The following is a 72,089-nucleotide window of genomic DNA, read 5'->3' as shown; positions in this document are numbered from 1 at the left end:
GTTTGTCCATGTCAGCCCATGAAAAACACAAAGCCATCCATCACTTCACAAAGCCTGGCCAACTTGAAAGCACCGTGTTTGTACTTTTCCAGTGTGTCATTTATAATTTCCCCATATTTGGGACTTTAAAGACTTCATCCTTAATCCTTTATCTTTAATTTAGACAACTAATTGCTTCAGACAAATTACACCATTCGCTTTCATATTTCCCTATATGCTGCACAGTGATAAGTAGCCTCAATTTATCAGTGATAGTCAGCCTCATGTTAATTATATTTCCAAAGCCCACAGGATTCATTGTGCTCTCTCCCAACTTTAGCAAGGCGTAAATGAGCGACATATTTAATTGCAATCCAATGGAAAGAATTGAGCAGAAACAAAGTTTGAAGTCCCAAGTCTTCTACAATAGGAAGTCAAATATGTTTGCTCCAGTTTGACTAGGGCTGTTAGCATAAGGATCCGTGAGAAGCGTGAAGGGGGAGGGGGAAAGGGATGAACCGTGTCATGATGTTGTGACAGAAACCTTGCCCATTACACGCTTGCATGCAGGGCATCTGCAGGGAGGGAGTCAAGATGGCCGTCACAGCCATGCAATCAAAGCCCTTCCCATTTTTACAAGCAGGGGTTGACTGCATGGTTCTGGCCTCCATCTTGATTTTCTGACACACACACACACACCCGCTTGCATGTCAAAACACAACCCAAGTATGAAAGAGCATGCTTGCTTCATGATGTCATGATATGTTTATTCACTTGGGCATCATCAACTTTAGGAATTGATGCCCACACCTGTTAGGTCTGCTTTTTGGACTGAAATTACCCTCAGTTTTGCTTGATGTACAGCAATCAGAATGAATAGGAGACACAAAGAGTCAGGGTGCAGTAGAGGTGCCTCCCAGCACTTCTTCCTGCTGCTGCTGCTTTGCCTGTCATAATGGTCTTCTAGTAAATTTGCTAGAAGGAGACCAGAAGGTAGGATGTTCCTCTCAAACCTGGCTTTGGGCAGGCAGATCCATGCCATGCCATTTGTTCAGCTCAAGGATCAGTGCTCTCACTTCTGATGCATGGGGATGTCTATTTTCAGACAACATCCTTGTCACCCCTTGCCTCACTGTAGAGTTCACAGCCCTTCCAGCCTCCCTGCCTTGGCCACCATCTTCCTCTTGGTGTGGAAGGGCCAGTTTCCAAGTGTCCCAAAGAAAGAGCAAGAATGATTTGATCTGCTCTTGTACCTTGAATAACAGCAGGATTTATTTGCATGCCATGAATATCTTTACCTGCTAATTCATGCAGGTGAAAACAGCCTGGAACGGCACAGCAAAAGAGGTACATTTAGCGCTTGGAACCCATAAATGATCCAATGCTGAAATATCAGACAGAATTTTAAAAGCAGGGCAGTTCTGCTTCATGAACCATTTTAAAAATACATCAGCTTTATAAATGTGGGACTTGTCTACACAGGGAGTACAAACTTTCAATTTCTTTAATCCATGGTGAATTGTTTGTCACCTACAGAGGAGAGCTAGACAGGTCCCTTGAAGGGTGCAGCCAAGAACAAGACTCCACCCCCACAACATTGGGGGTTGACAATGATTTGCATTCCCAAGGTTAAATTTTGTGTCTCCCAGCATCTTTCATCTCCTAAATGGAAAAAAAAAGGAAGAGAGAAGGTGTTCAAATTCCTACGCTCTATCTTTCCTTCTCTGCTGATCCATGTTACACAAAAGCCACCACATTCAGACATGTTTTCTGGATTGCTGTTGAAGTCTCACAAACCAATAACAAACTTACGGAAGTTGTTATATAGGATCAGTTAGTCAACTCATTGAATATTATTAGTCCATGATAAAATACTCTGAGACAGTGAGAGATTCTGGATATATTTATCAGGCTAAGCTAGAGGGGCCTTGATCTAGCTATGTACAATCTGGAAACCCAGCATGGGTCACAATGTGTCAGGCCCAGCCCAAGAACAACGACGAAACAGTCCAGTTGAGTTCAGTTCCTTTATTTGCTTATGCCTTGTAGACAGGATCTTGCCAGACTAAATCTATCCTACAGCAACTAGTGGATCTACCCTAGGAGATTCTAGGGAGTGGCTGTCCTGACTCTTACTCTTCTCATGCTCTGCCTGTGGTCCTTTGCCCCCTCCCTCCTGATAGCCTTCCTGATCTCTCACATCACCCTCCTCTTCGCAGATACATACCACCCCACAATGGTCCTAAAGGTGAATGAAACACTTCTAGTTTCCAATTCAACACTTCCCAAAGTCTAGTCTCTTCCTTACAGAGCTGTAAGCGCTCCAGGGGTGTCTGCGGGGGGAATCAAAAAAGTCAAGATGTCAGCCACGTGTCAGTGGTCAAAGCACCAACTTTTTTAGAAGAACCACGATTGTGTAGTTGTGGCAGCCACCTTGCCTTTTTTTACCTTCTCCCTGCAGACGCCCCTGAAGCGTTCTGTTGTGAATTTGGTACACTAGAAGTATCATAGGCATGCTAATCGCTGCTATTACAGCTATTTACAGAAAGTGCTTAGATTGTTTTCTTTCAAAAAGGCCAATTATATTGAAATTCAGTTTTGGCTGGGGATGCCAAAAGTTGCAGCCAATCACATTTGGAAGCATAGATTGGAGGAAAGGTATGATAACACACTTGCTTGGGAAAAAGTGCCACTGAACACAGGCACAAGGTTGCATGCGGCATAGGCTGATCCAAGACATTTGGTTGCATGAATCAGAACCAAGCAATACCCTCAGTATTAGTTCCATCATATGAACCATATGAACCATCAAGGTGATTTTTCATGACCCCCAAATCTATTAGCTGAAGCACCTGCCTTAATTGCCTAATGGTAGGACTAGTTTTAAACGAGTGGAGAACTTGAATAGAGGCTTCAGAAAAGTCATTGACATTGGCAAACACTTGGCAGAGGCAAGCTAAGGTGCCCGGTCTGAAAGGAGCAAAATTAACTCACCAATCCTCCCACTTGATGATCGGCAACAAGGGTGAGCCTAATTCATAACACAAACACACAACAGTTCAGGAGGCAAGAGAGGGACCCACCAGACAACAGAGCAGTTCTGGGTCTTCTGCTTTTGTGCCTGGGCCGAGAAGATGCTTTCTTCCTCCTGAACAGAGTCAAGGATCTCTCAGATAGTTTTATTACCCCTTCTGTCCTACCTTACCATTTCTATCCTGCATCTCAGTATGGAGTAATACATTCCCCTGGTATTACTTTATTTGACCCATCCCTCCATCCTCTTTTCCTTGACATAGCGTGGCTGCCACTGAAGACAGCTTGAAAACTTCTCTTAGTACCAATTACTATAGCCAGAATCCTGACTGAACCTGGGAGTTATGAACTCATTAGGCCAGCTCTTTCGCATCCTTATTGTTCCAAGTTCCAAATCAACCTATATGTTTGGGACCACAAGACCTCTTTTTGTATGTTCCCACCCATATCCTAGGATCATCTTGAAGGCCCTGCTCTAGATGCCTTCCCATGCTGAGCAGCAACAAAGGGCCACTCAGGAGTGTGAGGGAGTGACATTGGGGTTGCCCTCTGTGCTTGGGAAAAGTCGCTGCGGCCAGGCAGAAGCGCTGCTCTCCCCATTTCCCTCATCCATTAACTCCACCTTTACTCACAAGCATCTGAGCCGCCTGTGATAACCGAGCCATGCCTGGCATTCTCGAGGACCTGCCGACGCCCAGGAGGCAGCCTCGCCCGCCCAGGCCCTTCGCTTGGAAAAGCGAACGCTGAGACAGAGCGGGAGGGATGTGTGTAGGGGAAACGCGGTAAGCAAACAGGTTATCATAGGTTACAAATAACAAACCAGAAGAGTGACTTGAATAAATTTCCTATATTGGATTTACAACAGAGGCCTGTTAAAGACTTGGTGAGAAGAAACAAAGAAAAAAGGAAAAGAAATCAAGTTCTAGGACATTATTTGAAGGGATTAAATACCAAGATTATTAAAAGTAACGGGAAAGTTGGATTATTTGATCAAGGTTAAAATAGACGTTGCTATTTCTGGTAACCCTTAATGGACTTTTGCTGACCAGGAGTTGATGACAAAGTTTTAAGGATTTTTTTTATCGGTAAGAGATGAGATATGGCATAAAAAGATCATTTATTGTATTTTAAGAGAAAGTGATAAACTGTTAAAATTGTTTCTACTTGTTGTGACGAAGGGGGAAGTGACTTCTTTGTACATTTCTCTTCCCTTTCTCTGCTATATTCTTATTTTTTTCTTCTTTTCTGTTTTTCTTCTTATATTCTTCTTTTTTCTTTTTTTCTGTACTTTTTATCTTTTCTTTTTATTTCCTTTATTTTTTGTAGTTTGTATTAGTTTTTATCTGTATAATTGTAATGCTTAATAACATTATTTTTTAAAAAATAAAGATTCTACCAATAGACTAATTTTCATCTGTTGTTGTTCACCATCATGCTTCTGCATAAACTAGAAACTTGAAAAAGGCTTTTTTAAGACAGAACATGGCATACAACATATTACACAGCAAGGCAAACTAAAACATTTAGCTATGGCTTTTGAAGAAAAGAAATAAATTAAAATCAGCTGAAAAAAATGACTTAACTAGATAGAAACAACAACTATAAAGGTTTAGAGCAAAGTATAAATATCTAAGTAGTTCTTAATTGAAGGAAAAATGAATGGAAGGGAGAAAGTGCACCATTGAACACTTCTTTTACAATGTTTTTTATTTTTACACTATACCTTATTCCTTGCAACTCTATTTCTGATCTCCTAGTTTTGTACAATGCCTATGCACTGATAAAACTAATCAAATGCTTTTAAAAAAAAAAAATAGAAGACGGCTCCAATCTGCAAGTGGGTCAACAATGCTCAAGGCCCAGATCTTGACAGATATGAAATTGCAGCTGAGCTATCGGGTGAAAAGCACAGACTTTTCCACTGCTTAGATGCAAAGTTGCCTCCTGCATTATTAAACATGAACATCGGAAGAAGGGGAGGCTGGAACATCTCTCTTACCCTTAGCCCAGCAGTGATAATAATGGGCAATTCCTACCAAATGTGATGGGAAACCGCAAAACACAAAAGTCCAGCACTACTTAAGCACATTACAGGGATGCACAAACAAATACCAGTCCATGTTTGAAATAATTCCTTTTGGAAGCTTTGCTGAGGAGGCCAACCCAGTGGGATTGGTGCCAAAGTAGGTCAGGTTGCATTAAGCCATATGGGAAGGCGTCATCTGCATTCTGTGTTGCAGACAGAGTAACCAGGTTCCTAAGAGGCACAACCCTTTTTTCAGCCAGCTGACTAACAGAGAAGAACATCAAGAAGGCTTTTCCTGCAACACGATTCCATTTCTCAGACAAGGCCTCTTGGTACAAGTTAACATAGGAAGATCCCTTCCTTGGATGAATTGGCCATAATTTTAAACTTCTCATAGATTGAAGGCCACTACCTTTAATATACAGACTGTCTGTCCATCCATCCATCTGTCTATCTGTCCTATCTATCTATCTGTCCTATCTATCTATCTATCTATCTATCTATCTATCTATCTATCTATCTATCTATCTATCTATCTATCTATCTATCTATCTATCTACTGTATTAAAGTATCTGAAAGCCAGTGAGGTGCAGGTGCTGGACTAGGAGTGGGAAAGCCCAGGTTCTAGTCTCTTGTAGGCATGGAGGCCAGCTGGGTGTCCTTCCCCCTCTCTCAGCCCAAATCAGTGACACGCTAGCTTAAAAATGAAATTCCTTGTTTCATCATTCACTGCCAGCTTTGCTATTAGAGCTGCAGCAAGCGTGATAGCAAACAAGCAGATTCTGCAACCAAGCAGGGCAAATGTTAGGAATCAGATATTTATGTATCTATGCCTTATAATCTGAGTAATTTTTCTAGGTCTGTGCAAAGCTCATTTAATCATTTCCAGTACTGGGGCAAGACTGTGATTACCATGGAAAACTGTGAGCTCTACACACTGGATTCTGTAGTGAGGTCCAAGCATTCCCTTCCTCCGTTCAGAATGTGTGCTGCTACAAACTGCTAGTAGCATCATACGCCGAGATGCTACTGCTCCTCCCACTCTACCTCGTCTATGTCTTGATGGATTGAGCATTGTTACAGATAACAGGAAAATCGAAAGTGTCAGGTAGATGCTGCACTGCCAGCTTATGATGAAAGTTGTAAATAATAAAAATAACTTCCATTTGTCCAAGTGCTTATTAATATGAATGTAATAATTTGGCCTTTGCTGTTTAGTCAAAGCCATAACCATGATAAATAGTAGATTTGAAAGCAATAACGTTGTACTGTGGGGAATCCCTTGGCTACTGCTAAACATTAGGCCTGAAAAATCCTTTGGTGAGATGCTCCATTCTTTGGTGTGATTCCACAACATGAAGTGTGATGTTGCATCGGATTCTTGAAGGGCTTAGCACAGCCACTTTGTGGCCCTCACCACATCTTCTAAGGACATATGTGTAGGAGAGGAAGGTACTTCCACCAACTTAGCTGAATAAATGGCCGTCCCCAAAGAAATGTCTCCTGCACCCACTCATACATGTCCCGAAGACCTCATGAGGGCCTCAAAGCAGCCACACTGAGCCTTCAAGTGGCTGTTGCTGCTTCATGTCTTTGTGACACAGACCAAGAAGAACATTTTGGGAGTCAAAGAATCTCCACAGCAGTGGCAAGATGGAGGATAGAATTGTCCCTGTCCCCTTTACGTGCATTGCATCATCTACAACAGAGGATGTATTCTTCTGCCAGAACCACTACTAGGATACTCACTTACCATGTTCCCTGCCCTGAGATTGAGGACTTCGCTATTGTTGCCATTCTGCAGGTAGTAGCATCTATGTAGCTGACCTTATCTGCCTCAGAAGCTAAGCAGAGTCAGCCCTGACTAATTCTTGGATGGGAGACACCTGAAAAATAATAGGGATGTAAATTAGATTGGGACGTAAAAAAACGTCTCAAAAGAAAGTAGAGGCAAACCACATCCATATTTCTGCCCAGTAAACTATAAGGACATATCTGTGATGTCATCAGGACTGGAGCTCAACTCAAAGGAGACTTTCTTACAGTTTGTTTATCTGCCATTTGCAGCAACAACGGTAGAAAGAGGAAGGAGACACGAGTTTAGATATATGTGGTAGCACGGAAATGCGCAAAACTGTCCCTGGGCTCATCCAAGAATTAGACATTTCACTGATCTAATTGAAATTCTTCTTTTAATAGAATTTCCCATGCAGACTGACTGGAATATACTGCAGATGTTAGGAGTTCAGCAGGTTACACCCTATGCAGGTAATCCTGGAACATCCATTAAGGTCCATGAAAATGCCCTTTTGACTTCAACAGACTTCTGGTTTCCAGACGTTCTTCCATAAATATTAATGCAAATGCTTCTAGTAAGTGGGGAATTCATACTGTCTGTGCAGATGTTTAACATATAATTATTAAGATTAAAATCCATTTCATCTCTCCATCATAAATTCATTCTCGCTACCAGACACAAGCTGCACCTCTCAAAATTTCCCGAAATTGCTTTCTTGCTTCCTATAAGACCTTTCCATAAGACCTTTGTGTGTGCCCTAAGGGGATAGAATGCCTCTTTCTGGCGAGTCTGTGCCAGGTACAGCCACAGACTCTTATATGGGTCAAGCCAGCAAATTTACAGCCAACTCAGATGAGAGCAACGGAAAGAATCTCGTTCAGTTTTCATGCTGAAAAGCCCATCCCATGTTTTGCAACATTTAGACATTTAGTTAGTTGCAGAGAAAGACTCTGATGTGGGAAGTAATTCACATAGGATATCCTCTTCCTGTGAAGAATTACTAAAATTAATCCAAGTTCCAGGTTCCGTTGGAAAGTAACCAGTGCTCTATAGCAGTGTTTCTCAACCTTGGGGACTTTAAGCTGTGTGGACTTCAACTCCCAGAATTCCCCAGCCAGCTGTGCTGGCTGGGGAATTCTGGGAGTTGAAGTCCACACAGCTTAAAGTCCCCAAGGTTGAGAAACACTGCTCTATAGGGTGAATGTTTACTCTCTGGAGAAGCTAAAAACAAGATCCAGCCGCTGTTGCAAACTGGGCAATTCTAAGTCTGAGAGGCCTAAGTAGCCTCTGCTGATTTTAATAACACTGATGGAGCTACTCAACTTGGCAATCACATCCCAAGCAGAATTTGTGGACATGGGTTATATATAAAAAGGCAGACTACAAGGAGGAGGAGGAGAGAAGAGAAGAGAAGAGAAGAGAAGAGAAGAGAAGAGAAGAGAAGAGAAGAGAAGAGAAGAGAAGAGAAGAGAAGAGAAGAGAAGAGAAGAGAAGAGAAGAGAAGAGAAGAGAAGAGAAGAGAAGAGAAGAGAGTCCTCCCAGGGCCCTCCATTACAGATCTCGTTTTGGAAAAAATAAATTTAACAGCACAATCAAGTGAGAGATTGCTGAACTCATACACATTACAAGGCTTCAGGCCCTCTGAGAAGGTCTCAAGGAACACAGTGGGTTTTTAACCCATTGCAATTGTTAATTGATAAGGAAGTTGTAATCTTGCTCACATTTATAACCACGCTTCCCCACCCCACCCATCAGTCTAGCCAATTGAGGCATCTGGTGAAGTGAGGAGCAGCTCACAAAAGCGTTTGCCTTTTAACAGAATGGGTTAGTCAGAAAAAGTACCATCAGACTCCTGATTTTTTGCCACCCCAGACTAACACGGCTGTCCTCCTCCAAGATTTATTCTTGTATTCTAACTCCATAGCTTCCTCCTGGAATTTGACATGATTGGGTACATCTAGTCCTTTCCATGAAGTATCTAAGGATAATAGGCTCATTTCTTACAACACTTAGTTCTCTACTAATACTGTACTTTTTGTTGTTGTTGTCAGTATTTTAGTGAGTAACTGACCAAGCGGCCAATGATTCAAAGCACTGCAGCTCCATCTGCTGACAACATTTGAGTAAATCTTCTTTCTGTCATTTCCAAACTGTGAATGGATGCTAAACCGGATGATTTCTCCAGCTAATCAATGAACATTTAGATTCATGTCAATCTGACTTTCTTTTTCTGTGTAATATTTCAGACACCCTGCATAAAGACCTAGCTCTCTGAAGCTGGAAAGGTGGAAGGAAAGGAAAGAGGACGACCAGCAGCAAAGTGGATGGACTCAGTCATGGTGGCCATGGGGGCACCATTGGAAGGCCTGAAGGACCAGGCTGGGGACAGAACATCCAGGAGAAAATCTACCTTCGTGGTTGCTAAGAGTCAACGCCAGCTTGATGGCACATCATCGATCAATCACAACCACACTAGAAGATGCTATCATACTGTTATATTTTTATTTATTTTACAATCCATAACGGGACTGCCTAACAATGTACGATACCATTCAGCACATGGTTCAGTGCAGGAAAATGCATTTATTCAAATCACAGAAAGGATTTTTAACTTTTTTTAAACATAATACTAATTTCAGACATAGAATTTACAAAAACACACCAAAAAGCAGGACCGTGCCCCAATTCAACATCAGCTGAAACAGATCGGATGGAGCAGAAATTGTTTTCAATTTCAAGGTAACGCTCAATAAATCCTTCTTAATTTCCATTTATTATTAATATGACCAGCAAGTTAGCACCATCAAGGCAACTTTGGCTGATTTAAAATTTTTTTAAAAAAACACCTGTTGCCAGAAAATTACATGGGCATAACCATGAAATCTTGAAGGAGACTTGCTCTGTAATCTTAATATGGAGAGCAGTTTAAGCAATTTAAGCTACGTGCTATAAGGGTTTTTTTCCCCAGGGAAGTGAAAAGAAAGCCCAAAAGTTATTTCCTCTGAGGACACGCACCACCTCAAAGCAAATACCACATTTAGTGTGCAACAACGCAATTGGCACTATACACACATACTGTACAAGGGCTTTGATCTCACTGCCACAATCACCAGCTCACCTTTTTTTTAATGTTCGGAAATGCCACGAAGCAGCTGTGTAATATTTTCTCAACCAATTTTTAAAATCTTTCTTATGTTACAAGACCTTTCCTAAACAGGAATGAATTGAATTAATTCATTAATTAATGAATTGCCTGCTTTTATTTTTCTTAGAAGCTTGCTAAAAGCATTTCAAAAGGTCTGTGCAATATGTTATGTCTTCTTGTTCCACTGTGAGTTGATTTAAATCTTGCCTCTTTATGTTTTACTCCTTCTGATTTAATATTTCATTGAAAGGAATAACTTCTGGCTGTTCAGCACTACAGCCTTCCATTGTTCGTCATAAACCAGCTAGACATGAAGCTGGCTTACAAAATCCTTTTCTAGATTTTAACTCTTTCCTCCAGAGAGTCGGTGTGGTGCAGTGGTCAAGGCACCTGGCTAGAAACTGGGAGACCGTGAGTTTAGTCCTGCCTGAGGCCCGCTGGATGACCTTGAGCCAGTCACTCTCCCTCAGCCCTGGGAAGGAGGGAATGGCAAACCACTTGGGCCAAAGGAATGGCCCAGGGTTCTGCCTGGACCATGGTTCAGACAGCCCCAGATTGCTGGCTCCACCTGCTTCTTTTCTCCTCTCATCTGTGCCAAGCTCCAACTGCTTTTTCTTTGGTGGACATGACAGGACCCTCGGAAAGGCAAGGTGAACAGTTCTTCTTCCAGTCATTTGGGCTAGAAGGAGAAACGTGGCAAACTCTTGTCAAGGTCATCCAGTTAAAAACAGAAGCAAAGGAATGGCCACATTTCACAGTTCTTTTGCTGAACCCCCTGCCCCCAAAGGACCCACCTTTCATGGCAGGCCACCCAGAACAAAATGAGCCTTAAAGGCAGAGGATGGAGACTCACACCAGCCAGCTGAAAGGCAGACTGTCCCACTCTTAGCAACAAAGGGGGTGAAGCTACTTCTGATGCCACCTAAGAGTGGCTGAGGGTGCGGTCATCCCTTCCTGTGTTCAGCTGGGGAATTCTGGGAGTTAAAGTTCACAAGGTTTGAGAAACACTGCTTTAATGTGTAAGAGATTTGTAGAAATGAGAGGAACACAGGCTCAATTTGCATTTAGTGAAGCTCTTTTGGAATGTGGCGATTTGCATTATGAACTTGTCCACTGCTGATTTTTCCTCCATTGCTAAATGAAAGTATCAGAAAGGCAGTTTAAGGCAGAAGCAAGTGCTAAAAGGTAGCTGTAGCCTAACCTGCCCGTGGTGACTTCCTTCTTCCTTTAATAAGGGAGTTTAGGATCCTGCATCAGTTCACTTCGCCTGAGTCTACAGTCCTAGATGTGAAGCTGACTGTATTTCTCCTGAGCATTTCTTCGAAAGTTCTGTGCATCTAGTAAAAGTCAGCCGATAAACAATTTTACAGAGCGTCCATCTCCATGGACGTCATAACTCGCATATGGAAGAAAGACTCCACCACCAGAGAAAAGTAAATGAATTTTTGGTCTACTAGAGCATGAGGCTATTACAAATAAAATAGAATCCAAGCCCTACTGATTTTATACTTGACAGCTAGGCTGTAGTCACAATAACCCAGTTTTGACAAATCTCTCTTTGCTTGCTACAGCTTTTTAATTTTTCAAAGCATAAGGTCGTTCAATCTCCTTTTTGTATCACCTTGTGAATACTTTGCTGAAGAAAAATTTGTACACATTTTGCAGAGATGTCTTATAAGAGGCATCGTTGTGTATTGATTTTTTTTCCTAATACAGGCATTTTTAACAGCAATTTCCCCAAAGTATGCCCTTTTTACCAGCAATTTTCCCTGACAGATGCATTTTACATAATGCATGGGACCCATTTCTTTATCAGAGGACGAGGTGGCAAATTGTGGAGCAGTGTGAAAATTAAAAGTTAATTGTGTTCCGGGTTCACGTTCTTTGTTCAGAAAGTGTGAATAAAGTCATTTAGTATTAAAATGTGACCCAAACCAGTTCCCCATCCCCACACGTACAAAGGGAAGAAGAGCTTTTTGTTTTCCAATTCTTTTCTTTAACCCTTTTGAATTCATCTTTGTAGCCAGTCTGGGGGAAGAACAAATGAGAATATAAATGATCATTAAAGTTTGCAAGCACCCATTAAATCCATTTCTATAGCAGGGTGTCTGCAGGGTGTGGTCAAAAAAGTCACGATGGTGGCCACTATGCTGCGATTAAAGCTTCATAATACCCATGAGGAACAGGAAAACTTCCATTGCTTTTCTGAGCACACACAGAGGAAATCCCTGCTCTGTATTTAATCATACAACATCAATACGAGTGCTTTGTTTGCATGATTCCAACTGAATCTGTTTCTTTTAAATAAAAATCAGCTTTCTGAAGGAACAACAGCACAGAGAATCAAGAAAGAAAGATAAAAATGTTTTCTCTTTTTCTGTTGTTTTTAATTAAATTTTAATTAAATATAGATGAAGGCATTAACTATTTTTCCTGCTGCTGTCCACTTTGCAGAATGCCTCCCCTGCTCACCCAAGGCCACATCTATTGCTTCGGAGTAATTGTTCTTTGCACTCTATGCAGCATTTCTATGATGTCAGGGGTGTCCAGAGGATGTGGTCAAAAAGGCCAAGATGGATCGATTGAAACTCCACCATTTTTATATGCAAGAGGACAGCGCTTCTGTTGGACCATCTTGACTTTTCCGACCACGCCCTGCGAGCCCCTTTGTATCCTGTCTTGGTCCTTGACTGCAGTTTACAGAAGAGTTGCATAACTTAAGGCTTCAGAGTAGATGGAAGTGGCCCCCAGAACTTTCCCAAAATTGCTACCAACACCCAGACTCCATTGGAAGTCAAATTTAATAAATAAAGGTAATTGTAATTTTTTACTGTGTCAGAAAAGGAAAATTATTTACAACATGACTGGGGAATAATCATATAAACTGTATTTTACTTTCCTTTAAATGGAAATGAAATCTAACCCAGTTTAGTTTTCTTCCCAGCCCCAGCCCTTCCTCTTTCAAACGGGCTCCCATGGGGGTTTCCAAAAAATTCAAGATGGTGGCAACTGCATGATTAAAGGTCCACCCCCTTTCTACATGAGGGGTGCATGCCCCTCCCAGCACACTACTTGGAGTCTCCCTGTAGCCATCAGCCGAGGAAAAGTTGTGCATCCCTCGTCTACACCATTGGTGTGGCATTGCTCATATTCTCGAAAACTCATCTTGATCTATGGAAAATAAGGAAATCTCATAGCTCCTGTTAAAGTTCTTCCAGCTAATGTGGAACAAATTCAACCAAGCCACTTTAAGCCTGAAATCTATTCTATATTCCAAGAAAGAAGAACCGATTCTGCCTCCTTGAATACTTTTCCTAAGACTGCTAAAACTGTGCATTAATTTCATTGCCTAGACAAACTGGTGCCACATTATCTCAGGGGACAAAGAGCTCGCCAAGCTTCTATCAGCAATGAAGTGCCCTTGCATTCTCACTTACTTGTCCTAAGTGAACAGAGATAGTGCCAAGATGCACTCCAATTCAGGGTGTAGTATTTCTGAGAGCTTGCATGCTGTCCTTCTTTCATGATACTTCAGATTCGTATACAGAGTGAGACGCGGCCACTGGTCCTTTATGAGTGTAATATAGACCACAGCTGAATATCAAAAACGTATCATAAAATGTTTCTGCTGGATCATATTCCAAACAATGATGGCTCTTCTAAATAGACATCTGGAAACGTCAGATATCCAGTATCTTACCATTACACAAATTGTTTATTTAATTATTTATTGCATCTATATCCAACCCTTTCTCTGGGAATTCAAGGCAACATGCATGGGAGTGTCTCCTAATTTTGTCCCTACAACAACAGCCTTGTTAAGGGTCAACCTCTTCACTGCTAAACAACACCAGCTCTCCTCCAGTGTCAGCCCCACCAGGTAGACCCAACCAGGAATCAATACCACAGAAAGATTAATGAAATTGGCCATAATAACAGAATCTTGAATGTCTGATTGTGCTGAACCTCCTCCCTCTTCTTATACTCAGGTGAATTAGGGAGGTGTCTGCCTGAGTTTCCTCCATATATTTTCTGTTTCTGCATGTTTTTCCCCTTCTTGCTTTGGTGATGGACCTGGGATATCTCAAGATCATCTTACTCAGTCTCTATATCCAAGAAAGTAAAGTGCTAAGTACCTTGGCACAAACAATGCAAATCACTGCTAACACATCAAGCTGTAAAATGGTTCCTGGGTGTGTAAAGGAAGAGGTGGACAGAGGTGGCCCAAAAAGGAAGAATGATCATGTATTGGTAGAATGCAGAGTTTTCATCCAGAAAGTTTCACCTGGAAACATTACAGAAAGGAACTCCAGGATGTAATTCCTAACTGGCCATCAATCCCTATGTGGCCAGTGATTATGGTTGGTCGGGGCTGAGTCCTGCTAACCATGCTGGACCAAAGCACCTTCAGGATCCCAACCCAGCCTCCCTTGCCTCCAGTGCTTGCTGGTAAGAGTACTTTTAGATGTTAACGACTCTGAGGACTACATGAGGTCTATATGAACAAATACATTAAAAATATTTAGCACTTATATCAACCTTCTCTAACTCGGCATGCTCCAGGGATTACCACCAGGACTGTGGTTCCCAAAGGCATATCTGAGAAGCACCTTAATGGGAAGGAGGATATATGTAGGGATTTTGGATGTCCAAAATGCCTGGCAGAAGTTATCATTCTTTCAACATTCCTATAAGATAGGCCACTGTTCTGTCGCTATAGAGCAAGTCAGAGAGGCTGAAGCCAAAGGGGAGGAGAGGGTTGCTTAAGACCAACTAAATGCATTGCAGATATAAGCTTCCAACTGGGAATTCTTCATTTTGTAGTTTAAACCCTTTTCCAACAGATATAGAGAATAAGTCGCAAAACCAATTCACACACGGGGATTATAAGAAAGAATGGTGGGGGGAGAAGTCATTGCAAAATTAGAAGCATGATTACACTACCTGTTTATTGCTTGTAGAATATTTCATTTTTTCTGGATACTGATGCATCAGCAAAATTAATTTAGGCAACAATTTTGCACCTGATGATGATGATGCCAACGGTGTCAATTTCAGCCTGAGGTGAAAGGAGCATAGCAATGGAGTGGTGACAATTTAATCTTATGGTATAGTATGGTCTTGGGAGAATAAGGATTGCTGTAAATACAGGAATGGAGAGCTGCGTGTGGTCTGCAGGCCATGGACTACCTGCCCCTAATCTAAGGTACGTGAACACAGTTTGATCAACATGGTATATAATTTAAATGTTTGAGATCAACTGCACATCAGAGCACTAGGATGATGAGAATGAAAAGGGTTGAAAACACATACTGGTGGCCATATCTGCGGTAACAGCCATCCTAACTGCACTGCCTACATACATTTTGGAGCTTAGAAATACCTCTGCTTCTCAAAAGATCCTTCTGCCAGGTAATCAGTTGCTCTCTGATGGCTCCCACAGTCCCATCTTGGCTCTTTCTCTGTTCCTTTAATTTGTATTGAATTCTACTGTTACCACATTGCTCTTTTATATGCTGCCACCCCTACCCCCATCACCCCCTAACAATGGCAATCTGCCATTTATCATGATCCCTCTTATGCGCCTATGACCTTTCCCCAAGGCAGTGTTTCTCAACCTTGGTAACTTGAAGACGTGTGGACTTCAACTCCCAGAATTCCCCAGCCAGCCATGTTGGCTGGGGAATTCTGGGGGTTGAAGTCCACACGTCTTCAAGTTGCCAAGATTGAGAAACACTGCCCCAGGGTAATACAAATGGTGCAGGGACTCGACTTCTTCCAGATCAAATATCTCCAGAGTCATCATATAATGATTCCTCAGTTTTGCTTTTTGGGCTGTTCCTGGGTAGCATGCTTCTTGGCGAAGCTGGCTATCAGACTTTCTTCAAAGGAGGAAAAGTAGCAGAAATCCATATTATCCATTTTTCATTTTGGGAAGAAAGAGATGGGGCAAAAAACCCACCTTGGATTATCCAAAAGGAGAGTGGTTTGATAAAGCCTAAGCTGGTGATAAGCTTAACGCTGTAAACTGGGTGCATCAACTGGTGTGATATTTTCATTACTGAAACCCAAATATCAGCCATCTTCCCTTTTGAGATTTTCCATGTTTGTCGATAACCATGGAATTTATTGCTACTTATTATTAATTTTTGAGGCTTTAAGGAACATTGTCTACACTCCATTTGTTCCCCGTTCTGGCCCTGACAGCTGAGATTGAAAGAAAAAGAGAAAGGGATAGGGGTAGGCAGGCTTCAGTGTTGGGCATAAAAGAAAAGAGTTTCTCCATTGATAAGATGGGCATCTGTTACAAGTCATTATGGCATCAAAGGCATAATGACATCATTATGCAAATGATGTAAATCCTGTAATTTGCACCAGGCATGGCAATGATGTCCTCATACGTGATGGCACATTGTGGAGCCCATGACTAGTATCTCACTGGCGTTCAGTCTGGAGCACAAAGGAGTGATCTGCCCACTCCCATTTTACTGGGAACTGATATAATTCACACTTCCTGAACTAGAGTTCAAACTGGAATGTAATTATACCTCAGTATTTGCCCCTCTCTGAAGTTTGTGACACAGTTATCAAACTAAAAAATGCACCAAAAAAAATATGATTAGGGGGCTTTGTGCAAAAAGGTGTCTCTTGCAGAATAATTGCACATATAGGAGGGGAAAACATTTAGAGGAAACTGAATACAAAAACTCATGTCTCACCTGAATGAGAAGTTAGAGGGAAAAACTGAGGAACTGAAAGACATTTTAAGTCATGGTTTAAAAAAAAAAACAGGTACAAAGCCACTTGTGAAACTTGCCCTTCTCTCAGTTTGACTCCATATCAAGTCCAAGAACTAATTAAATTCTATGTTCTATTGCTTTATGCAGAGTTATTTTTATTTTTGTAGTGTTGAAAGATATTCAGAAGAAGCATGGCTAATGGATCTCTGAATTTTGTTTACAAGCCAGATAAGCCTGAATAATTCCCATCTAAGAAAGAAATGCATTTCCCCTGAAAGCTATTCATTTTCAAAGATCAAAAGCATTCATCTTTCTGTTCTTTTTCATCGAAATGCTTTAAACCTACTTCACAGTTTGCGTTCCTATGAAATGTACTCATGGCTAAAATCAGATTCGGCACTGTTTCACACCACTAGAATGTGACTTTCAAATCTTCCTGTGCGCCTAATTGATCTGCATTAATATTCATGAGGTCCTGATGGTACAAATTGTGATAAAGCTCAATAATTTGATCAGAGTCAATACATAAAGCAGGAACATCCTGTCTATCCTAGATTGCTGTGGCAAACACACACTGACTACATTCTCCATCAGAAAAAGGCAGGCTGATTGTTGGCAGCTTAAGAGGAGTTGGAAGGCTACACTTCTCATAAGCAAAGTATTCAGTTGTGTCCTGCATTGATCAGGACAGGAGTTTCAGGAAGTCTAGAGCAGTGTTGCTCAGTCTCAACAACCTCAAAGTGTGTGGCCTTCAACTCCCACAGTTCTGCAAGTTGAAGGCCACACATCTTAAAGTTGCCAAGGTTGAGAAACACTGGTCTAGAGTAAGGATGTATTAATCAATATATTGTAAGTGTGGTAACCTGTTTGAAGGCTTAAACATACTTTTGGGGGGACGTAGAGGAAAAGCACCTCTGTGATTTACTGTCAAATTGTGAGGTCACAATCCTGGGGGAGTTGAGGGCTTCAAAGAAGGGGGCTACAGATGGCAAATTGCCTAGCCCAGAGGAAGTCACCAAAAGAGGTGGGAAGGTCAAAGACAGTAGAAATCTCCTACAGGAGGAGAACAATGGAAAAATAAAAATCATAGTGACAATAATTTGTCAATCTACAATTTAGATTGAAACAGTGGCTGGCCATAATAGTCATAAATGCATAGGAGAGTGCTCAAATGTATTTTCTCTTTCATCTATGATGGTACATGCCATCAAGTCATTGTTGACTCATAGCGACCACATAGATAAATTTTCTCCATGATCCTGGTCCTTTCTAACCTGGTCCTTCAGGTCTTTCGACGGTGCGCTCATCGCTGCTGAAACTGAGTCTATCTAGTTTGTTGCTGGTCGTCCTCTTCTTCTCTTTCCTTGCACCTTTCCCAGTGTTAGATCCTTCTCCAGAGAGCTGGGTCTTCACACAATGTGTCTGAAGTAGGATAATTTCAGCCTGGTCATTTGTGCCTCGAGTGAGACCTCTGGGTTTATTTGTTTGATGATCCATTGTTTGTTTTCTTGGCTGATCACGGTATTCCCTGGAGTCTTCTCCAACACCAAATTTCAAAAGCTTCCTATCTTGCTTCTTCAAACTCCATTCCCTTTCAGACCCAGGTCCAAAATACAAACCCACATGGCATGCATTTTAAATTGTTATTTTAAAAAATCCTCAGGCAGTTGCAACCATTTTTACAAACCTCTTTCATCTTAGTCATCAAGATACCAGGACATGTATTTGTTTCCTGTAGGATTCATGGAATAAAATTGCACATGACTTTAGAAACCAATAAGATCCAGAGACTATATTAAGGTCTTCAACATGTATTAAACTAAGAGTCCCATCACTTCTGGCCAGCATGCCAGTAGCCTTGCTGTCCTTGGTTGCAACAGCAGAGTTTGTAAGCCAATCCATCTGGTGGGCTCCAGGTTAGGGAAGAGTTAAAAACTGGAGCAGGCTATAAAATGAAATGTTCAGTACAATGAAGTCTAGATCATAGCTTCAGCAAAGACCATCATGAATTGATTGCCTTCCTCATCAAATATAATCAGTGCCTCATAGTAAGGATTGGATTCCTCAGTCAAAACATAGTTGCTAGTTAGATCATCTGAGACGGCTGCTAATATAATTTCACATTGTTTTCTCCCCTGCCCCCATCCCGCAATGCATTCTTTTTTTACATGCACATTTGCTAGATACTAATTGGCTATTAAAAGACATCCCTTTGCCAGAAGACGTGTTGTCTCCTTCAAAAGGCAAAATGTGGAGTCTGGACATGGAAACACCCTGTGTAAGTTTTCTGTGTAAGTTCACATTGCAAAGTGGCATTACTTGAGCAAGAACTTATTGGGGGTTCATAAATCTTTTAGCTTGTCTGAAAGCCATTTTTCACAACAGCGCACTGATAAGCCAGAAGCGTTTTACACCAGATTGGTCTTTTCATAACCCTTTACTCTGAAATGTCATCATTTGCCGATTCAACACCCAAATGAGAAAAACGATGTTGGATGAAAGAGTCAGGGGGGTGCATAAAGAATGATTTTTCTAATTTTCATGCTGCAAATTGTCCCAGGATTACAATACTCTTTTGTATCATCCTTAAATTATTTAAACTAAGCCAAGCAATCAAAATTTTCCCACCATCTAAATTATTTAGGGCAGAAATGTTTCCTGTCGAATGCTTTTGTGGTCATATCCTAAGTGAGTAAAGTTAGCTTTAAAGCAGTGGCTAGAAATAATACATGAAACATCTGCCATTATTTTTTGAATGATGATGGTGATGAAGAAAAAGAAGCAGTGTTCATGATCAGCAAAATCCATATATGGTTATTCATTAATTAAATCCAACAAGTATGAAAAGGGGTCCGTCTTTAGCCACAAAAAAATAACACTGAGCAATGATGGGCAAAATATAGTATTGGTTTGGTTATTAAATTTATTTTATGTATGAGATTTATAGGCCACCCCAATAAAGGATGGACTTTTTATTATTTTTAATTGTATTGCTTTAATATACAAAAACAAAAGTTTTTGTATATAATTTTTTTCTCAAAATCTAGGCATTTTTATTATTTATTCATTTTTTTAAAATGACATGCCATCCCCTACCTTACTGACTCTGGGTGGTATGCAAGGTCCAAGAAGCAGATCTAATATTTGACCCATATCTTTTCTTGCTTATTCACTGTTGGTGTCATTTGAGCTATAAAGTTGGTTTGGTGGAAGAAACAGATTTAGCATCTGGACAAGCCTAGAGAAACTACAGCCTACCAAACCATCATGTCAGAATGAATGGAGAATAGATAAAATGCAGATGATGATTGCAAAGCATTTGTAAAAGAGAAATAATAACCATCTTTAAACAGCACCAGAAGGCAATCGAGACTTATGAAAATGTGGAAATCAAAGTTAACGCTAGCTGTACATTCTATCACATATGAGATATATTGTTAGAGGAGCACAGACAATGATACAGCCTGGAGGCCTGAGTTACAATTGCAAAAAAGCTTATGGACACATACAATCCTGTAGACCAGTGTTTCTGAACCTCAGCAACTTTAAGATGTGTGGACTTCAACTCCCAGAATTCCTCAGCCAGCATGCGGTCTGAGAAATTCTGGGATTTGAAGCCTATACATCTTAAAGTTGCTGAGGTTGAAAAACATTGCTACAGACAATTGTACCATTGTTCCCCGGTCAACATGACAGCATGTTTGAATCCATTGGATCTCAGGTCTCTATATTATTCATAGCAGTTCCAGGATCAGGGTCCTTTTTAAGCCAACCTAAATCTGGAATAATTTATTCCCCTCTTTGAATCAATTGAGAGCTGTTTAAGAGTGACCTGCATTCCAATTGTGTCCAGTTTCTAAAGAGCTATATAAAAGTAAAGAAGAAATGAAATACTGTCATCAGTAATAACATGCCTGTTTTTTCAGCAAAGAGTGGGACTTTGGCAGATTTTAGCAAATGTTAAGAATGTACAATTATATGACAATATTTTATGATTAAAATACTTCATTTGTTTATATAAAACTAAGAAGTTGAACAAATAATGAACTCACTTGTAAACCTGGTGTACCTCCAAATTCTGTGTCTCCAGATAGCTGAAGGGCTTGTAGATTTCATAGTTCTGGTAACAACAAAAAAATGTCCCCTTTTCTATTTCCCCAAAATATGAAGTAAGGATATCTTTCAGGAGGCCTTTCCTGCCAAACTTAATTTCTGGACCGATGGATATCAAGAGAGATGGTCTTTCGCACAGAAAGTCAGTAAGCCAATTAGATACTTAAAACAATACCTTAAATAATGTCCAGGAAACAACTGAACACTAGCACAGGTCTTCCAACGTGCACCTAATACATTTTCAGAATTCTGCACTGGTTAACAGTCTAATTGTCATGTTGTGCACCGTGCTTCCTACACAGAATGCATGTAATCAGGGCATGGATAGCTGTTTGGTCAGGCTAGATTAGAAATGGCTGCAGTTGGTGTTAAATATAACAAGGAACGAATTCTAGACTGTGTACATGAAGGATACACCCATCAGTACAGTTCTTAAGTTATATTTTAAGATTATATTAGCATGGACATTGAAAAGATAGCAAGGAACATATGAAATAAAACCTGGGAAATGGACCCAGGATATTTAAACACTTTCTTCTTCCATACATAATCAGCCCTCTTCTATGTCTCAACAACAGGCAAACTTTAATGGATGGCAGTCAAGACAACCTTGTTCCAGTTATGGAACGTCCTCCCTAATGAAATCTACCTGGGTCAGTCGCTACCTATCTTTAACCACGTGCCCAAACGTTTCTAAAGAGGTTGGAGAGGTGTGGTAAACTGGCAATAGGTAGTGACGGAGAACATTTAGCTTAAGGATGTAACTCCATCTGTATTATGCTCCATTCATTTGCATGTGTTTGATACAATAAAGGGATAGTTCAGTTAAATGAATGAATAAATATCAACAAAGCAACAAGATTTCCAAATGGAGAAGTCTAGCATTTCCTTAGTTCAAATCACATCTTGGCAACAGAGGGGAGTAAATGGAGGATCTGTCCAACCTGTTGGCTGGACAGTGATTTTCAGATGTTGATACAATTCAAAGACCAGAAATCCCCCTGAATTCATCCATAAGTGTGCTTCCCTCAAAAATCTACAATTTGTTATTAAATATAGCAATAAGTTTTGCCTGGCATCATCTGCTTTTAACAAACCCATGCTGGCTTCTAGCAAACACCATTTCTAAGTATTTGCAACCCCTTCTTTTGATTATCTTCTAAGATTTTCCCAGGTACTGTTGCCAGTCTGATTGGTCTGTAGTTTCCTGGGTCCACCTTTTCCTGTTTTTGAATATGGGATTATTAGCTTTTCTCCAATCGTCCATCACTTCCCCTTAACTCCAAGAGTTCTCAAAGAATATGCTCAGCAGTTCTGAGACCATCTCCACCAGTTTGTTTAGCACCCTGAGAGGTAATCCATCCAGCTAGGTGTTCCCTCACCAGTCCCTTACCAATTTTGACCTGCATTTCTCTTCTGCCCTCCCTGCCCCAACTCCCCAGTTGGACCACACTTCCCCAAAGAACGTTTTTCAGCATTAATTGCAAACCTCAGCTCATTCTGAGCCTCAGCCTTCCTGACCCCATCCCTACAGGCTTATTCTGACATTCTGTTTTTGTTATATGCCCCTCTCTTCATTTTTGAAACTTGTCCTTCTTGTTTCTCAGCTTATCAGAGAGCTCTTTATGCAACCAAACTGGTTTCATCAGGTGTCTCCCATTTTTCTTTCTCTTTCAAGTTCTTTGTGTTTGGGCCTTAATTACCTCATTTTTCAGAACTTCTCAATCCTCCTGAACGTTTTTCCTTTCAAGATTTCCACCCATGGAATCCTTCCTACTTTTCCCCTTAGCTTGTGTGTGTGATTTATTCTGTGTAACTTGAACTGCGGGTAAAATCCTGGCTTCTTCTATGCCTCGGTGTGGAATCTCAGTGCATGAAAGATTCTAGCCATACAACATCAGAGCTCTCTGCCCAAAAGAGTGCCGTGCCAGGAAAAGCTCAGATACCGTGCAGAACCCTCCAACTCCCAGGCCTCTGGTAGAGGACCCGAGATTGAGGAAGACACAGACCACCCATCAGGGTGAGAGGGGATTTTTTAATATATTGATTACAAATGAGCTTTATTGGTTGAACTAGATAAACGTGGTGGCTTTTAATTAAAAAAAGAGTATCACAAACTGCTATGTTGATGTAATAAAATGAGGTTGTCCGTGTGGGTCTGTGTGTGTGCGAGACAACATGCCATCCTTAGCTCACACAGTTCTTGCAGCGCTGCAACCCGTTCTCGTTGCAAGCCGTGCACTTGAGGGCTTTGAAGGAGTCTGTGAAACAGTTCCGAAACACGGACATCTTGCTCCCATGGCACACCGAGCACGGAAGAAAACCAAAGCCCCCACAGGAGAGGCATTCATGGGGGTGTTGAACTCTCTGCAGCAAGGAAAAAAAGAAGAGTTGCATCCATTAGTTGCATTAGACCAGTGTTTCTCAACCTTGGCAGCTTGAAGATATGTGGACTTCAACTCCCAGAATTCTGGGAGTTGAAGTCCACACATCTTCAAGTTGCCAAGGTTGAGAAACACTGCATTAGACAGCCAAACATGACTGATTGACCCTAGTAAGGAAGACATCAACATGCACTATTTCATTATTTAAACAGCAGCCGCCTCAAGACTCAAGGCCAGGGAGATGGGTTGGGGAGGAAGAGTTAATTCTCTCCTTGCCTCTCTGAAGCTGCCCTTCGCATTTCGAGCCTCTGTGGCCAAGGTGCTGTATTGGACTCGTTCATCCTGAACCGAGCCACAGATCTCAATATGGGTTCTATAAATTATATACACTTTTTGCTTTTTTTAAAAAAAGAAAGGCTATCAAGCTCAAAGGCCAGCTGGAACGGCTGCTTCTATAACCTGCCTCAGTCTTTGGAGGTCTCTGGGCACTGCTGTAGCGGGCTAGCTAGCTATGGGTATCCTCTGTATGTTTCAAGCAGAACTATATGTAAACTTTCCAAGCCCATTTACGGAACTTGTTAAGTAGAACCGACCAGTTGGACTGCTACTATTTCCTCCCAGGAGGACACAGTGGAAATTACAGCATGACGTTGGAATGTTTTTGATAAACTCATCTGGTGACCTTCTTATCATTTATCTCTTCCTACTAGGTCACATGGCAGCTGTACTATCTCAGTGAATAGAAACAATCTGGTTTACTGGGCCACGGGTTCCTGACTGAGTCTTCTCCCCGTCATCATTCAGGGTCAATTCAGTTTGCTGTGAATGTCTTCTTACAAGGGCACTTTAAGCAATTTGTATGTACGGGAGGGCATCTCATAAGTTTGGTAGTGAATGTAGCTCACGTATGTATGGAGGGGTACCTTTTACTACCACACACATACAGACACACACGCACACAATTCGGGAGAAACTTGTAAGGAATGGCTAGAGAAAACTGTTATGTCAGCGCAGAAGAGATACCTTCCAAGACCATCATCAAGCAAAGTTTCCACTGATTTGAAAAGGCAGAAGGAAAAGTCTAGAATTTAAATCCAAGAGGGCAGACCCCTATAAGTTCTTTGACTTCTGTGTGTACAGGTAGTCCTCACTTAACTACAGGAATTGGAACCAGCAACTCCGTCGCTAAGTGATGAGGTTGTAAAGCGAAAAATCACATGACAGCACTGACTTATGATAGCAGTTACGGCTATTCTGGTTGCCTTCGTTAAGGGACTCCCATGCAGTCGTTAAGCAAGGACATAAGTGGCTAAACTGGTCGCTTGAGGAGAAATGGCACCCCTCTTTCCAGAGCTAGCCTCTCCTCACCCTCTTCTATGATGCGCTCTGGGGGAAACCCAGAGGGCCTGCAGAATGCAGGCTGCATCTTGGAGGGGGAGGGTGAACCAGGGTGGTGGGCAGGTGCACTTTGGGCTTGTCTCCCATTCTTCTGCTAGGCAGGCCACAACCAGGGGAGTGCATCCTGTGGCCCCAAAGATGGGGAGGCTTGGGGCATGAATCCCGCTCCAGTCAGGCCCAAGGGCAAGTGGGGAGGCTGCCCACCAGCTCTCTGCAAGCCTGATGGCATAGATCACCAGCAGATGCCTGGGCAGCTCTTCGTGTGGAGTTTACTTTCGGACTGGCGCAGCCCCTGAAAGCCTTGCACACCCATCGGTGCCACTCCAAGGCGTCCTCCCACGTGGTGAGCTCAGTTCCAGGTAGGGCCCCAGGGGCTGGCCGCACATGAGGGAGCAATGGAGGCCAGATGGAGCTCAGGGCACTGGCATCTGCCCATGGGCCTAGTCGAGCCTGGCCTCTCTCTCTGCTGCCTCCTCCTCCTCTTCTTCCTCCTGCTCCCACTGCTTCATTTGGGCCACCAGCAGGTTGGTGATGAAAAACAAAGACAGCTCAGCAGAAGTAGCCTGGATGCTTCTGGAGCTTTGCAACTTCCTGCCGGCTTCCCCATTGATTTTGCTTGTGGGAAGCCAACAGGGAAGGTTGCAAATGGTGATAACATGGCCGCGGGATGCTGCAACAGTTGTAAATGCCAGCCAGTCACCAAGCACCCGAATTGCGATCACGTGACCATGAGGGTGCTGCGATGGCCACAACTTCAAGGACCAGTCATAAGTCCTACACGTTCAGCACCGTCTTAACTCTGAATGGTCACTGGATGAGTGGCTTCATTCTTGCCTGCAAAACTGCAATGAAGAGTTTAATCTTGCCAAGCCAAGTTGAATTTGTAAGACTTCTGCTGAATAAGCCAATTCCTGAATGAGTTAAGTGTCTGGAGAAGCAAGGTTACAGCTCTGTCTGATGCACCAGTGTCCACGGGGTGTTGAGGATCTGCATTTCAAAAAAGGCAACACAGTGGTTGTAGCAGCTCAATGGAAACTCTGCCCTTTGTGTGCGCATGCAACATGACCCACGAATAAAGTGGCTTCTAGTCCACTGTCATGATTAGTAACTTCTCTTTTTTGATCCACCCTCTGGACACTGATGTTCTGGTATGAATCTTTTTTTTTTGAATTAAGAATTTGAATTACATTAGTAAAAACTAAAACAAACTAATTAGAGAAGGAGAGGAGAATGGAAAGAAAGAATAAAAAGTGCAGGAAAAAAGAAAAAGAAATTAAATTTTAATTTTTAAAACTTCAGCCAGTTTTTGTTTTTGTTTTGGGGTTTTTTTTGTTTTTTGTTTTTGTTTTTTGTTTTTCTTTATATCCAGTAAAGCATCCTTTTCCAAATCATTCTCTTGGTCTGTAATTTGTAGTTCCACTTTTGGTACTTTCTCCGTCTTGTCAGATAAAATTTGTTCCACATCTGTCATTCTTTCATTAACATCTTTTGGACATAGTCTATCCATAGAAGCAGACATCATTACTGACAGCGTTCATATTGTAGTTACTAATTTCTGACTCCATTCTTCAGAGATCTTCTTTAATATTTCTGATGTTATAACGTTTTGCATCATTTTGTAAGTCCCAATGTTAACTGACATGAAGAACAGGCTTGTATTTTTGTTTTCTTCTGCTTAAAATCTTTAATCCCCTCTAGTGTCCAGTTTCTAAAGTCATCACTTATCTATTGTAATGACTTGCAATAGCCAAGATAGCCAAAATAAGTCTGTTTCCCCTGAGAAGTTATTTATTTTTCATAGTTAATTCCAAAATCATATAGTAAAAGTCAATGTTCCAAATTTATCTGGACCCTTAATCCATTTATAACTTTACAACTTTGTAAGATCAAAATCTTACTAACTTTTTGCTAAAATTCTTTAAGTTCTTAAGCTTATATTTAATTTCAAATTCTTTAAGTTCTTAAGCTTATAATTAGCTTGTCTTTTGTTCAGAGCTGAAGATAAACTCACCCTATGAAGACTTTTCAAACTTGTTGTTCCAAAGGTGTTTAATAGCTTTAAGACGGTTTATAGGCAATTTCCGAAAGTGATTAGAAAGTGTTGTTTGTGAACGTACTGTCCCTTAAAAGTCTCCGCTGCGGTTGTGAGCAAGCTGGCTAATCCTGTTGTCCCTCAGCACTCAAACCCATGGAAAACTGTTGTCCTGCAGTCTCCTCACAAGGAGCAGCCATCTGGAGCACATGTGGGAGATCTCCCATCCTCTCCTTATCCGGAGAGGTTCCAAGGGACCAGTCTGCTCACCGGCTTCTTGGTCTTTGACGCGGTCACCAGCTCCACTTTCTCAGAGCCATCTTCAGTTCGCCATACCTCCCCAGGAAGCTGTGATCTGGTGTGAATCTTGATGAAACCACAAGGATTAGTGGTTGTGTAAGAATTTAGTATCTACTGCTGTTGATCAGTTTTTCCCTATAAGTAATTTTCTCCTTTTCTTGATGCTGTACCTTAAAAACAAAGCAGGATTGCCTTCCTTATGTTTTCTATGTGGTGAGTAGTTATCATATGATCATTCAGATTCATCTTAATTGCGCATTTTGGTTAAATAAATAGAAACCATTCAGGAGAATGATTTGGCCTTTGAATTAAGAGACTGATGAAGATTTAACTCCACGTACATTGGAAGGAATGCCTGTATCGTTAGGTGGTTTGAGAAAGCATATTGGCAGCCAGGCAGGAGACATAAGCAAGAATGAATAATTAGTAAAGACACAAAGAACAAAGAAATATAATTTCCCTTCTGTCTGTGCTATGGCCGTATCCAGACTGGTGCTTCTGATTTGATTTTAAGAATCAAAATTTCTTAAAATTTGATTTTAAGAAGAAAACTACCACACAAATATTAATCGCATGACTAATGACACATCACATTTATCCCTCTAATAAGACAAAGTGTAGGAGTTTTCAGGTAAGTTCTTACAAAGAAAAAATAATGCAGCTATAAAAATACAAAACTATGAGCACACATTCTTACCCATCGACAGGAGGAATTTAACAACGCTTCATTTTAAAGCAAACGGTCTTAGCAATCAGAACCCAAAGGGTAAAAATCTTTGCTAAGCTCGTTAATTACCTCGATTTTGGTTAAGAGGTCCTGCAGCTCCCCTGATTCATTCATTGACAAAATTTTCTCAGCACCCTAGAAGGAAACAGACAAAGTCTGTTAGTTGGTGTTTGTGAGTGTACATGTGCATATAAGTGTGTGTGTGTGTGTGTGTGTGTGTGTGTGATAGATAGAGGAAGTGGGTTAATTTTGACAGTTTAACAGAGAAAAGGAGAAACTCCTTTTTGCAAAAACTGTTGATATAAATCACATTTTTTCAGCTGAACCAAGTCAACCCTGCTGAACAAATATCATTTGTCTAAATAGTGCTACGTGATCACTGTGAAATGTACTTCTTGCTTTACAATATATGCCTTCTTATAAAAACAGAGGAAAAAGATACTTCATCAGTATTTAAGAGGTAATTTCTTAATATATATTCCATCAGAAATTGTCACTGCATGAGCGGGAGAAACTGAGTTTTTTTTTAATTTACAATTTAAGGATTTCCAGCCCTGAATTCACACAGATCTGGTTAAGTATAAAGGGAAAAAGTGATGAAAAAACTCAGAAATCGGCCATGAAAAATTAAAATAATTGAGACTGAGTAGGTTCCAAGTACAAGAGGATCGTATAGAGAAAGTTAATCTGCCAAAGAAGATATAAAACAGCCCTATGGCTCCTTTTGCTAATCAGAGAAGGCCTGCTGAACATTTGTATTTTACATCTGAAATTGGGGGGAAGAACATTTCTGCTGGTATGAAGTCAAAAGTTCATTCGCTTTTTGGCAGTGGGTCAGCACTCTGTGTGAAAGTGTTCACTCACCCATTTATGCAACTCTTATGCGACCTCGGTAATGTCAGCACATTGTCAAATTTGATTGCTTAAGCATCGCGGTGGTGCCTTATAATTAATGCAAGATCTCCGACCGGCTAAGGATGGGTGACCTTTTTCCTACCAACAGCCACATGAGAATCAGGGTTTATCTCTGGGCAGTCATGATGCAAAAGGATTAAAATAAAGGCTGGGCCAAGGGTGAGGGCAGCCTTTCTGCCTCTGACGCAACTCCTTTTCCACTTTCTGATCTGAAGCAGTAAAGGTGAAGAATTTTTTTTAAAAAAATTACAGACAATCAGCACTGATTGCTGATTGCTCACAGACAGCATTTAAAATTACCCCAAGTGCCAACCGCAGTCCTAGAGCCAGCATGGGAAAAACAAAAGAAATATAAAACAAGGCATTTGTTCTTTCTAAAGGCCACTCTTCTCAGCTCAAACTGAGATGAAGCAGGAATGGAGCAAGGAAACAGCTCGATGCGTGGCCAGATGGTGGCCACCACTCTGCGATCAAAGCCCTGTCCCGTTTGTACATGTGTCAGGGCAGGGCCTCATTCGCATGGTGACAGCCACCATCTTGACTTTTGGAACCCCTCTCTATGGACATCCAGTTCTGCAGAACTTCAGCCAGTTGACAACTGCTGCAAAAATAGTCTCTTTTCTCCCCTTGACTTTGCACCGTTGAACACACATTCAGGACTGATTGATTGGTTGATTGATCCGACTCCAGAATGACTTAAAAACAACAACATATAAAAACTCAACCAACCTGAAGAGCAAAGTATCAGCCACAAATCTATCTATGTCTCCCTTAACTACAGCCAAATGATCTATAGTTAAGGGTTACATTAAGCTAAGCTTTAGCATGAATTTAATCTATACAGTTCTTGGCTGGTGGGATTCTTCTCAACATTTTAGCTCCTCTCCTTGGCAGTGTCAGCTTCTGGTTGCTAAATTGTTTTCTTTTTTCTTTAATTGCCCACACCAGTCTCAAGCTGTGAGTTGCAGTACAGCTGGGACTTCGGGCACTCCTAAGGGTGGGGGAAAGGCCTCAGTGGATATAGGAAGAATGCAACTACAGAGTTGCTGCGAATTTAATAAGGGTGCTGCTTCCGCTTCTCAGTCACTCTGCCTTGACTTCCTCTCTGGTGCCTCCGATCCCTCAAAGGCACAGTCCTCCCTTCAATTAAATGCTCTCAAGGACGTCACTAAATGCCTGGAAGGACCAGCAACATCTTTCAACCTATTTCCTGGACTGATGTTTTGTGACAAATCGTAGCTTCTCTTTCTTGCTCTCTTTTCCATTACTGGATGCATGTCTGTGCAAGTATGTTGTGTGTAAGAGGAAAAATATAACATTTTCTTAACCTACTCATTAGGATGGTAGGTTGCTTTTGCAGAAACTACTCGGTCCAGACTGGAATGGAGCAAATCAGCATGGGTTTTATCTACCTTGATGTGGGATATTATTTCTAATAACCCTGGCAGATTATTATCTGCCTTACTCTCAGGATGCCTGATAATTGCTTTCAAAATTCTTCTGTTTGTGTTTTTTATTTGATTGAGTAATCGAAGGTAGCAGAGGCGTCTGCAGCTGGGTGTTTGCTGCCATTACTTTTCCCTTATGATGCACGTGGCACAATTTAACTATTACGGTCGTCCTTTGGGGGGGGATTCTTTAGAATCAGACCATAATCCCGGTGATCTACAGAAATCTCTAAAGGATCTGTTAGTTGCTGCCACCATCAAACTCTTTTTCTCTGTTTCTCCCTCTCTTTGTCTATATACATAAGTGGAACATCGGTGGAGCAATTTTTAATAACATTGGAACAAAGCATTGAATTATCTTTTATCATACAACTTGAAGAGTCTTTCTAAAGTCCTCTTAAGTCTGGTTAACTTCCCCATAGCATTCATTTAGAGTTGCTTGTGTGAGATGGGCGGCTGTATAAATGGGATGTATAAATAAATAAATAAGTTTATCTCTCCTCTCACAGCAAGATGACTCCTACAGTGGTAATTTACATTCAACGAAGTATCTATAGGCTACAAATCTTTGTCTTCCCTATGGGTCTGTTCTGAAACCTATCAAGCTGAAAGTTGGAGGACTTCCTTGGGCTAGGACTCTCAGCATCTCTCACACCTCCCCAAATCCCTCTCTCTTCCACCCCCTCTCCCTCCAGAATTTAAACTAAGAGGTGTTGCCCTATTTTCCTTTATTTGAGTGACAGTTCTAATAGCCAGTCATCACCCCTGGATTTAACTGAAACAAGGAAGCCAGGAGAGATGATTCAACAATGAAAGGCGAGACACTCACACACAAAAAATCAAGTTTACCGTATTTCAGTTCTAAATAAGTGCAAGAACATGCTACTTCTGAGAATTTCATCTAAAATATCTTCTCCTTTTAAATGAAATTTGAAAGCAAATTCACTTCCATCAGATTGAAGGATGTGCTGCCTTATAAATCTACATTTTTTTAATGGAAAAATGAAAGACGCTTAATTTCTTATGTCACCTCTCCCTGACTGTCAGTTGTCCATTCACCCATTCCGTTTGCAAACCAAAGATCTCTTTCTACAGCTATTCCTTGCTATAAAATTCATTTTTGCTTTAAACTTCATTAAATTGTGTCTCAACATTTAAAAAAAGGTATGGGTAAAAAAAAAATTGAAGACATAATTGAAAAACCAACGCTATGAAATTTCATTAGATTCCTCCACTTACGATGTTCTAATTTTTCTAGAAATGTCATTCTGTTTTGAAAAAACAAAGCAAAGCAAAACAAAAAATGCCCATTTACTTAAGCTTTTCCATCTAGATAATGGGTAGCAGGCTCCATTTTTTTTCATTTGATGCTCTGAAGTTGGATATGTCAGGACAAGCTACCCCCTCAGCAACCTAAGCAGCTCATATAACTTTCCAAGAGGAGGACAACTCCAGTTAGGTCATGTATCTCTGCAGAGCCCTATTAATTATCTGAAGCCCAGCAATTAAGACCAACTTCTCCCTGGTAATTCAAGTGGAAAGATTCCTGCCAAATAACTACTGTCTTGTGCCTCTGTCCATTCTACTGAATAGTCTTCTTTGCAGGCCCGTTTCACCCCACCCAGATCTTCTGAAAAATGGATGTGAGTTCACACAGTAACACTGGATTTCATCTTCTAAAGTGCCCCCTATCTCCCCTTGTCCTTTTCTTTCTGATATTAGAATTTTAGATGCCACCTAATGCTCACTTCAGAAGCACTTAAAACTACAAATTAAGGAAGCCAGTAGAGATCAGTGTGGAAGGAAGGAAGGAAGGAAGGAAGGAAGGAAGGAAGGAAGGAAGGAAGGAAGGAAGGAAGGAAGGAAGGGAGGGAGGGAGGGAGGGAGGGAGGAAGGAAGGAAGGGAGGGAGGGAGGGAGGAAGGAAGGAAGGAAGGAAGGAAGGAAGGAAGGAAGGAAGGAAGGAAGGAAGGAAGGAAGGAAGGAAGGAAGGAAGGAAGGAAGGAAGGAAGGAAACCATGAAGCCACCTAGAATTTCCTCCCAAATGTTCCCTACCTGGCCTCCTCTTTTTCTTTGTATTTATTTATTTTGCAACTTCAGCCTTTAGCACCTCACCCTGATTACAGTCAGCTTCCCTAGAAACCCTCATTGGGTCTCCAGCCAGCCCCACCCTGGTGTCAGGTAATCACTTTTCCCCAACCTGGTATCTCCAGCATGTTTGTGTTTTGTGTTAAAAGTCAACCCACCTTCTGTTAAAAGAAATCGCAAATTAGGAAGTTGTCTCTTGGCCCAGGATTCCACATCAATACTTTCATTGCGTATCTAGCTACATATCCTGCTTGGCAGACCTGTTTGACTAGATTTAACGATTTCAGGGAGCTGACTTCCTGGCAGAACCCGATTCTATTGTATTCGGCTGGAGCTTGTGCATCTTAAGGAATTGACAGGTGTTGTTAGTTACTTCTGAACGGCCTTTAAATAACATGCCTATTTCCGTAAGCAAATTGAGTATAAAATTATGCCTCCATATCATCTCTTCCTCCTCCCATTTTTTCAATAATTTCAGCCCCTTAATATGATCAAGTCTCATTTTATGTAACCTGCCAGCAAAAAATACTTTAAATAAATATGTAATATTGTTATCCCAGCAGAGGGCATGATTTGTTTTCAGATACAGCAGCCTGATGCTAACGTTACAAAGAAGTACTAACATAATGGAAAAATCCAGGCATGGGCTATTGCTAGGACATCATTTAACCCTGGTCAGGGTAAAAATTATTTGTCTTTAATTAAACCGAACAAATAATTATCACTTACTAAGACATTGCTGAAGCTATTGGTGGCAAATCCTCATAGCTTCTTCTTGGAAAGGAAAGGCCAGTTAAACTCATTTTTGGTCTTAATGGCAACAGGCAGTGGTACGACCGAAACCTTTTCAGTCCCTGCTTGTCTGCATTCACGTGGACATGATGGCATGCAAATCAGTGTGATTATATATACTGGCTTGAGAACCACGGGGCAGAGGAAACTGCAGAGATCACATACGTGTACCGTATATCATATATAATTTTTCAGCCATTGCATTCTTATGAGATTGCAGTCCAGTAAATATCTGCATTTGAATGCCAAGCTCAGTGCTAGAAAGATTTTACACTCTCAGTCTATAGATCCAAATGCTTTTGTTTTGTCTCAGTCAACTTCCCCCAACAATTTTTGTTTTAACATGATCAGTTCATTTCTCACACCTGTTTACCTTTCCCCAAACATTTTTCTGTTTAGAACAAAGTTAACCAGGCATTTCGATTAGAAATGCAGGAGGATTTGTTATTCATTTTGGGTGATGACTGTAATCATTCACCTGTACGTTTATAAGTTATGGTTCCGCGACAAAGTCAAGGTTCCTTGCCTTCTAAATAAAAACCAAATTAAAATGGAATAAAATAAACAATATTTCAAAAAATCTTTGTATCGGTGTGTGATGCAACTTTCTATAGCTTTGTAAATGAAGTAGGTCGCTGAGTTTAAAGAGTCATATTCTGCAATTAATGTAGATCACTGCTGCAATCTTCCCTTTTATAAACTGGGCCCCTGCTGGTAAAAAAAATGGTATTTGTTTGATCACCTGCTGATAAAAGAGGCTGGGTGTGCAGGGTTTACTCAGCAACCCAAACAGATCAGAATTCACTATGCTCAGCACATAACTTTCAAGCACAGACAATAAACATGTTCCATCAACCATTGTAATGCTTGGTTTTTGGTTTTTGTTTTCAAAAATTACATGTATTCAACAAAAGTCGAACAGCCCATATTGGGCACACGAACATTTGCATAAGAAGAACCGCATATAACAGTGAGATTAAACATGACTATAACTCTGATTGCTTCCAGACGTCTGGAAAAGTAATTCCCATTTTACACATTCAGGATTAAAATTTAGAACCTTTGTGTCTTATCACTGTGCTGCCTGGATAGTTTTAATTTTACACATTTTAAATATATTTTTATTTGCTTATTTACTTACATTCCATTCTTTTTCCTGCCACAATCTTGCAGCTCTCAGAACAGTAACAGAATTAAAGCAACATAAAATTCAAATTGCATGAAACAAAAACGAAGTAGGGGAAAAAAATAAGAACAAGAAGAGGCACAGATGCTGTTGTTGAAAGGCTCCTGGAAAAAACTCAGTTTTTAATATCCTCCTAAAAGCTACCAGACAGGAGCCAATCCTGTCTCAGCGGGGAGAACTTTCCATATCAAAGCTGCTATGGAGGAGCAGTACTATTTAGCTTCATCTCCCCAGAAATTTGGGACATTAACAATATATAAACTAAAGGTGTAGAAAAAGAAAACATTATTCAAAACAAAGGAAATACATTTACAGGTAGTCCTCACTTAATGACCACAATAGGGACCAGAAAATTGGTCATTAAGGGGGAAGTCATTAAGCAAGTCACCACATGACCAGACCCGACTTTACAACCATTTTTACGATGGTCGTTAAGTGAATTAAGTTAAACTAATCCAGCTTCTCCAATGGACTTTTTTGCCGAAATTTGCTTAATGATCATGTGATTTGCTTAACGACCATCATAAGAAAGGTCGCAAATCGCAATTATGTGACCGCGGGGGATGGTCCAATGGTTTGCAACAGACATAAGTGCGAGTACGGGTTGTAAAGCACTTTTTCCAAGGCCATCATAACTTCAAACTGTTGTTAAACAAATGGTCATTAAATGAGGACTATCTGTATTTATACTACTAATTCCACCTTGCAATATGCAAGGATAACTGAATTCCTGAATTCTTATGGCAGTCTTACACATTGATTCTTTCAGAATCATTTTCTTGGTCACTATTAAGTTTATGAATGAAGAGCACTGCTAGTACAGATTTAACCATGGTAATTGGGATTGGCAACTCTGTCACTAAGCAACATGGTCATAAAGCATGACAGACTTACAACAGCAGTTATGCCAGTTCAAGTTGCTGTCATTAGGCAAATCCCGTGTAGTCACAGCATCCCGCAGTCACGTGATTGCCATTTGCGACCTCCTGCCAGCTTCTCCATTGACTTTGCTTGTCGGAAGCCAAGAGTGAAGGGCGCAAATGGCAATCACGTGATTGTGGGACGCTGCGACCATCATAATTGTGAGCCAGTTGCTCACAAAGACCTGAACTGTAATCATGTGATCGTGGGGATGCTGTGATGGCCACAACTACAAGGAACAGTCATAAGTCCCCTTGTTCAGCGCTGTCATAACTTCAAAGGGTCAGCATAACGAGTGGTTGCTGAGCAAGGACTACCTGTATAGCACTTCATGCTTTGGCTTGTTAGATGTTGAAATGTGGGATAGTTTTATCAAAGACAGGATCCAAATTACCAATTACAGATATTTCTAATTTCTAGTGTGATTGATGTGTTTCAGATTGTTTACTTTCTACCTGTTGTGTTTAAGTTCCTTAAAATCTTCATTTTGGCTTTAACTACTCCAAAGAATCTTAAGCAGAAAGGAGAAAGAGGCTACACCTGAAGGTGAATTTACATATCAGAGTGTAAATAAAGAAATGGAGAGATGGAGACATAATCCAACCCCCCATAGAAAATATACAGTCACAACAACCATGAGCTGACCATGTGGTATTCTGTCGGCCCTGATGCTTGATAAAATTGCGATAGTCTCAGCTAATGCCCTCCATAAGATAGTGGTGAGGACCCAGGGGATCAAAATAAATACTATTAAAATCACTGGGCTGTTAAACAATACTGATTTCATAGGACTGAGCTATGTTGTCAGCCTTTCTCATCCTGGTGCCCTCCAGGTGGTACAGCATGGGCTTTGACTATAAGATGATTAGGGCAATAGATAGAATGGGTTACACTAATAAAGAGAGCCAGTTTGGTGCAGCGGTTAGGGCAGCAGGCTAGAAACCGGGAGACTGTGAGTTCGAGTCCTGCCTTAGGCACCCAGCCAGCTGGGTGACCTTGGGCCAGTCACTCCCTCTCAGCCCTACAAAGGAGGCAATGGCAAACCACTTCTGAAATCTTGCCAAGAAAACTGCAGGGACTTGTTCAGGCAATTGCCAGGAGTCAACTGTGTGAGAATAACCTTGAGAGACAGAGGAAGAGCCACAGCCTGATGAAAGAAATCTGAGTCCAAAGCAGGAATGGGGGTAGAGAAAGTCATTGGTTTTGGTTGCCTGGTCTGGACTGCCTTGCAGGGCTGACATCAACACTGACTTGAAGGCACACGCACACGGACCCTAATAAAACACTGCACGTTCTAGGATTCATACAGCTGCCATTTCCCCGTGTCTCTGTTCTGGTCCCGTAGGACTGCTTTTCTTCACCTGAGGACTACATAACTGCTGCCCTCATGGTTCATCTCCTGCAGTGTCACCCCCTTCACCCTCAGCGAGGGCAATCAAATAGCCATGTTAGCTGCATGTCAGTGGAGGGAGGCAGTCATACGTGGAAGGAAAGGAAACTGAGCTCTAGACAGGTTTGAAACCCACTTCTTTATTGTCGTGAATATTTGTCTCTTCCCACAAATATTGTTGTGGGTATGTGATTTTGTTGCATCAACAAAAGCAGAGAACTGTTTTTTTCACAATCACAAATCACTGCTTTAACAACCCATATATTAGCATCCATAATTCTGTATTACGTTCCTCACCTAAAATCAGGGCATGTTCCCAAATTACTGTCGAGCATTGCACACACAATCGGATCACCCGTTTATTTTTCAACAGCAAAGAAGGTCATTTTAAATACAGTCTTGAGGGATTAGAACACACTGGGTTAATTGGGCATTTAAGCCTTGCCATTTTTCTGCTGATCAAGGGGCAACTTGCAGACTCTTTAGGACAATCATCTGTAATAGTGTGTACGCTTGATTGCTGTAGGACTAGTTTGCGGAATCAGATTTTGAATAAAACAGGGACGGCTGAAATCAGGCTGATATATAACTATTGTCTGTTGAAGAACAGACAGTTGTGAAAGTAATATCCTTTTTCACGGGTGCTTCCGTAATGATTTCTCATGCTTTTAGATTTAAAATGTTCGGGCAGACACGCATCATGCACTTACCCCCAGATACTGGCCTTCAATAAACACAACGGGAACAGACGGAGTTTTCCCAAGCCTTCTGCATCTCCCATCGAGTTCCTTTCCATAGTCACTATTCAACGCAATGTTTTTCTCTTCGAATTTCACTCTGTGGTTTTGGAAGATCTTTCGAACTAACTCACATCTCTCAAAAGTCGTTCTCACCACCCGAAGGCTGGTGGTGTAAATTACTATGCGTCCATATTCCAAAATAGATGATATCTATAAACAGAAAAGGCATTATTTTTTTTCAGTTATCGACCTTTCCAGGTTCCTTTGCTGTGGTGCTGTAAAAAAAGATGACTTTCAAATTATTCAATTTCCTTGACTCTTTAACCCTGATTATACATTTTCTAGAAGCCCTTTTCCTTCCCAACTTCCATCCTTCCTCCTTTATATATTATAAACTTAGATTTGTAATTTATCCAAGTTGGTCAAAGATCATAATAAAGATTTGATTTCATTTGTAATATATCCTGTTTATTTAGATAATACTTTCTCATAATACTTATAATGAAGTGAAGCTTAAATATTCTTATACACCTCCATGTTTAATAAGGAAACATGAAAAAAAATTGTCATATTCCAAAATTGTGTGTGTGTCTGTGTATACGTATGTGTGCGTGTGTGTAAATATATATATGAAGTGGGGGACCATATTAAACTATTGTTTCTTCCAGGTAACATCACCACTAGTAAGCAATACAACATTAATTCAGTTTTATATTGGTAGAGACAATAAATACTAAACATGGAGTATTACCCTATTTATACATGGAATTGATTAGGCATAGTTACTGCTCTTGGAACGGCAATTAGAGTAGATTACCAGAGGATTTCTAAGATTTGTTGGCCAGGGAGTCTAGAATTATAGTCAGTTGGAAGGGTTAGGGTTAGGATTAAGGTCTAACTCAACGAGTCTAATCCATATTAAAGCAGGCTTCAGTTTTGCCCCTTTATCCTGTTCTTCAAAATTTCCTGACCGAACACTTCCTTTTTTTGTTGGAGAAGGCGGAACCAAAATAAGAATAGCTCCGCCCCTCTTTCTATTTCTAGTATGCGTCCTTTTTTGTTTATAGGTCTCCACTAAGCTTCTTTTGCTGTTCTCCATATTTTCTTCTTATTGGAACAGTTTGCCACTGTGCATTTAGTATCTCCTCCCCCTGCCCACCTTGAGCTATTCTTCCCCTTATCTTTCCTTCCCTTGGGATCCTACTCATAACTGCTTTTTTATTTTGAAAAAAAAAAAATTAGGAGTTCTGATATGCGTTTTACTACACGCTATTCTAGTCCCCCTTAAAATCAAATATTCCAGCATAGTGATGCATCTACTGCCTGCTATGGAGTTATCTCCAGCTCTGATTTTCCAGAAATTGCAAATCCAGCATCAGCAGCATTTAGCAGCTTAATGCTTGGGGCCACAGGTTTGCAGAACAGTGCAAAGTCTTCCGTCCATTTTAATAACAGTCTGGTGAGATTTATCTTTCAGACGACACCAGTTTCCTGGGAAGATTTTCTAGCAGGCCTTTCTCTGCTGTGACTTGATCTCATACACTGGAATAAATAGGCCACACGAAAAAGTAGAGATCACTATAAGGGTGAATGTCAGATCACTTTCTGTGATGACTGGTCGCAGAACAACTGCCTGGTACCTTGAAGACTGAGTGAACGCTGAATATTTGCTCCCTTGTGAAAAAAAACCACAACAGGATATTCTCTGTTTCTTATGTGTACTCATCCATAAAGTAGGCTAACGTGGATGTTTGTGGCTATGTTTGTAGTTAGCATACCTGCTTCAACTGCTCTCCTGCTAACTCAGAATGTGGTTTTGGTCTGGCACAATGTGTAAACCTGTCCATTAAAGCTTAGAGTTTCATGCAAACTGGATCATACCAGACTTACAACCGTGGTTCTTACATTTACAAAAGCATTCCGGAGGAAGGAAGGAAGGAAGGAAGGAAGGAAGGAAGGAAGGAAGGAAGGAAGGAAGGAAGGAAGGAAGGAAGGAAGGAAGGAAGGAAGGAAGGAGGGAAGGAGGGAAGGAGGGAAGGAGGGAAGGAGGGAAGGAGGGAAGTCAGTCTTGGAATATTTTCCGTATATGTTTCCAATAAGTTTAATGTAAGGTTTGATGAAACATTGTATAGGCAGTAGTAATGCCATTTTATAAAAGGAAAAGGCTGGTTCCTGCCATTATAAATAAATGAGCACATCACGTAGCAAAACCTATGTAGAGGGAGACATATATCTTATGAATAGGAAGACATATATATAGGAAGGATAAAACGGCCATTTGTATAGACATTGTGGTTAACTATAGGTAAGGAAACATCTGTTTTAACAGAATATAAAAAGAAGGAAGGATTGCACAGGAGGAAGATAGTCATGCTGATAGAACAGGAACTATTGTAATAAGCTCACACATTCCATTCTATTGATAATGATTGGTTAAATCTTTGCACTAGAAATCTATAAGAAGAGAGACAGAAAAGCAGTCCATCATGGCTGCCACCCAATGTTACTTGACAACCTTGGGTTGAATAAGTATATTTTCTCTGACCTCCACTGATCATCTGATATGTTTTATTGGATTCAATAAACTGCAGAAAAATATGTTTTATTGGGCATAAACTGCAGAAAAAGGTGTCTGATCCAAAGAAGGAAGGAGGGAAGGAAGGACGGACGGACCAGGCCATTGTATGCAAGTTATTGCAGCCACTGACAATGCTCAAACATTGTGCAAATTTAAGTAGATGCCATCTGGCTTATAGAGAGTCACCAAAGGCAAAACATCAGCCTGAACTATGCTGACTTACAGCCTTATGCTGAATCTTTGTTTGTTAGTTTATTACACTTCTATTCTGACTACTAATCCAATTAGCACTCTCGAAGTAGTGAGCACAATAATTACAATTTCAATAATAGTAACCCATTAACAGCTTAAAACAACAGGTACAAAGACAGGCAGCTACTGCCTTTGTTTAGTTATTTATAAAATTACCTAAGAGGCGAATCTTTTAACCTCAAAAGATTCCCTTAGCTGAATTAGGCTTTAAAAACTTTGAAACAGTGCCACAGCAAACAAATATAACAAAGAGGGAAGAAAAAAAAATAGAGCAGGATTAATTATATTTGAAATCAATCAAAAGATAAACAGATTAGCAAAGTTTAATGACCTTAAACTAAATTAAAAATAGAAGTAGTCTGACTTCCTTTGGTGGCCATGCCCTCTGTTCTTATCCATTTAATCTCTCAAAAAGGTTTCCAAAGCAAATTTAGTTAGCAAACAAGTTAACATGGGAAGACAGCTATCTTGGTCCAAAACAGCTTAGGACGGAGATGGAGAAATACCAGGCCTGCTGAGTTTACTTTGCTATATGCAACCTGGAACAAAGCCTCACCAAACCTTGTAATGAGCATGGAGACACGGAGAGATCCAGCGCCATCCTGGGGCAGTAGTGCTCTAAACCTACCAGCAAAACCACTGGCCTGAATGCTTCCTTGGGGCTGGGTGCACCTGAGTTCAACTCCACTCATTCTCCTGTTTCAGGCCTTGTAGGGTTGCCACCCAGATTATTGCCTAGCGGGTGCCTCCCTGCCCTCCCCACTCTAGAGGCTGCCTGCTTTCTCCTTGAACTCCAAGCACCGCAGTGACTCCTCAAAGGAACATCACACTCCACTGAAGTTCAAGAATCTGGAGCATCTACAGCCTTCTTCAGCCCCAGCCAAGACACAGATGAAAATGAAGGAAGAGTTGCAGCCTCTTCCGGTCCTTTATGGCCAAGGGGAGGGGTGGACGCCCATAATATCTCCATAGCCAAGGAATGAAGGGAGGAAAAAAACTGAGAGGGAGCGGGTGTGAGAGTCAGACTGAGCAACGTCAGAAGCCAAGTGCACGAGGTCAGACTGGTTCATCACAGTGACAAGGCACAGAGTGTCAATTGTTCTCCTCATAAAAAAAGACTCTCAGTCCGTTACAACATATGGGCGAGGGAAAAAAGATGCAAGCTTCGAACTTTGGCTCTGCTGTGCATGTAGCTTGAGTTCTCATTATTCTTTGTATTAACAGCTTTCCTCGTATCTATGCAAAAAACAAGAGTTGCGTCCCACAAGCCTTTTGTTTAAATATTGGTCTGGATGAAGCCTGACGTGCTGAAATATTGGTCTAGATGACAACAATACCCCAGTCTCACCTGGATTTACATTTTCAAGATAAAGTGTAAAATTAAAAGTTTGCTTAAGGATGTTACTGTGGCCGATCACCTCATCTTTCCGGGCTATTTTATGTAATCTCTCCCTCTGCGAAACTCGGTGCTCTTTGCCAAGTGAAATGAACAAAATCTCATCCACCCGGGCTTCGTGGCTCTCCTGGGAACAAAGCCAAGCCCACGTACTTCCATGCCCTCTGCTTTTTCCTTTATTTCGTATCCAATATAAAAGTCATCTGAAGTGCTGTGTGAACAAGGGAGCCACTGTGACAACTGCATCTTGTTCTTTCGGATATTGTGCTTGCAAGCTGGGGCATTTCACACTGCAAGGGTTTCCTACAAATGAAGGCTAGAGGCGACAAACAGCAATCCGAATCACGGACAGCGAAGAACAATTGTCAGAATACTGTGCTGACTACTCTATGAGGCAATGGGACATAATGGGTGCATTATAAAGAGGCAGTGGTGTATCCTTGTCTGAAGAGGCGCTTGGACCAAGTTGTTTTTAACAACCTTTGCCTTTTTCCAACCTTCCCTTCCTTGGGAAGGTGGTTGAGAAAGTACTAGTGAATCGGCTACAGAGAATCCTGGATGAAACACATTATTGGAATCAGGCCTGGTTATGGGACAGAAATGATAGTGGTCCTTCTGGCTGATGGCCTTTGTTGAAACCTAGATGGCGGAATGTGTTCTTCTCGGTTTTGTTACTCCTCTTGGCAGTGTTCGATACCATCAACCATGGTATCCTTCTGATCTGCCTGCAGGGCTTGTGACAATGGTTCTGCTCCTCAACTGGGTGGTCCCAATCAGTGGTCATGGAGGATCAGCGCTCAGACCTTTGTGAAGTCCAGTGTGATTTGCTTCAGGGCTTGGTACGTTCCCCCAGGTTATTTAACTTCTACATGAAGTCACTGAGAGAAATCATTCGGTGCTGGAGGGAAGTGTCATTAAACTGGAGATATCCACGGTAGGAGGAGAGCTGTGTTAGCCTATGGTAATCAAAAATCAGAAAGAGGTTGGTAGCACTTTTTCTGGTGCATCTGATGAAGTGAGGTCACAAAAGCTTAGGCCTTCTTCTAGACATTTGCTAGTCAGAAAAGGTGTTACCAGACTCCTCCTGATTTCTGGGGATATCTAGTGATACAATGTGGGGCCGCCTTAGGAGATCACCTGGAGACTGCCTTTGGTACAAAATGCAGAGGCTAGACTCCTGAAGAGACCATTCTGACAGGCTTAGACAACAGCTACCTTGAAGTCCCTGCATTGGTTGGCAGGAGGCTTCTGGCCAAATTCAGAGTGCTGGTTATTACTTCAAGGGCCCTTTATGATGCAACACCAGGACATACCTTACAATGCCGTGCCAGAATTGGACCTGCTTGACTGGTCCAATCTTCAAGAGGAGCGTACTGCAGATCCACCTCCTTACAAGGTAAGAAATATGGATTAGGTAATAAGCCTTCTCAGTGACAGCCCCTACTGCGTAGAATACCCTTGACCCTACCGACATTTTATAAACAAGTAAAAACAGTTTTGTTCCATCATACATTTGGCGATTAGATTAGATTAGATTAGATTAGATTAGATTAGATTAGATTAGATTAGATTAGATTAGTTACCTATGATGTTTACCAAAGATTTTTTATTTTATTAATTGTTTCTATTTAGTTTCCATTTTCCTTTCAACTTTGTTGTACTCTACCTCAAGTCTGTTTGGATTGGGGCAGGTTATAGGTATTTATCCAGATAGACATAGCCACACATTGATATTCTTTTTATGTATGTGGTCCTAGTGAACATACGTATGCAACCGCAGGATCAATTTTTACATGGAAATCTTTACTTCATACATCCACCCACAATACATTCTTATAAAAAGTATGGAGATTTTCCTATCAAAATTTATCCTGTAATTACATAAGTGTGCTCATTGGCACTACATTCCTAGAAAGAAAATAAATTTTCTTATACAAAAACACAAATAGAAATTAAGCTAACACTCACACCATCTTGCTTTCTGTGCGATGATTTTTAAAGTAAGCAGTCAAGCATATTTTTTCACACCCAGATGCAAAATCTTTACAATAAGCTGGCCCTTAGACATTCATCTGACAGATGCAGACTTGGGTTTAATTTCCTGCTCAGCCTGTGAGGCTTCTTGGGTGTATTTGCATAGCATTTCAAAATTCAGCTCACCAATAAAACTGGGAAAACAGCACTGAATTGAATTTGATGAGATGGGAATGCTGTTGTTTGCCTGAAACTTTAAGTATCAATGTAGTTAAGTCATTGAGCCCACCTAGGATTACTCTACATGGTCTTGAAAAACCTGTTTGGCATCTTCAGTCCTCCAGTTTGGATTAGAGAACACATTTTTCTTTGACAACTTGAAAGGCTGTTTCAAAAAGCATGTCCTATTCCAATAGAGTGTTAGAGCCTATGCACAGATTATCATTTGCAAGAACTGTCCATCATACATCCCAAACCCATAATTGGGCAGTGTTCCCTTGTTTTGTTTTTTAGGATCAATCAAAATGCAAGCTTTTGAATTCCTGAGAACTTTTCATCAGATGAGATGTTACCTAAAGCAGAGAAGGAAGGAGGAGGAAAGTCATAAAATTAAGCTAGATGTTTCAGTTACCAGATCTGGACTTTCCAACTCTTTTCTGTCCCCTGATCTTGGTAACATCTTGCCTGAGTAAGCATACTGAATTCAGATACTCGCACACCTTGATTTCATTTTGGCTAGCCCTAACAAAGGCCACCATGGATTTGGGATTTTTTTCCCTTACAGACTAACATTGCTTTTTTTAATGGAACTGCTCGGTTACGAGATCATGGGGCACAGCCACTCGTCTTCCTTTCAAGGCCACAGACATCGACATTTTTTCACATAATATTGACTTCTGCTGTACATAAGCTTAGCAGGCATGCTTTGAGACTGGAGGCTGTGATATGAACCTCACAGGGAAAAGCAAAATGGGAGGGTGGGCCCAAGAACCTAACCGTGAGGGAGTCTCCATATTTTCTCCATATGGGAGAGAGGATAGCTCATTCCCTTGGTTATTCCGTCTTAGTATGCAGCCCAGTCAGGTCATACTGTCTTGCCAAAAATAAAAAGGAAAACCCTCCGTTAGAATTGAAGCAATGGCTTGGCACCTTTAATGTATTAAAAAAAGAAAGAAAAGCGATGCCATTTACTAAATCAATATTCTTTACAGATCTGAAAACGTCAAATGGATTTCATTTATTTATTTAATTTGTCACATTTATAGGGCCGTCCATCTTACACAAAGTGACTCTGGGCGGCGTACTATAAGATCCACCATCAAAAATATACTACAAAACCAATTAAAAACAATTAAAACAGTAAACAAAGATAAAAACAAAACCACACGCGGGAGAATATTACACACATTACAGCCAACATGCAGGATCCCTGTTACCAGAGGATCCCCAGGCTTGTCAAAAAAGCACGTTTCAAGGGCTTTCTGGAGGCCATGAGGGTTGGGGCTGACCTCACTTCAGAGGGATGATGTTCCAAAGGGCGGGTGCCACAGCAGACAAGGGTCACCTCCTGGGTCCCGTCAGATGGAACTACTCCTTCGCAGATGGGACCCCCAGCGTGCCTCTCCCACTGGACCCGATGGGTCGGGAAGAGGCGGTCCCTCAGATAACCTGGCCCCATGCCATGTAAAGGTCAAAACCAGCACCTTGAACTGGACCCAGAAGCAAACTGGTAACCAATGCAGCTCACGAAGCAGAGGTGTAACATGTGTCCTCTTAGAGGCACACATAGCTGCAGAGCGTGCCACAGTTGTTCCCCATCCAGGCCCCTACAGCCTCCAGGCACTGGGATGCTCTGGAGATAAGTGGAGAAAGCTGGCGCATTCCAGAAGATAGTAGAGAGTTGTGCCTGGGAACTACTGGTCAGTCTGAGAAGATTTCTGTAAATAAGCGCTAGCTAATAAACCTTGCTGATTGAACCTACACGGTCTCCAGGAGTTCCTTGGGCTAGGCCTGACATCAATCTTTTCAGACTGACCAGCAGTTCCCAGGCACAACTCTCTACTATCTTCCGGAATGTTTAGGGATGCGCCAGCTTTCTCCGCTTATCTCCAGAGCGTTGCTCTGGAGACGAGAGCACCGTCTTCACCCCCCTTCCTCCATTCCAGTCCATCACATATCCTTTGTTGACCTCCAGTGGCCCGCTAAGCGTCTCTCCTCCCTTTCCATTTCCCTCAGCTCCTCCGTAAACCACGGAGAGCAACGGGATCCACGGAAGGGAGAGGTCGCACGGGCGCAATCCAATCCAAGGCCACAGATGCCCTCTCATTCCAAACGACGACTCTGCCAGACCATACAGCAGACCCTCCAGAACAGCCCCCAGATCCTCTGGAACCCTTGAAACAATTGCTGCGGGTTGGACTTCTAAGTCCATTGTGCAGCTAACGTTGTGACATCCTTTTTCGTTGTTTAAGCAGAGGAAACATTTCTGTTCCATGTCTTCTTCTCCACTCCTTAGCCTGAGTCAGTGCATTTCAGTGCCAAGCAAGCTGATCTGTACAAAGGGCCCCGTCTCTCTGTATTTTGTCAATCTGAGTTTATATTAATTAAAACATGTGCCACTACTTCTAATAGCAGCCCTCTTGGTGTGACAGATTACCATCAGTAAATTGCCAGTTGTGGGAAACAATTGCTGGTAAAGCTGTTATCAGCTGGGCCAAACTCTGATGAAAATTTGCTGCAAATTTTCCTTGGCAGCTGATCTCCTCTTTCATCCATGATTAATTGCACTCCAGCCTTCAGTCCATCTGGCACAGTAAAAACTATTTTTCCTCTTCTTCAGTACATTACATAAGCTTGGGTAGTATTGACATAAGCTATCATTTTCCGCAGCTGGATCTGTAAATCAGGGGTGGAAAAGGCCATTTGTAGTATGTAAACTTTACTGTGCTGTTCTCGGTGCGAGTTGTTAGCATTACGATGGGAAGGAACTACTGTTATCCTGTAAACTTATCTGAGGCTGCCAGTAAGATTTATGACAAAAAGCATTAAGAGACGGAACCAGGCAAAGCTGGACCAACGATCTGCACTTGTGCAATGACCGACTGGCCAGCAATCTCATGAAATGATTCAGCAGGCTAGTGACTACTCAGAGCCAGGCATATGGAAGAGGTGAACTCAACTTTTGTCTGCATTCAGCAGCTAGTGAGGGAGGCGTCCCTTCTGTTGCCACTCAGTGCAGGACTACAAAATCTGGACTGCAAAACTCCAGATGACCACTAGAGGGCAGCACAATGGGTTCTCTTTAAGTATTCGCTGCCCCCTAGTGGTCGTTCCATGTTGTTTCATGTTTTGATCAGATTACCCTATTCCTACAATTTGAATAGATCAAACCTGGGGGGACGAAGGGAGCGCTGTTTTGTGAGAACACCAAAAGGAGTTAATAGAGTTGGCCAGTCCATTAAGGCCAAGAGAGTTAAATTCAACCCCAAGCAGATCCACTGTTGCGCAGGGCTAAATTCACACCCCTCAGTCCATTGCCTACCTAGACAATGAAGAAGGGGCTAATATTGTCATGATGTCTTGACAGTACTTTTCTGGCACAAAGGCTCATAGAATACTAGGTCGTTTCTGAAGAAAGTTAATCCTGTAGACACCTGTATTTCCAAAATGATAAATTTGGGACCAATATTGGGTACTGCCAGAACCACTAGCAAGTTTTGGCTGTGTTTTGTCAGAGCAGGGTCAATAATATAAGAACTATCTCCGATTGTACAAGCTTTATCAGACAGTGTACAGAATAAAGTTTCTGCACTACCTATCTTGTGCCTCTACAGACAATATTGTATGTAACAGCCTGGCATACAAACCCAGTACTGCAACTAGAACTTTCTGCACGACCTACACGATTCTCAGAAGCTGGTTGAACACTGCATAAATATGCAATTATTTGTGTAACACTCCATTTTAGCTACAAAGCCTCTAGTTGTAGAGGTGCTGTAAAAAGAATCCTTACATTAAAAAAAATCTGTGTCAGGAAGGGGATTTCTAGACTTCATTTTTTGGGGGCAGTTTTCATTTGTGCCTTCTCCCAATTGCAACAGTCCAGAAACCATTCTATAGTGCAAGGATCCCTTTGAGTATCTCAAAGGGATCCCTTTGATCCCTTTGAGGTCTCTTTGCTCTCCAGATGCGCCAGTACTACAGATTCCCAACCAGCGTGGCTGAAGGCTCAGAAGCTTGAAAGTTGCAACATACTTGGAGGACTTTGTGTGGGCAAAAAGTATTTTCCCAAAATGTACTGTTGGAACCACTTCAATGATATGTAAATAATAACAACAGCAACACCTTTGCTTTAAAAAGAAATAAAACTAGAAGCATAATTGGCATTAATGTTAAAGATGAATGAGCTTCGATGTGGTATCAGTGTGACAGAAGTGGCTTCTTTGCTTAGCCTCGGTGTAGCAAAGTGCTAATGAAGGTTTAAGTCAGTCCTGGAGTAGCATCTTTAAACAAACATGTTTCAGGCACAAGACAAAGGGCTCCCAGCATTAACCTGTGAGAAAACACAGGACTGCCCACACTGGCTGATTTGCCGCTTAATTAACATAATTGGCAACATACCTTCCAACTGCTCCTGATTATTTAATCATGTCTAGCACATGGAACTGGGCTTTTCATCTTCGGATTGCTTTACAAGCTTTAATAATTAAATAACACAGCCCATCTTCCCTCACCATCACCCCAATTCTGTTGGCCTGTTTTGTGCTACATGCTATATGAGGCATACTTATCCTTAAAGCACAGCAACATTGCAAAAGAAAATGAAACATAATTTACTTAGCAGGAATCATGAAGCGTGATGAATAAAATAAATAGAAATGGACAACAATGATCAGCGTAGAAGTGAAATTATGGGTAAGTTTTTGCCTAAATGCAGAGGAAAGGGCAAAGCATTCCCTAACCCTTCGGCAGCCATCACAAGATGACTGATAAACGCTGTTATTAACAGAGGCAAACTCTCATCTTTTTTCAGACATTGAGCCCTAAAAGCAAGGATTGAGTTTATATTCAGCTTGTCGCATCTGTGCTGCAAAAGCCAGAGACGTAGGCAGGACGGCGTAAAGACTTTTCTGTATCTCTTTGCTGCTACCTAGCAGCCGTTGCAACGTTGGCAGGCTAGACAGGGTGCACCTATTTCGTGTGCTTCCCCCTATCCTGCTACACAGAAAGATGAAGCTGCTTCCATACGCCCGTGCATTTGTGGCAGGGATTGGCACATGAGTGAGCCGCAGGATGCTTTAGGCTTGGAGCGGCATTTGAGCTCCTCCTAATGAACTACCATGTTCCGGGCCAGAACTGGAGTCCTACTTTCATCAGCGTGGTTAAAAACTGAACAACAAATGTGAATTTTCCATGCCAAACTCATGATTTTCAGCAGCGCTGGCCCAGATAGCTTCTTTGCTGCTGCTTTTTCCTACCGGCCCAGTCTGCCGTACCGCTTCCCAGCTTCGTTCCCGTTGGCTTGTTTGCTCGGAAAAGGCAAACGAGCAAAGCCTGTGAGCAAGGTATTGCAGTAAGAACAGCGGAAGGAGGGCCTGGAAATTGACGCCCTGATGGAGCAAGGCCTTGGCATCACCCAGTCACACTTATCCTTGCCTGCGGGCCCACTCCTTTTAATCGAGTTAGCCGTGCTTTTTTCCAACCTCATTTAAATAATGTAGGAAGTGGTGCTGGGATTTCTGAATTATTTGTGTGGTTTTATTCTTTATTAATGTGGCATCACAGCGTATGTGGCATTTTTACAGAACAGCCCTACCGAACAAAACAAAATACTCTAGGCCCTTGCCTTGAGAGGTTTAGAGTTTAAATAAGGCTTAGATTCTTAATTAGTCAATGATGCCTTATTCATGTTCCCCCCAGTTTAGTTGGGGACATATGCTAATTACAGAAAAAGGCAGCATTCAAAGAAGGATTTTTTTTTTATGATAGTAGTGCTTTTATGTATTCCCTCGTTTCTTTAGCAGTCCAAATGAATATTCCAAAGTGAAAAAAAAAAAGGAAAAAAGGATGAATTATAATACTTCTGGATGGGAAATATACTTCTCACAAGAGTCCGTTTGATGTATTTTTCTTGGCTTCAGGGAAAGTATTTTTATTCATGTATTCCAACATCCCCTTGGGTGTAATAAAGAACCTGTATTTCACCATCATATGCTCTGCCACCTTGTATTTCAAACAAGTTTGCCCGGGATTTTCAAAACAGACAAGAGTCTGGTACTACCTTCAAGACTCATCAACTTTACTAAGGAATAAGCTTTTCCCCTATCTCCACCATGGGATTTTCAAGCTACGGTTACCAGCCATCTTTTTAACCCCGATCAAGCTTCAACATTTCTGTGGCAGACATCTTAGCCAGCATGAAGATATGACAACCCAGCTTCTGATGTCGGGTTTGTATCTTTCATCTACCAAAGATATCTAGGAAAAAAGATAAAACAAACGCAGCCCTAGTCTATTAATATACAATTGTGTAAATGAGTGATCAAGGAAACAGATGACAGCAAACCTTCTGCATCCTCATTTTTTCATGGTATATCGCTGTTTTTCAAACTTGGCAACTTTAAGATGGGTGGACTTCAACTCCCAGAATTCCCCAGCCAGCAGTCCACACATCTTAAAGTTGCCAAATTTGAAAAACACAGCATAGATGATATTCTTTTAAAAGAAAAAAGAAAAAGAAAAAGCTCAGGATGATGTTTCTCATGTTTCTAAAACAATGGTGATAAAAATGTAAGCTAGCAATCCAGATAGCTTTTATCGTCTCTTCTGTCAAGCGTAGAATGGGTCTCTCCCTCACGCTAGCTTTGCAATGACTCATTTGCTGAGTTTGAGGAAGAGAAATGAAGAGTTTTGTGTACACATTGAGAGATTTTTAAAAATGTTGCAGAGCAGAGCAGCCAACTTTAAAAATTGTAAAATTCACAGCCCACCAGAGTCCCAGATTCAAAAGACAGACAAATGAGTAAATTATCTCAAGGGGAACTTTTCGTTCACTCACCTATATCAGTCTCCAATGATACAGAAGATCCTGTCATATTTATTTATTAAACTGATTATAGCACTGATGGTTGAGGTGTCATATTAACTCCTTATCTGGGATAGAATATGCAGTAATTTTGGGATGAGAGACAAATCTGTTATGCAGACTTATGCAATTGCTATTCTATAAAGCAGTCCAAAAACTGCCCTCTGTATATACTGAAAACCTCAGTTTCACAAATTGTGAAATACAAAAATAAATACATTAGGAGAAGGAAATAAAGTATTTTGGAAATATAATCATTAGGAATGATGCCTAAACTTATGTATATTAGAAGAAAGCACAAAGGCCATATACATTTTCAGGGATTTTGTTTGATTTTAAATCTCAAAGTGCTACAAACATGGAAGACAGATAACTTAAATTTGGAAAACTAAGAAACTGGGTGAATAAACTACATTTGATAGATCTACCTTCCCTAATTTAATGCCATTCTGGATTCTAACTGTGGAGGTTTTGAGTAACTCCACTTTTCCATCTGTAAAACAAAAAAATTGTTATACATAATAGGGGGTTTCCACAAGAATAAACTCAAAAGGGGCAGAGACTGCACTGTGCCATCATAATGCTTGTTTCATCGCTTTGATGAAATTGTCGGATTCTCTAGCAGTCTCTGCCAAATGGTACTTTAAAAGCATTACAAATGTTGTGTACAGAAGTAATAACTACCCTAAGATTTCACCAGTTTACAAACTGAAATTTGGTGTTTTCAAACTTGGACTGTTTGGGTTATTTCAAATTGTACAGTTCATACAGTAACAAACTTTCCGACATATGTAGAGGATGGCAAGTTTCCTATCCTTTCTTAAGACCAAAATTCTAACATGCAACTAAACGAGTTAGGTAAAACATACAGCACGTGACTTCTGAAATTCTTCCCAAGCTTCACTCCGGGTCACGGGACAGGGAAGAAGGAAAAAGGGGGCCTAGAATGGGGGTGTCAGCAGCACTCTGATCAGCTGCCCGATGGTCTCTCTTCTTAGGATCCAGTGGAGGGATTTTTGTGGCTCTTCCTCCTTTGGATTTGGCCCACTGTCAAAGTCAGTCTTTCTTTTGCCAGGTCCTCCCTGCACACACACACCAAATCTGATCCAGTTCTGTTCAGTTTTCAGAGAGTTGTCCTGCTGACAGACAGATTGACAGACAGAATCTCAAGATCCTTCACATAATTTATTTCCAACATTTCGTTGGACTAGAAAGAGTGATTTCCATGCCATCTCCCCAAAGCTCAAGACAATGGCCTTTAAGAACTTAAAAGGGCACATGATGCAGGCGATTGAGGCATACGAGGGCTGAATTTATATGTATGTACACAGTGGCTTGATTTTTAAAAAAGAGAAAGAAGGAAAGAAGGAAAGAAGGAAAGAAAGAAAGAAAGAAAGAAAGAAAGAAAGAAAGAAAGAAAGAAAGAAAGAAAGAAAGAAAGAAAGAAAGAAAGAAAGAAAGAAGAGGAGGAGGAGGAGGTGGAGGAAGTTAGGGAGGAAGATAGGGAGGAAGGAGAAGGAAGGAAGAAGGAGAAGAAGAAGGAGAAGAGGAGGAGGAAGGGAGGACAAGGAGGAGGAGGAGGAAGGGGAGGAGGAGCAGCAGCAGCAACAGCAGCTCACATATAATTAAACACTACCTTTACAGTACCCAGGCCTTTAGGCAGAGCTTGAATTATAAAAAGAAAACCAGCCAAAGCTGGCTGTGACATACGACTAGTGAAACTAGAATAATATTATATTATTTGACACAGATCCACGTTTCCACCTCTCCAAGACCCAAATGGGCTAGCAAGCATGGTCAGCAACTAATAAAAAACAATAACCGATCATACCCAAAAGCTAACCAGCCACATTCATGATACATGAACAAGAATTGCCCTCAGACTTATTCTACAAGCCACTGGGGGAAGGAAGGTAGAATCAAATAGCTCATTCGGAATCAAAAGGCCTAGCTACCAGATAATGAAGTAATAGTACTGTGATTCAAAAATCTCTTATTGTTCAGTTGTTTATTGGTCATAAAAGAGGCAAGGAGAAACAGAATGCAGTGATATCCCAGCCATTTATATAATTTCCCCTAGATCTTGCATCATTTATGCCAACTAAATAAAAGTATTTTATACCTCTCTCCAGATACTAACCTCCAGTAATTCAGAACATCTCATAAGCATAACTCAGCTGCTTTGAATGAAAACACACGTTTACTTAATAATACTTTTTTAAACCATTTAACTAGAGGCTAGAAATAGAGCATACATCTCAAAAACACTGTATTTTTCCACATAGTTCTTATAATATTTTTAAAAAACAGAAGTAAACCAGTGCTAATAACATTTGATAATCCTGTCTATTCACATATATTCAAACCACAAGCATATTGATATAATTTTTTTTAGTTCATTAAAAAAGTAAACCGAAGTCTGGAGACAGTTTGATGACATATCTGGTCAGTTCCTGGGAATCCAGGAAAGTGACCATTTCTTCATGAGAACATTGTTCTTAGAAAGCTACTGCTCCCCCTTTCCTTGGCTGTTAGATTAGGGAACTGATGTTGTCCTCTTACCTTAATGGTTACAAGTAGGAATACAGATAAGAGGCAAGCAAGTACAATTCCCCATACAATGACGCAATCCACAAAGCTCACTAACTTCTTCTAAGTGCACGTGTGGAGGAACTTGCAACACAGAAACACAAATTGCCTCGATTAGCTAAATTACCCTTTCTGCACAGGCATTTTTTGTACTGCATATGCAAAGGAAAAAAAAGAGGTCCGCCCCACTAATTCCTCACCAATCATCTGCAATTCCAATTTAAAGTGAAAAGTTCCATATTGCCAAATCACTGAACTTCTTCCATATGGTGACCAAGACCAAGCCAGGTTCAAGGTCCCGTAGGCCTGAAATGTCTGCTGCTTTCCAAAGCATACTGATGACGCTGAAGGCCACAACTAGTTGTTGCTCAAGGCTTTTATCAGTATTGTGCCATTGCAACAGCCCAATCCATCTTCCTAGATTCCTACCATCTCAGTTATTTCCATGCATTTCATTGTGTTATCTCTCTGGACGCTGAGAAGACCAGTCTTTCACTCAGACTCAGTCCAACTGAACACAGCTTTGCATGATGGCAAGAGCAACTTCATCAGCTAAGGCATTAGAGCAACAATTGATTATGAAAACACAGTTCTATTCATCTGTTTTCTCTCCAAGAGAAAGATGTTTGCCAAGTTCTTGGTATACAGCAACTGCTCCAAAAAAACCATACTAATATTTCTTTGGATCAAGTCATCCAATTACTGCATGAAAAAGAAACACTTTTCCCAGCAAAAAATGAAGCTATCATCTCATACACTCTTGACGGGTAGTGATTTTAAAACAAAGTGGTGCTGTGGAATATGCCCATCAACATATTGTATCCAACCTACAGCTTTTCATAACTACCAGAATAGAATGAAATGCATTCTTAGGATGATTTTGAGAAGTCTCAACTTCACTCCACCAGCTAGGAGTGCCAGATGTTGAAATAAAAAATTGGCAGCCATCTTCCTTGAGGTTATATAAGGATTCTGGGAATATGGTAAGAAATGTAATGAGGCTGGCTTTTGCCATTGCTGCTTTGCCAATTTCAGAAGTTCCTGCAAAATAGGCACTGCCACTGGGCTGTTGGGGCAGAAGGTTCAGCCCAAAATACAGTCTTCAATTCCCTATGCAGCGTGCTAGACTTCTATGTCCAATGCTTTAGCCATATACAATTATTGCTCTGATTATTGATCATCCACCCTGGGATCTGAGGAGAAAGGGAGGGCTAGACTGATATTGATGAGTCAGAACCTGATCTGTAATTCTCAGTGTCAGTTGTCAGATTGCACAGGACTGCAGTACAGACCAATATCATAATACCGAGCAGTTCATTAAGTATCAACAATACCAGATAAATGGAGATGGTAGGCAACATCAGTGAAGGCTGAAATATTAACTCTTGCTCTACTGACTCAGTAATTTCATCCATGGATGTTGATGTAGCCTCCAAGCAAGATTGTTAATGTACGGGTGGTGGTGAGGGAACACCATGCCAGAACCTCATGGAGAGGAGTTCACCATAGCGATTTGGGTCAAATATGCTGGCCAGTCACATCCGGATGGTATCTCCCTCCAAAAGTCCCAAGCTTGATGCAGGGGTACGACTATGAACATGAGAACCAAGAGTTATTTGTCTCCTATCTTTACTAAATATACTCAGAGGAATGAGGCCTGTGTTGCGGTGAGTAGCGCCTCTCTTGACATTTCCTCAGAAAGTGACTCCTCAAATGCTGAGAGCACCTGGGAAGCCCTGATTTTCCCCCTTCCTCTTCTGATTTAGATCAGTTGCTAGACAGACAGTTCCTGAGACACAGAAGACTGTGTAATGGCCTCCTCAGAGTCAGGGAAGTAAGAAGAGTTGGCAGAAGCAAGTAGCGGTGGCTCATTTGGGATTAAAGAGAGTGCAAAGTCAAAACCACTGGGGGAGCTGACTCAGGCGACCTTTTTAATTTCTTCGCATGGTCTAGATCATGCTAAGAACAAATCTACTTTATTCAGAGACACAATATTTATGTATGTATTTATTTATGGCTGCCCATCTCACATAAGCAACTATGGACAGCTCGCACACACATGAAAATAAATACAATAAAGGCTGCGATAAATGAAACACATAAAGCAAAAGAAAAATGGCCACTGAGGGTACACCAATGAACAACAAACACACTCAGCTCATGGAGTCGACCCCCTCCTGACCCAATCTGGGAGGACAAGTCTCTCCTGAACGTTTGGCAGAAACGTTTGATGACATTTGTGCCCTAAGACAGGGGAGCCGGTGACAGACCCAACTGAGGCTGAACTAACTGTTTAATGGAAGGCAGTGAGCCAGAACAGATAGAGGCTTCTAATGGACCTAGTGGGGCCTGTAGCCCACAGCATTCACTTCTCCAGTAAATCCCAATGGCAGGAAGAATCATTCTCCCTTGCTTGTTCTCCAAACTTCTAGTAATGGCTACACAATTCCACAGTGTGACCTTTCGAAGTGCAGCAAACACAGAAAATGGCTTTCGGTCAGCAAAAAACTACTGCTGCATGTAATATTAATGAAGTGGGACCCTTGTAGCCATAAACTGGGAGAAAATATCTGTGTTCTCTCTCATTCACCTTTGGGAGGAATATTATGAACACTGAAGAAACACGGATAACCGTGAGGGAGAGAAATAACATTTCTCGACCAAGAATCCTTAGATTTGTTCTCAGTGCTGCGACTGGTATGGTAGCCGAATAGGAACTATGGAGGAACTGGAAAGCAAGCCTAGAGCGTGCACAAGGGGCAGCAGAAACTGCCCCTACTATGGAAGCCCTGCACAAATTTAGGATCCATATACATGTGATGGACAGAGACCTTATTTGCCACAATGCCACCACTGCACGAAGTCCACGGTGATCAGCGGTTACAGTTTGATGGCTACCTGAGTCATCCGTAGGCTTTCATCTACTGAATATCAGTATTTATTAGCTTACTCTACTGAACTGATCCATATCAACAAGATTTAGTAGCTAACTATACTGAACTGATTCCTATGAACTGCTTTTAGTTAAATTCAGACATAGCATTCTTTTCCCCCCATCGTCATACGAAGCAAGCGGACTTACCAGTTCAGCATCAGGCCAAGATGGTTCTTGCCCCTGTTTCTCCCTCATGTCAACTTTGCTTAATATCCATACTGATGAAAAGTTTTAGGGAACCCCTAGGCTTACTCGCTACTCCTTGCAGACGTGTTCCCAACCGTCAGCCACCAAGCTGCTCCTTTTGCTCTGCTGTCATTTAAACTTAGAAAGAGTCAAGCTCTTAGCTGTAGCATTGGCTTTATCTTGCTGTAACCTTTGTACGTCTAATACTATTTTTATTACTGCATTTTGCAGTATTACTATTTTACTGTTACTTTATTGCATTTCGTGGTGCGTTCCATGTTATGAGCTACAGTGACAGCAATACACTGACTTACTTACCTATTCATTTTGCTAAGAAGAGTACTGCCTAATTGTGGGTTGTGCATTTGTTCCTGAACAGAGCAAGGAATCTGGATCTTAAAAATTAAGATTGGCTAATTAAGCCTCACTCACTTGGGAACTGAAACCAAATAGCCAAAGTCCAAGCACAGCATTCTTATCTACGAGAGGAAAACCCACCTCTCTGTTTACGAGTGATAGCAAGTAGCAGGACCCAACTCCCTGCTGCTCGGATGTGGCTGAACAATCTGGCGACCATCACAGACCTTTACTTTCAATACTGTAATATAAAAGCAAAGAAAAGGGACCAGCCAGGAGTTGTTATGTCACCTTTTTTTCCCGATTGCTTTAGTTCACACCAAGAGGATGTGGAAGGATGTTGTCATGGCAACTGCTTTTCCCTCCTTGTCGAAGAAAGCAAAAGAAGATGAAGGGGAATGGGTTGCCATGGCAACTTTTTCTCCACTTCAGACTTTGGGATTAATCAAAAGGAAAGTCTGAAAGAATAAATTACCTCACATCCAGTGAAACCACTTTCTTGGAAGATTGAAGAGCCCAGTTTTGCACATCGACTTTGTCAAAAGCAAGATATTTTATTTTTCTGAGGAAGAGAATCTGCCATTTTGAAAAGCATGGAAGAACCGGACCCAAGCCTCCCAGAAAAGCACTTTCTATTCGCCCTCTGGCTTTTTTCCTTTCATACCTGTTGTCAGAGCCATTGTTCCTCCGTGTCCTGCTGCTTAGATTGCATGTTCTTTAAAAAAAACACACACAAAAGACCGTCTTTGCTCTCCATTTCCAGCTAGCCAGGCGCCCCGTGGGACTCTCCTTGCTGGCTCCTAACCACAGTGCCAAACAAGACCTGGCAGTTGGTTTTCTTCTGCCATGTGCTCATCACATTGCCTTTGTCTTAGCCATAGCCCATACTTATGGCCAGCCTTAGCTCTTCCTGGTTAGAGTGCAGGGCTTCCCCACAATTTATGCTGCGGATCCCATCTGGCGCACTTGGTTGCCCAGAGACCTGCCCAGCTCCTGATGGTCCTTTGAGGCTAACATAGGCCCATCTCTCCACTCTGGGCCCTGCACTCTACGGCCATTTTGGTTTGGGTGGCTGGAGAAAGCGGACACCACTTTCCATACTACTTCTCAGATTTTATGCAAACTCCTGACGGACGTGGGTTTAGATCTAGAGCTGATTTTTAACCACGGGCTTCATACTGTCTTGGAAGAGCGCTCGTCCTGTGCTGCACTGAAAAGTCAATTTAAACTTAGAGAGAGAGAGAGAGAGAGCTGGGTTCTGCCAGCTCCGTTACTGGTTCCATCACCAATAAAGGTATGCTGCTTTTACTTTAAAAAGTTACTTTTGTGGAATTGTTTTTACTACTTTTATTATTTCTGAGGGCTCGTGCACAGCACTGCAAAGGTCACTCTGATCAGTTTCACACGGCTGTGGTTCCCGCGGCTATTCGTGCAATGCTTTATCGTGTGGTTACTTATCTTGCCCGGGGGGGGGGGCACCATTTTCCTTCCTCCATTCCTGCTTTAGTGGCACAAGCAATGGCTTTTAATGTCACACACAGGTCAGGCACAGCTTCACAGGCTCCACAGTGGTCAACCTGCTGCTTCTGGGTATTGCTGGCCACTAAGGCTGCCCTGGACTCCTTGATCACTCGTTGCCCACCCCGCCTTTCCTCTGCAGCACTAGTCAAGGATGGAGCTCGCTTGATGTCAAGGGCTCCCTCCACTTCACTGAGAGTCCTGCTCCGTGCCTTTTACCTATCGGCTAGACTATTTCTGAAGAGTTTAGCAGTCTTTCAGAAGCTCAGTAGGTCAACGTTTAGAAACAGCCTGGCAGCGAAGAACAGGTCGCAAAGAACACTGGAAGAGTTCTGTCCTGCTTTAGCCTATTCCCCTTTGACCCTGTTATGGGCTATTTTTTTTTTAACAAATTTTTAAAAAAGCAAGTTTGGCATTCCTTCCGAACAGTGTGTTTAGAAATAGCACAGCTGATACGTAATGGATGTTGAAAAAAGTCGCAAGGACATTGGGAGAGCTCCCTCCTGATTTACAGCACAACCTTCCTTAATACATAAATTGAATATATAAGTGGAATAAATAAATAAATGCCTGCCACTTGTTAGTCAAACAACTTGATAGGTAGTTAACCTGCCATTCAAAACATCCATCTAAAGTCACCTCGCCCCATATTAAGGAGAGTAATTGGTAGATATTTTTCCCACCAGTAGGTGATGCTTGGTAGGAAGGGAAATAAAGCCAGAGGAATCCAATAATCCCTTTTCTTAACTTGCCCTACAATAAATAAAGGCCTGTATACTGTAGCAAAATGGAGATTGGCAACAGAGACAGTACAATTAAGGCTGGCATATTTTTCCTGTTGGCAGGTAGCACTTCAACTCAACTCAACTCAACCAACCAACCAACTCAACTCAACTCAACCAACTCAACCATCTGGCACGTCAAGTTGTAACAGATCAACATAGCTACGTGTGATAACATGTGTGGGGCCACAGGGACCTGCATTGGCTCAAGACTTCCATATTTTAAAAAGCGATCCCTCATATTAAAGGGGAAAAAACGGAGAACGGTACATTCACGTTTCCTGACTGCAAAATTTGCTCCACAAACAAAACAACAGTCTTTTTCTGTTTTCTTCCAAACTGTTCTGCATTGTTTCCACATATAACAAGCTTTCAAGAAAACTAGTTACCACAGTCTGGCATTGTCTGTGCAGCTTTCCTATCTCCAATAGAATCATCTGAATTTTACCTGAAAAGGAGGAAGATCTTTGAACTGATATTCCAAAACATTGGACTGGGTGGATCTTTCAGAAATCACACTGCAGCGATAAGCAGAAAAACCATTAGGAAAACCAGGAGCAATAAAATCAAGGTTTCAGCTGTTAGCAACAACAGAGCAGCTGTGTGCATCATGCGTTCCTGGGCTTCTAAAATCAGGTGCATGCTTCTATAAATGTTTTCCAAAGGTTAGTTGATAGAAGGCAAAGCTCACATTAAATAAAATTAATAATTTATTAAAATCAGACTCTTCAAATTGGAAAGGTGTTAATGCAGTTCCAGGAAGGAGGATTTAGAGACAGTTGCAGTATAAGTAGGTTGATTTTCATTTACACATTTGATGGCTTTCAGCAAAATGAGGTAACTTAGTCATCTGAAAAATATGGCTTTTGGAATACCAGGAGAGATTAGATTAATTCAGAAAGTTGTTTTGCACATGGAGATCACACTGTTCACACTCAAATGGCCACAAGAGTCATTGAAGCCTTGAATATTTTGGGTAAAAATATTGGCTACTAACCTATCTTGACACTTTACTTATCCCCCAGAGCTAATCCACAACGCTGAGATTATTATTGTATGGCCAATTCCTGCTGCTGAATTTGCATGTTTTCGAAACTCTAATTGAAAAAAAATATATCAGTCAGCAACAATTCAATCTTTTACCATTTAACTCCACGGTTGTTGTTGTTTTTTTTAATTTCTCCAATTATTTGCTAATGCAGTTAGACTCTTGCTTTTGCTGCAATAGTATAATATTGGTATGTTTCTGGAAATAATTCTGGTCAGCCAGCAGCATCACAGACACAATATGACACTTGGTTTGAGTGTGTAAGTTCAAACCAGCTGACGAGGAATACATCTTCACTCTTCAGTAATGACTGGATTCTAGAGAAAGTGCATAATAGAAACGGAAAGGTAACTCATCCAGCTTGGCTGCCATCGGTCTCTTGTCTTGCTCTTCACATTGAGTCTCTGCTTCTCCCACAGCCTCCTGTATGTATTTCTACTTTGGGAAAATCGTTCTAAATGTTAAAAAGAGATTTATCAACCAGGGTAGATCCATTTCATTTAACTATCCACTTTGGGGACAGATTTCCAGTTTAGCATATTTTGTTCTAATCTAAAGAAATTTGCCGTACTCAATCTGGGAACCTTTGCAAGATGTATAATTTTTCAAAATGGCTGATGGAGCTGCCTCGTTGAGGGAATGAAATTGAGGGAATGAAATGCAGCATTCACTAAGGTTTTGTTTTGTTTTTTTCCGGGGGGGGTACTTCCTGGAATGGTCATGTGACCATACAACTTCCACCCGCTTCACTATTTTAAGTGAAATTCTTTGTAATCCTAGTGTTCAACAGGCAGGTCCTCAAGGTTAATCAACTTATCTGCAAGTAGAGGCAGCAACAGTGGAGAAATTTCCAAGAAGATGGTTTTCATAGCAAGGTTGCAAAAGGGATAAGCCTGAGTCTTCAATATTAACAGGGCAATTTAAATTGTGAAGAAGCCTTATTTTGTATAATAGTGCCACCCTAAAAATCAAAACTCTCTTCTTCATGCTGTTGACTGCAGTGTCTTCTGTATGCAACCAACTTATTGGTTTTCTGAGGTGCTTCAGGAGATGAAACCACCTAAAGCACCGTTGGAGGAAGACAAAGAGTGAATCTGACCTAGCACATGTAAGAGCCCATATTTAGAATAACATGGTGCAATAAGAGCAGTAAGATGTTCTTATTTTTCTGCCCTTACTATGTCTACAGTTAGCTGTCTAGTTTAAAGTATTTAAAGTGACTCATTTCTCTTGGATAAGGATGAACTACAGGAACATCTCCAGGGTTCTAAGCACCTTGCAGATAAAGTTGCTCAGATTTGCTCATAGTTGGACTTTGGACAAGTCCTAGTGAGCTGATTCACCTGCTCCTGTTATTTGGGAAGTGTCTGACCCTGTGACTCCTGAGGAAGTGGATAGGAACCTGAGCAAATCCCAACCACCTGCTTGTTTGATCTATGCCCTTCCTGGTTGATTAAAATTTCCCAAGTGGTCATCTGTGGTTGGATCCCTGTGGGGGTGAATGTTTCTCTGTCTGAGGGGGTGGTGCCTTCGGCCCTGAAAGAGGAGGTGGTACGTCTTCTCCTAAAGAAGCCATTACTGGACATTTCTTGGGAAGGTCGTTGAGAAGGTGGTGGGACCAATCTGGCTTTTTCCGATCTCTTACTGGCTTCCAATATCATTGATCGTGGTACCTTCTAGGCTGCCTATGGGAATTAGGAATAGGAGGCACCGTGTTGCAATGGCTCGCCTTTCAGGCTGGTTCCAGTCCATGCTGGCAATGGGGGAGAGGTCAACCCTTTGGCCCCTTATCTGTGGGGTGCCTCAGAGTCTGTCATTCTCAGCTTTCCTGTTTTACATATACTGTACATGAAATTGCCAACATGGGGTCTAATATCATCAATACACTGATGATACTCAGTTGTATATCTCGACCGTAGGCTAACACAGGTGATGCTATCAAAGCAATATTCCAGTGCCGGGAATCTGTGAACACCTGTATGTGGAAGAATAAGCTTAATTCTGACAAGACAGAGGGGCTGCAGGTTCCTGGTTCTTCCACTTTTAGGGATTTGCCATCTTTAGTACCAGACGTGATTGTACTTCCCCACACTGAACTGCTGTGCGGTCTGGGGGTCCTCCTAGACTCCCATCTCCTGCTCAAACAGCAGGTGAAGCTATGGTGGAGAATGTCTTTGCTTGGTTTCATCTGGCATGACAATTATACCCTCTCCTGGACTGGGGCTCCCTTCTCACACATACCTTAATCACCTCACATTTGGGCTACTGCAATGTGGCCTACATGGGGCTAGCCTTGAAGACTACACAGAAGCTGCAACTGGTCCAGGATGCAGCTGCACGGGCAACTATGGAGGTGCCTCTATATGCTCATGTGATCCTTCAGCTGTATGAGGTGCATTGGTTACCACTGGGCTTCCATGTACAATTCAAGGTGCCAGCTATGACCTATAAAACACTTCATGGCATAGGGCCTAGTTACCTGAGGGGCCATCTTTCTCCCGTTGTTTCTGCCTGCCCTACAGGATGCCCAGCAGAATAAGCATGCTCCAGTCCCATCCTTGAAGCATGCCTTTTCCCTTGTGGTGCCTGCCCTATGGAATAGTATCCCTCCAGGGGTTCTTGTTACCCCAAACTTGCTGTCTAAAAGCCTTGCAGTCTTCAAGGCTTGTTTAAAAGAAGACCTGGCTCTTTCCCCAGGCCACAGAATGAGGAGTTGTTTTTCTGGACATCTTTTTACATCAGGCCTTATTCATTTTTGGTTTCTGCCATTTTTAGCTGGTCTTGCTACCATATTGGGGGGTGGGGGGGGCTGTATTGGCTGCTTTTATTGTAAGCTGCACAGAACCAGTTGAGCTGGGGGGCTCTATAAATTTGATAAAATAAATTTTAGAATGAATAAATAGTACCTCTACAGTATCTGCTGTTTTCAAAGAAATTGCCTATGAAGCAATTAGGCAGAAATAATGGCACTGAGTTTTTATGATGCCAAAAGCTCCATGATTGCTCTTCCATAAAAACAGATAAATAATTGTTTTATTAATGTTCTACACCAGTTGGAAGTGAATTGCACAGCAGGCAATATAGAAATATTTGAAAGGTGGGGGAGCTGTGCGTCGGTATGTCTGCAATACAAATACCTTTATCTCTGCAAAAAGGCTACTACACGTATTTATATATTTATTCAATCAATTTATGTAGCCACCAATCTTGACAACGACTCTGGGTGGCGAACAATCATGAAAATAAAACAAATACAGTTAAAGAGTGTATGATAAAATGGGCTAAGAACTCTGGTTGTAATATACCGATGGAACAATGGGAAAATATGTGGCTGAAAGGACTGAAATTCACATTGTGTTATAATTTAAAAGAGAACTTTTATAAAATGATGTACCATTGGTATATCACTCAGGAAAAACTTTCTAGAATGTATAAAGGTACTTCAAATCTATATTGGAAATGTGGAAAACATGAAGGGTCATTATATCATGCTTAGTGACTTGTAAAAAAGCTAGAAAATTTTGGGTTCAAATACACACACTGATACAAAGAATTTTAAAGAATAATATTCAACTGAAACCAGAACTTTTCTTGCTAGGACTAATGGACAGACAACTAGAAATGACTTACGGATGATTTTTTTTGTAAATGGTAACTGCAGCGGGATTATTACATGCACAAAAATGGAAAGACTTTGAAATACCCACAATGGTTGGTGAAAATGACAGAATTTGCACAGATGGCAAAATTGACTTTTTTGATGAAGGAAAAGACAGCAACTACATTTGTTAGTGACTGGAAACCCCTTATGGACTTTTTGCTGAAAACAGAAAAAAATGAACTTGTGATTTATGCGTCTGATGATTAGAAAGGGTGGACTGTGGAAAGAAGGGAGCCATGATGTAACTTCACAGAGACAGGATAAAATATAAATGCATTTATAACTGCTGTAAAGAAGATCAGAAGCCACCTTTATATCTTTTTTCTTTTTCTTTTGTTTTTTGTCTTTTTTCCCCCATTTCTTTCCTATTTACTTATTACTCATCACTTTACTTTCTTTTTTCTTTAAATTTGTATTGTTTTTACTCTGTAAAAGGCTCCTTTAATAAAAATGAATTAAAAACAAATAAATACATATACAAAAATTAAACTACACAGCAGCCAAGGGAACCGACCGTCATCCACATAGCCAGGAGACAGGTCCCATCTCACACTTGGCCACTTGCAATGTTAAACCCAAAACAAGAAGTGTCTTCCGTTATATTTGAGAAGGGAAGCAGAAAAGGATTACAGGCTAAGAGCAAAGCTATTCCACTTACGTCAAAGACTTGGCTTAAATTGTCAAAGAGGACCTGGCCGGCACTGACTTTATGCTTGACTCCTCTGACTGTTCCGTTTTTGCTGAGGATGTTGACTCTTCTGGTGCCAAATCCCCTTTCTTTGGTGGCTCTCACAAAAGTGAACATATCATCCGTCTCAGTCTCGTTTTCATCACATTCGGAGCCTAGGTTTCCATTGTTCTGCCCATCAGACTCACTTAGGTGGCCGTTGGGGTCCGTTTCCGAGCAGCTGGTACATTCAGAGTCCAGAGAATCGGAGGTTTCTCCATCCGTGTACACCTCCTTTAGAACTCTCCCGCTATGAGAAGATGCAATTCGAAATCTGACTTTCCTCGGCCGCCTTTCACCCTCAGCCAGGGTGGCACTCTTAAACGTTGTCCCATCCATTGACACAACCTGCTTACATCATCCTAGTCTAGTTTGTCATTACATATGCCAGTTTCTCACACTTAAAACAATATCAAAGCTGTTTTCCAATGACAGCAAGATTGCTGATATGAAGCTACCAACTAAAGGAAAGAGGATGCCCAAGACGTTAGAGTGCTGTTCTGCAATGAATAATGAATGCCCTTGTGTGCTATGGTTACCTTTAAACTAACACCTGTAAAATGAGATCCTCGATTAAATATTAATGATCCATTGTGTACTTTTTTCAGTGGAAGAAGCCAAAAAATTCTCTGTGTTGTTTTTTTTTTAAATCAGATGATGTCTCTCAGACATACACTCACACACACATACATCAGTTTCCATGGATTTATGGGGAAAACACAACAGATGAAGCTGGAAAAGTTAGTGCCTAGGGTAGCAGTGAATCCTCCCATGCTGATGAGATCTGTCTGAAAGTTGATGGCCTCAGATGACATAGTGTATTCTGGAGCAACATTAGACTAGTCACCCTGTTTTACCTTACATGCTGAGCTTTCTTGAAATTGCTCAGATGGCAACAGTATGAAATAAGGTGGCTCATCTCAAATTGAAGCTGTTGTTACTTTGATCTGGCTATTCTCGCCTTAAGCAATATGTCCTAGACTATAGTTTCCTTAAACCAAGCTACCTTCTGCTCATCTGACAACAGTCATTATCATGAGGGTTTCCACAGGGCACGGTCCAAAAAGTCAAGATCGCTCTATGCAATGCACATAAATGACAAACAGAGCACCCTGCATGATCATATCATAAGCTTACTCCCTCCTGATTCACATGCAATAACAGAATTAGTTTGTTTGGGGCTTACTATGATATAAGAATTCATCCATTATGGCTTTCCACTATGTAAGAATCAACCGCAATTGCTTCTTCAACAAACCAACTTTAAAATGTTTTTGGAATCAGTCTATATAGAACACCTTAAGATATTGATGTTTCAATCCAATATTAATTCATATGTTTACAGCATTTTTTTTTTCCTGTTTGGGAGTACATATTAGAGCAAAAGACAAATAACTTTACCGTGACTCTTTTTCCCCCTTCTACTTCTAAATGTAGTGCTTTTGGAAGGATTTAGAACAGTGCTTCCCAAACTTTCTCCTTCATTACCCAAAACCCTAACTTCAAACGGTTGCTGAATGAATGGTCATAACTTGAGGACTACCTGTATTATAAAAACAATATAATTGAATAATCTTTATGTCATTTCAACAAATTACCACTTATAATTTCATCTATTTTTGTCTTAACAGGAATACTTTGGGAGATTTTCAAATGTGTTTTAGTACACGTGGCAATCTTTAAGTCAATTTAAAAGTCCCTGTTGTGAATGGGTAATGGGTTTGTGTGTTGTTATCCAAAGAAAAACCACTTTTACCCAATTTTGGGTAATTTATCCAGGTTTGGGAAGCACTGATTTAGAAGAAACTGCCCCTTTTTCTTTTGATAGTTGGCTGGATATTTACTTATAACTATTTCTATGATGTAGGTCATTTTCATACAATTGCTCATCCCTCTTTCCTCCCTTCCCCTAAAAGAAAACCCTACAGGGAGAAGTGATTTTATTTTGTCCTATCTAGGATCCTTATCTGGAGGAAAGTTTCCTCCCACCCGCTTTCCAAATAGCTCAGGATCATCACCATTTGGGCAGCTCATCTCAACCCAATGAGCTCTTGGTCCAGTCTGTACAATTCAGTGACAATCAGACTACAACAGGGTTATTTTTTCCTGCTTTGTTTTGTTTTTTACTGCAACATATTTTGCCATTTGTAGTAAGCGCCACTTACCCCCATGGCTGGCTGGGGAATTCTGGGAGTTGAAGTCCACACATCTTAAAATTGCCAAGGTTGAGAAACACTGCTCTGGGGAAAGATTGCTCCCTCATGACTTCAGCCCCAGTTATCCGGTCTTCTCCTAAACGCTATTTCAAGCACAATTTTGATGTTTTGTCCTGTTGACTCTAGGCCTTTACGGCCTGTAAAACAAATGTGTTGGTAGCATAAATAAAATGTGGTATAGCGCTTTGGATAATCCACATCTTTATTTCTCATCCTCTCGTGTTGGTAGATCTGCTTTAAATAGTCTCCTTTGCATTAAATCAGTGTTTCTCAACCTTGGCAGGTTTGAGATGTGTGGACTTCAACTCCCAGAATTCCCCAGCCAGCCATGCTGGCTGGGGAATTCTGGGAATTGAAGTCCACACATCTCAAACCTGCCAAAGTTGAGAAACACTGCACTAAATCCTTTTTACTTATGTCCAAATTTTGGCAGGCTTCATCTCTGTAGTAAAAGGAGTTGTATTTTTCAAGAAATTGCACCTGTGTACGTGACAGATAAATGGTAAATAGCAGAGGGACCTAAAAAAGCCCACTGGATTGCATTCAATGTTAAGATTCTTGAGATTAAAATGAGATAATGAAGAATATTGCACAGCCTCCCTGCTACTATCATGAAGGCTCTTTCACAGCATGACTTCCTGTGTATTTGTAATGAGCAGAAGCACACAATAAGGGCTTCCACAGATGTCTGCTACAATCATGTTAGCTCACGTGGATATCAGTTAAATCACTAAATGGTCAGCAATCCCCAGGAAGGCACTTTGTCACAGATAAAAGTCTATCTCTGTAGCTACAGCATAGCCATCTTGGTCCATTAATATGTTTGCATATGATTTCCATTCTTAGCGCAAGTCACTTTGCATAAAAATGTTTTCGGAAAAGCCAGGTTACAATAAATCTATAATAAGGTCACAGAGTCGCTGTGGGAGACCTGCATGAAGGTCATGCCTGATATAATTTCAAACCAATTATTTTCAGAAGGCAAACTATTGTCCCTTTCCACTGCTATACTCTATGCTCATCAGCTTGCTCCAGAGCCATGTGTTCCTGGAAATCGTCTGTGAGGTCATTGTAGCCCTCCCGATGATTCCTGTTAATTCACTGAAGATTTGCAGAGCTGGTGCAGAGAACACTAGAAGTAGCTTTGGTGCTAAAGGCTTGCAGAAGAATGTACAATGTACAGTAGTTTTCACATCCTTAACATTATCCAGTTCACTGTTCTTCCTTGAAAGGTTGACTTTCCCAAATAACTAATCTTTAAAATGTGAAGCACATGTCTTAGATTCATTGAGGATATGGTAATGGAGACAGGCATGTTTGAAGGGAGGGGGAAGTCATTTTTTATACGTCTTTCTCTTTCTTTTCTCTCTTTCTTCCTCTTTTTCTCTTTTCTTTTTTGTTTGTATTTTTTTTAGCCCTCTATTAACTAGATTTTATCTATATAAAAATTTAATAAAAACATTACATAAAAGAGCATCCTCAAGGGACCACAGGAGCAAGTGACAAGATGTGCAGCGTTATGCTCCAGTGCATGCACTGTATTCCAAATACTTCTCTCATGACTTTCCACTTAAGGATATTCAAAGCTACTGCTTGTTTAGAGAAAATTTGCCACGATCAGATGGATGCTGTAAGCTTTTCTCTGTGAAATAGACTGCACTTGAGGGTGATGTAACTTTAATTGAGAATACACGCAGAAGAAATGCCCGGCACCATGGCTTCAGTCTAACCCCCATTCTCACACTGCTTGACAGCAATGAACTTTGACGACATTTTAGGAGCCCCTAAAGAAGAGCCCCTTGCACTCTTAGCACAGAATTAAACAGCAGTGAAGAGCCTTCAACAGCGTGCAACGGTTTGTGAACGGAGGAGATGACAAGGCAGTTTTCAGTATTCCTTGTGTGGGATAAGGGCCCATGCAAAACCATCCATATGGCTTCTGTGGTACCAAAGATCAGTTTCTGAAAATAAATGTGCTACAGTGTAGTGTGGCCATTCCTGATGGGAAATAGAAGTTGCAGTAGGAGTCAAAGGTGCTGGGTTAACGGATGGGTACGTAAGTGAATGTAAGATCTTATAATCCGTGAGACTGCCAGTACTAAAAAGACAAATATCTTCCCCCTAAGCAGAGCCCAACATAAAGTACCCCACCCATTAAAAACTCAGGGAGAGGACAAAATTTGTTTTATGAGATTTTTTCTATCAATCCGAGGAAAAACGGGAGAGGAACTCACTTAGCATACCATCAGAAAGATGAAGTAAATGTTTTTGTTGTTTTAAACAAAGACACGTAATTATTAGGGTTTGGGGATAGGGCTGAAGAGATCCACGTTCAAGTCCAGCTTCAACCATGAACGTTTAGCTAGGTCATTTCTTCTCAGCCTTACTTACCAACTTACCCCACAGTGTTGTTGTGGAGGAAAAATCGGAGGAGGTAATGTGATTTACGTGGAGTTCTTGGGGCTCTCTGAGCATGGTTGTTTGCTTGCAGACATTTCATTACCCAACATTCAGATAAGCCGGGATCAACACCAGACAATCGGCAGAAAACAGAAGTCTAATCAAGGAATCACCAAGGAGGAAACTCTAGGGCCAGCTACTGTATACAAACAGGCAGCAAACCCCACTCTCACTAACACTGATGACATTACCTAGCCGGGTAATGAAACGTTTGCAAGAAAAGAACCAAGCTCAGAGAACCCCAAAGACTCCACAGTTCAACCCTGAGCTACACATATTCACCTCTGATGGTAGAGATGTTATTACCTACCTCTCCCAAAATTTAGTACATGAAAAGAGTACATGATGTAGGCAATTCACAACTTTGCGCAATTCACACAATTCGCTCATCTTCTTAATCCCTAAAAGGCTTACGTTGCATTTAAATTGTAATCAGTGGATACAGATGTACAGTAATAATAATGATGATTAATAAAATCAGCAATTCCAGAAATTAGAATAAAGCTAATAGCTACACAAGAACTAACATATATTTATGTGCAATTCACCACAATGTCCAGCTGCACTGGAAAAGAGTGCATGATGTAGGCAATTCACAACTTATACTAGATGGCGTCCCTGATCACGCAAAGTTGTTCTTGGGCAGAGATGTAACAACTAAACCAGTACACTAGATGAGGCATAAAGAAAAACATGTACTTACTATGCACAGGTTGTGATAACAACATTTAGTTGCAAATATGTAAAAATTAAGACATTCCCAAGATGTATTTCATTCTCACTACTTGAGCTGATCTTGAGCTGGGGACGACCGTCCTTTCCTTGAGGACACAGGCTTATAAATATACCCCTATAAAGATAAGGCTTACGAGTGAGCCCCACCTGGAAACTGCTGACTCAATTCCTTCCCTTAATTAAAGCGAATGCTGTCCTATTATTCAATTAACCCAGGGTTTTAAGATGTTCCCATTTATTGTATTTCCCATTGCCGACAGCTACTCTTTGCTTCCTAATCAATTGCATGCTATGGCTGCACTCGCTTTCATTAGCTCGCTTTTTCCTGCAAGTAGGGCTGCCAGAAATGGGCTACAGAAATCCAGAGGGCCACTAGAGGGCAACCAAGATTTAGCATTTTGTGTGACCTTCTGTTCCCATTTATTTAGTGGTCTTCCAGATTTTTGTAACCTAAATCTGGTCGGCCTTCTGAAGGCCATGAGACACTATCACCCATTCTGTTTTGTTTTGTTTTGTTTTTTTATTTCATTTCATTTCATTTATTTTTGGCTGCCCAGCTCCAGTGGACTCTGGGTGGCACACAAAGCTTAAAAAGACATGAAATCAACAGCAGCCCAGACTACAATACTCTACTAGCAAAACCCACAAAACAAAGCAGGGGCCATTAAACAATGACAAACGTCAGCCCCAGGCCTGGGGCCAGAGCCAGCTTTGCAAGGCTTTCCAGACCCCCAGGAGAAAGGGCACCATCCTTATCTCTGGGGGGGCTGCTGTTCCAGAGGGTGGGGGCCACAACAGAGAAGGCCCACTTCCCAGGTCCCACAACATGGCAGTATTTAATGGAGGGGACCCGGAGTGCACCCACTCTGCTGAACACACTGGGTGGGCAGAAACGACTGGAGATACGCGGTCTCTCGGGTATCCAGGCCCTCTGCCACACAGGGCTTCACAGGTAACAAATTGCACTCAGAAGCCGACTGGCAGCCATCGCAGCTCGTGTAGCAGTGCTGACACATAGGCACACCGAGAGGCGCCCATTGCTGCTTGCGCCGCTGCATTTTGAACCAGCTACAGCTTCTGGGTGGTCTTCAAGGGCATCCCCAAGGAGAGCGCATTGCAATAATCCATGTGTGAGGTGACCAGGGCACGCATAACAATCTGAAGGGCCCCCCGATCAATGCAAAGGTGCAACTGGTGCACAAAATGAACCTGTGCAAAATGCAATGGCATTTTGCCGATGACGTTATCCAAAGCACATTGAGCCAGAGAGTATGGCTTTTATCCGTTGATGACTTTTTCCCTCTAGCAACTGGCATCCGTTGGAAAGGAACGGCAGTTCTTCGGATCTTCTTCTGTTTCTGTATGGCATTGGAAACATCTGTTCTCTGCATCATACTTGCATACGTACTGCTGCCATAAGGATATTTTAATTGCTGAATTGAAGTTGGGAAAGTTGGGAACACCCCATCCCATCCCACCCCACACCCCACTTTCCCCAACATTCTGGTCACATCTGAGTAGCATTTCTCTAGTGTTTGCCCTGCTTGGTTTTGGCTGGATCATGCCCGGGAAAGTGGAAGCGGCAAGATACAGAACCAGATGTTTATAAAATGCCTTTACATGTGAAGAATATGGAAAAATTGGTTAAAACAAAAACAAACCTGTCAAGATATAGCTCGGTAATTATTTTGCTTTCTGCTGACCACATAAAGCAAAAAGGCCAAATTGCTATAATGCTTATTTATGACTCAGTGCAATGTTTTTGTTCTGCCTTAATGACTGGGTTAAGGTTTAATAATATATGTGTGATTATTGGGCAAGGCATTTCTCAGTTCAGCACAACTGCAATAAATAAACTATTTTGTTTAGTTAAGATGCACATGATCACTCAGAAGAGCTAATTTATTCTGTTAACCACAAATGACAGAAATTCTCCTTTAATACAAAGAAATGTATTTCATAATTAAATCATAATAATACTTAAAATGTATTTTGTATTTTATTCTGTTTCAGATAAAAGCTTTGTCTTATGTGCTTTGTGATGCCTGGAGAAGTCACAATTTCTCAGCCTAATCCAGTGTTTTCAACCTCAGTAAGATGCACAGACTTCAACTCCCAAAATTCCCCAACCAGCATCCTGGAGAATCTTATACAATTGTTGGACCCAAAATGGGGTTCTTGCCCAGAGGCGACTACCAATAACTTCGCCGGACACAAGAAAACTTCTGGAGCAAAATTCCTTTATTGTTGCACAGCAGTAAAGGGGATACCTCTGTGAAAAGAGGCCTCAGGGTTTTTATACATTTTGCTTCAAAGAGATATAACATTTAGAGATTACCAATCGGTCAAGGAGTTCTTCATCACCTTAATTGGGAGTTACCTTTGATCTCTCCTGTGCTAGGACCCCACCCCCTATCTTTTGTTTTCTCAAGAGA

The 72,089-nt window shown here is 41.3% G+C and overlaps 1 protein-coding gene across 1 annotated transcript; it reads right to left on the bottom strand.

The window, feature by feature from the left end:
• Window positions 1-22,907: 22,907 nt before the first annotated feature.
• Window positions 22,908-64,582, bottom strand: GRXCR1 (glutaredoxin and cysteine rich domain containing 1). Its single transcript, XM_088131194.1, has 4 exons — window positions 64,175-64,582; window positions 37,127-37,366; window positions 27,746-27,811; window positions 22,908-23,202 (listed from the first exon to the last, which is right to left on the bottom strand). The coding sequence occupies exons 1-4, from the start codon at window positions 64,580-64,582 to the stop codon at window positions 23,023-23,025; spliced, it is 894 nt and encodes a 297-aa protein (XP_087987320.1). The 3' UTR covers window positions 22,908-23,022.
• Window positions 64,583-72,089: the final 7,507 nt, after the last annotated feature.

This window comes from Python bivittatus, unplaced genomic scaffold, assembly GCF_059951505.1.
Source record: "Python bivittatus isolate LINGU-HERP-01145 unplaced genomic scaffold, Pbiv_v1 ctg000970_np1212, whole genome shotgun sequence".
Lineage (NCBI taxonomy): Eukaryota > Metazoa > Chordata > Lepidosauria > Squamata > Pythonidae > Python > Python bivittatus.
Note: the sequence above shows the minus strand (reverse complement) of the source record. Positions and strands in the feature narration are given on the sequence as shown.

Bases quoted from the DNA above. Each gene is read 5' to 3' on its own strand.
- GRXCR1 (XM_088131194.1), bottom strand. From the start codon at position 64,582: ATGGATGGGACAACGTTTAAGAGTGCCACCCTGGCTGAGGGTGAAAGG. The intron at 27,812-37,126 runs GTAAGTGCATGA...GTTTCCTTCTAG, and splicing joins TTGAAGGCCAGTATCTGGGG to GGTGCTGAGAAAATTTTGTC. The intron at 23,203-27,745 runs GTAATTAACGAG...TCCTTGCTGCAG, and splicing joins ACCTCTTAACCAAAATCGAG to AGAGTTCAACACCCCCATGA.